This window comes from Lates calcarifer, linkage group LG11 (genome assembly GCF_001640805.2).
Source record: "Lates calcarifer isolate ASB-BC8 linkage group LG11, TLL_Latcal_v3, whole genome shotgun sequence".
Taxonomy (NCBI): domain Eukaryota; kingdom Metazoa; phylum Chordata; class Actinopteri; family Centropomidae; genus Lates; species Lates calcarifer.
In genome coordinates, this window is record NC_066843.1 from 21,164,346 (window position 1) to 21,236,434 (window position 72,089).

General features: G+C 39.5%; 3 protein-coding genes and 1 long non-coding RNA gene across 7 annotated transcripts; 1 reads left to right on the forward strand and 3 right to left on the reverse strand.

Annotated features, from left to right (window-relative positions):
• The first annotated feature begins 7,557 nt into the window (after positions 1 to 7,557).
• LOC127142969 (uncharacterized) lies at positions 7,558 to 9,854 on the forward strand. The gene is made up of 2 exons (XR_007814118.1): positions 7,558 to 9,336; positions 9,496 to 9,854. It is a non-coding gene; the product is annotated as an uncharacterized LOC127142969 (long non-coding RNA).
• Positions 9,855 to 10,363: 509 nt separating this feature from the next.
• LOC108897870 (transmembrane protein 106B) lies at positions 10,364 to 19,233 on the reverse strand. 3 transcript variants are annotated; one of them, XM_018697672.2, is made up of 8 exons: positions 19,072 to 19,233; positions 17,067 to 17,264; positions 16,019 to 16,082; positions 15,742 to 15,895; positions 15,448 to 15,588; positions 14,973 to 15,016; positions 13,677 to 13,730; positions 10,364 to 11,495 (listed from the first exon to the last, which is right to left on the reverse strand). In XM_018697672.2, the coding sequence occupies exons 2-8, from the start codon at positions 17,260 to 17,262 to the stop codon at positions 11,375 to 11,377; spliced, it is 774 nt and encodes a 257-aa protein (XP_018553188.1). In that variant the 5' UTR covers positions 17,263 to 17,264; positions 19,072 to 19,233; the 3' UTR covers positions 10,364 to 11,374. The 3 variants fall into 3 exon arrangements, with proteins under 3 accessions (XP_018553188.1, XP_050929849.1, XP_050929848.1); XM_051073892.1 differs by having other exon boundaries at positions 13,654 to 13,730; XM_051073891.1 differs by lacking the exon at positions 19,072 to 19,233 and adding an exon at positions 18,737 to 18,940.
• Positions 19,234 to 22,596: 3,363 nt separating this feature from the next.
• Positions 22,597 to 49,815, reverse strand: nbr1b (NBR1 autophagy cargo receptor b). The gene is given in 24 exon segments (XM_018697662.2): positions 22,597 to 26,195; positions 26,198 to 26,242; positions 27,110 to 27,203; positions 27,633 to 27,708; positions 28,193 to 28,272; positions 29,851 to 30,093; positions 30,587 to 30,797; positions 31,574 to 31,843; positions 33,863 to 34,033; positions 35,074 to 35,184; positions 35,980 to 36,055; positions 36,991 to 37,107; positions 37,281 to 37,466; positions 37,665 to 37,748; positions 38,499 to 38,658; positions 38,956 to 39,162; positions 40,587 to 40,712; positions 41,979 to 42,232; positions 42,352 to 42,429; positions 42,581 to 42,769; positions 43,307 to 43,329; positions 43,445 to 43,463; positions 44,016 to 44,078; positions 49,512 to 49,815. Coding segments are annotated over 24 exon segments (3,114 nt in total). The 5' UTR covers positions 49,614 to 49,815; the 3' UTR covers positions 22,597 to 26,066.
• A 1,194-nt stretch (positions 49,816 to 51,009) lies between these two features.
• LOC108897830 (glucose-6-phosphatase catalytic subunit 1-like) lies at positions 51,010 to 54,877 on the reverse strand. 2 transcript variants are annotated; one of them, XM_051073890.1, is made up of 6 exons: positions 54,406 to 54,877; positions 53,419 to 53,641; positions 53,197 to 53,333; positions 53,002 to 53,107; positions 52,809 to 52,924; positions 51,010 to 51,982 (listed from the first exon to the last, which is right to left on the reverse strand). In XM_051073890.1, the coding sequence occupies exons 1-6, from the start codon at positions 54,431 to 54,433 to the stop codon at positions 51,459 to 51,461; spliced, it is 1,134 nt and encodes a 377-aa protein (XP_050929847.1). In that variant the 5' UTR covers positions 54,434 to 54,877; the 3' UTR covers positions 51,010 to 51,458. The 2 variants fall into 2 exon arrangements, with proteins under 2 accessions (XP_050929847.1, XP_018553148.1); XM_018697632.2 differs by having other exon boundaries at positions 53,197 to 53,306; positions 54,406 to 54,875.
• Between the last annotated feature and the right edge of the window lie 17,212 nt (positions 54,878 to 72,089).

Genomic DNA, 72,089 nt, shown 5'->3' on the forward strand with positions numbered 1-72,089 from the left:
TGCTTCAAGGTTTGCTTGATTTATTAACAACTGAATACAAACCAGTAATCATGCTGTCCACTCATGTCCAGTCAGCATTCAGCAAATCTGATTGAAAACCAAAAATGTTTGAACCTGCAGCAGTTGTGTGCTAAAATGTGGTTTGACCAGAGCTCTGAGTGTGCAGTCCCACTCACTGAATATCCCCTGCTTCCAGAACTGAAAGTGCTGTCACTATAACAAAACTCCATATATAGCTCTTTACATTTTCAAAGTTTCATGGCTGGATATTGGCAATGACTGCTGGAGTTCCAAGTCTTTTCAGCTGATCTATAGCATTATTCTGAACCTGCTGGACCTGATTCTGGCAGAGTAAGCTGCTATCACACAGTGGGAGGTCTACCTGCTCACCAAAGCTACACAGAGCAAGAACAGGCATTTGGAATGCAGAGTGGGAACAACAACATTCTCCCTATTACAAGTCAGTTAAGTATAAAAATGATTTGCAAGCTGATTTTTCACAGTAAAATAGCTCTATCCAGAAATACTTTAATTAAAATACAAGAATGACAGTTAGTCTGAAGGTTTTTACACTCATTTAAAACTACAACTATGTTACCTGCACAGACCAAGTAATCCTGCTGAAAGACAACTGTAGTCTGCTACAGCTACCTGTAGTCTTGATATAAGACTGGGTGGGATCCTGTTTGGCTGATGCAGTTTTGGTTCAAGTACAAAGATGTTGTTGTTTAATATTGTGAGTCAGAAGCCTGGTGAAGGTCTATGTTCAAAAGGTTGCTTCTTGAATAAGCACAGTCCTGACAGTATGCAGGTGTTCATCATCTTCTGTCCTAAAACAGAAAACGAGCTAGACTGAAATATTCTGGTTCATTAGTTACTGTGTGGGGATGGAATAGATGAGACTACAAACACACAATCACACAGGGAAACACTCACAAACTGAGGTGGGGCCATTGTTAGTGAGCCACAGGAGGTCGTGCAGCAATGATTTATGCACCGCACTGTACCTCTCTGTTTCTCTCTTACAGAAGCAGCCCAGGAGAGCATTATGTTGCCTGGAAACCCTGGAAACTTAACAAGGTCAGTGATAGGAGGGAGGTAAGAGACTGACACCTCAGCCTTCACCAGTCCTCCACTGAGGCTGCTACAGCTGCCTTTCCCTCCTGGGCATAAGTCAGGTGAGTAAACATCCTCATTTACTTGCTCATTAATTCTCAAACATCACTGTGCTCAGCTGTAGTGCCTATAATATTTACATCATGTTGTATCCTAGAGTGTTAGGGTTATATGAAATTGTGTTCTTAATTTCTGTAATTTTCACAAATGTTGTTTGAAAATATACCTGGTTTATATTAGATGAAAGCAATGAGCTTTGGCAGGTACAGTGTGGGTTGAGAGGAGTAGACAACAGGGATCAGAAATCAGAGTAAGTGATGGCAGTGGTTGGGATGTGAATGCATCAGGCCTCTCTATTATCAGGTCAAATACATACAGTATAACACAGAGCAGAAAACAAGTGTACATTTAAATATTCTTAGTTTGGGACAAAATGTCTTGTAATAATATGCCACGCGCTGCTCTTGATTAAGCTGCCCACTAACTTCTGAGTTCTAAATATTAAACAGTAATTTAACACTGCGCCCTCCCCAGCTGAACGTTTCAAATGTGTTTCGCTCATGCTCCAGGTTTAAAACAGGTAGGTGTGATTTCCTCTTTGTTTCAAATCAGCACTCAAAACAGTGCCAACTTGTGTAGCAAATAAGCAAAATACATGCTATTTAGTTTTTTCAGTTTTAAGAACATCATAAACAATACAGACTAATACAGCCATACAGTCCAGACCATAAGTATTTTTAACAGTTACTCATTTTTTGTTCTTTGTTGTGACATTCAGTTTGAAATAAAATAATGGATACTATACGTTAAAGTCACAGCTTTAATTTGACCTGGTTTACATAAAAAACATGATGTGAGCCATTCATTTGTTTGCATTCACTGGTACTTGTGTACATTTTAGTAAACAAGTGCCAGCAAATGGCACTAGTAAATGACAAGTTGAATATGTTGGAGCTTTCAGAGAAAATTGACTTTCCCAGTTGTGATTATGATTTGATCATCAAGTGGGAAACTGTTAATTGCAGTAATACTGATGTGACATGAATGTGAATCCTACAGTTCCCATATGCAGTTCAGTAGCATTGTTCATTATACCTTCCATTATACCCATGTCTTTCAAACTCCACACCTCCACCTGCAGCCTGGGTTTTGTGCATTGTTAGATCATTCCATATTGAATGTTGACTTGTTAATGTCTCCTGTAGCTGCTGTACACCAGGATGTCGGCTATGCACTGGGAGGCCAGACGGCGTCAGAGTGCTCTGGACCGCAGGATGGCCCGAGACAAACAGCAAGTAAATGAAAAAAAAAAAAAAAAAAGTAAAAAAAAAAAAAAAAAATCAATTATGAGCCATTAATAAGGAGGTTTTCAGGTTGTGACAGGTGGTGGAATATAACTTTACTCAAATACTGTCCCTATGCACAGTTTTCAGTTACTTGTCCTTTACTTGAACACATTTTATACTAGTGTGCCGTTCTTATTCACCACATATTTGGCTGGGTGATATAGTTATTGATTCAGAGTAAAGAATCATTTTATGTGTGAAACAGACTACACTTCATTTACTGTTTGTGGTGGGTCAGTGATGTAACAACAGTGGAGCTGTTGAAAATACAAGTTAAAAATACAACTTCTACTGTGGATGTAAAAAGATTAAGATATTTAAGATATTTCTTCCCAAGCTGGGTTCATATGGGCTGTTGTGCTACACTTTGTCTGGTTGAACAACAGCAGAGCTGATTGGAAAATGAGCAGGGACATGCAACACCCCAGCATGGGGTCAAACCTGTTTCCTGGCTGAATCTGACAGCTTGTATCCGGTTGCTGATCTCCAGGATACATTCAGAGCCAGACACAAAAATATGTTTCTTAAATACCTGAGTTAAACAGGATTCATTTTCAATAAGTAGAGACTTATTTCACCATAAGGCATCCCTGGGAAAATGTCATTTATTAGACATTCAGCCATTTATAGACCACTGTAACAGGATGCTGGTATTAGGAGGTCACCAGAGCTAAAGCTCAGATTTCCTAAGTAGAATGTTTCCCACATAGGGATCGTTAGAATGCACAAACGAGAACAAACGTTTTTGAGCACAAGTAACACCATGGAGTAATATTTTTATGAATGGGTTCCCATTTTGTTTGTACTGTGCATGTAACGCACAGTCCTGCCACTGGTGTCCTGGTGCTCCTCTTGGTTAATGCTACTGTGTATCAGCTCTGAATTTAGCAGTAGGCCCATGTGTTGTGTTTACTGCTTGTACAGAGAGATAAATCTTGTCCATGCCCACTGTTGTTTTCCAGTGCTTATCAGGCCACTGCAGCTATCATTACTGCAGCTACTGTATGTGTGAGGGGCACAAACTGAGACTGTGGTTAACCAGCATTTTGTTGCTTATACTTGGTGCAGCAGCTGCTAGCTCCCAGCCCAGCTAGTTGGTGACACAAAGTAAAACACAGTTAGATGTGTTACGCCCTATACAGATTTGATTGAAAAATGCTTGTATCAACAAAAATCTATATGATTATGCAAAAACACAACTTTTAAAAGAATACTTCTTTTTTGTGGAGACTGTCCCGTTAGCTTCTGAGGTGACAGGCCCACTCCTCAGCTATTTATTCAGTCCATGTTGTTGCAGTTGTGAGAAAAATCAATCAATCATAGTTACTGAACAGCCAGAGTTGACCACCAAATTAAAAGTGAACTAATTTAAGCTGCATGTTATAAAGGTATGTTCCATGCAACTACCCCAACATGTACATCCATCCATCCATTATCTATATTGCTTATCCGTTAAGGGTTGCGGAGGGGCTGGAGCCTATCCCAGTTGTCACTGGGTGAGAGGCGGGGTACACCCTGTATGGATCGCCAGTCCATCGCAGGGCCAACACATACAGACAAACAACCATTCTCATTCACACCTAAAGGCAATTTAGATCGATTAACCTGACCTGCATGTCTTTGGACTGTGGGAGGAAGCTGGAGTACCCAGAGAGAACCCACACAGGCACAGAGAGAACATGTAAACTCCACACAGAAAAGCTCGAACCCGTCAACATGTACAATTTATTTAAAACAGGTACAGTGAGTTCCTTCCTCAGTATTATCCTCTTCACTTGCATGGTCACCACTTGACTCCTAGTGACAGACAAGTCCACCTCAACTCTGATGTCATGTGTCAGCTCTTCTGCACATGAACTAACACTGAAACAACCCACAGCTGCTCAAGAAACATTTAGTAGTCAAGTATCCAGTTACTTTTAAACCTTTGGAATCTGAGCACTATGTATTAAAAGGGCTATATCTCCCACACAGTTCCTTCTGTACTGATCTAATCGAATTAGAATCAAATTAAAGCGGAGGCTTGACACTTACAGTATTCATTATTTTATTCTAAACTGATGGTACAGAAGCCTGACTGATTTGGTCACACAGAACTTGGTGTATTCTTTTAACTGTGCTCTTTTTTATGCTTCCGCTGTATTTGCAGTATTTATTTCAAGTGTTCCTCTCTCTTTACAGCTGGTGCACGGGGGTCCTGACACCATCTCCAACTCAACTGAATCAAACACTACAAGAGAGCAAACAGGTATCATTATTATCAACACAGACATATTAACAAGAAGGTTCTCAGTGAAAAAAGCAGAGCTGTACTTCAATATGAGCCAAGAGGCTGATCATCATATACCCTTTTCCTTGGTTTCTTATGGTCTCTGCCCAGTTGGGATGAGGAGGTGATACTAAGTTAAAGTTCCAGGCGCCATCATGGGTTATTGATGGTGTCGCCAAGTCAGTGGCGTAGCTATGGTTTGAGAAGTGAAAGAGATGCAAAAACTCAGAGGTTCTTTTATTTTTTCATCAGTCTATAAGTATTTGTCAAAAATAAAATAAAATGGAGGCTCAGCATTGACTTTGAAATCTCATGCAATTTTATAGAGCTTGCCAAGTGAAAATGTTATTGAAAGGAAATTGGAAATGGAAAACAGTGGCTCCCTGATACAAAACTGGGGAAGAAAAGCCAGCTATAACCAACTGTAAATGATTCAACTTGTTCATTCTGCTTTGGGATAATGTCTGTTTCATATTCACCTTCTGTGCACCACACCATAACTGTGTGATGCTGTTGAACTGTATTGTATTATACAGAGAGGAGTGTGTGTTATTTAGCCTACCCTTATTGAACACATTGTGTGTGTGTGTCTCATGGAATATCTGTTTGACCAACATTTTCTGGCAGCTCCTAACATAATTACATAAATAAATATCAGCCCAGACAGGAGTGATGCCCTAAGTTAAGAAAATAAATAAAATAAATTTTCTTGTCAATCTAAACGTAGGAGCAAAAATGTGTCACTGTGAGCCATTATTAGCAGAGACTTCCTCCTCTGAGACACTTGATAAATACGAGCCCTGATAATAGAGGGAGCCAATTTTCTGCCTGAAGATCACGTCCAAACATGTCTAATGTGCAGCTGTCCACACATGTTTCTGATCCCACTGCTCTAACAACAAGAGAGGACAATGGTGTCATTGTTTGTTCTGTTTCTGCTTCATGAATATCTTTGTGGTCCCTGAAGGTCTTTAACACTTGAGTGGTCCCCTCATTGAAGTCAGAGATGGAACACACACATTGTTAACACAACATTTGGATAAAACAACTCAGTGTAAACACAGAGAGGTCCATGTATGTATGTGATTAGTATAACTCATGCAGACACACATGTGACCTGTGACAGAATAATCTGTTTGAATTATGCAATACAATTCAACAGCATCACAAATTGCAGCCACCAAAATGAATCAACACCTCTCTGTAAGAGTTTCAACAATTACAAACAAACAGTTTCAACAAATTACACTTGTCACAAAGGCAGGATTTATTGCAGGACTGTATTAGACTGCTTTTGATTTTGCAAGGTGTACCTAATAAACTGACAACTAAGTGTAGGCGAGAGAGCAGGAGGACACTGTTGTCCATTCACAGTTGGCTTTGTGGCAGCAAAGCTGAGAGGACGTCTTTCTGTTGTCTCAAAATTTTTTTTCGTTAGTTGATGGTACAGCACAGCTGTAACCTGAACTGATTTTGTCACGATTTTAGCATCCGGACCAGATGTTGACTGTGATGCAGTTTTGTTGGGTGCCAACTGAAAAGAGGATGTCATGTTGTTCATCTCTTTGGACTGCAGCACTGCAGACAGAAGTCTAAAAAAATGTCCCAGACATGCTGATGTAGATGCAAAGCATTGTCACACAAAATGGCATTTTAACATTTTGATTGTGTAATGTACAAGTGAACAATGTGGAGCATTTAGCAGAAGCAGAGACATTTGTTTCTCTGGAGCTGATGGAGACCAAAACAGAGCTAAAAGAATGAAAAGTCTGTATATATTCATTAGGTGGGCACAAACATGACTCCAAATGGACAATGATGTTGTTCTGTGTCTGATGGATGTGACAGTAGAACTATGCTCCATTCGTCATAACAACATCATAAGGTGATAATATGTGAAATTTGTGTTTTTAGCTTGTTCCACTACCTGTGACTGGCCAAAAGAAGTTAATACAGCTTTAACTCTCTTTTGAAAATATTTCAAACTATAACTAGTTTTACTCTTTGTGCTTGCATGTATTCATTGGAATTGGTTAAAGTCACAGTGTAGAACCAAGCTCTAAACATGGTCAGATCATTTCACCAGATAATGTTTACATTTTCTCACATCACATGAACAGATCCTTATTTCAGCAATTTTCCTTCTCACTCTGAATCTCCCCTTCATCAGCTCCTCACGGTGCGACCATGTGCACATCATGTTTTTATGCACTCAGTTGCGAGTGTCTTGATAAGGGGAACTATTTTAACCCACCAACATTTCGCCAGGTTTTACTTTGTGTGATATTCAGCCTTTCAAAATCTTTCAAAAATGCTAATCACACACACACACACACACACACACACACACACACACACACATGTGCATCTACACCATCCACACACACATGCACAGAAACAGCAGATAGGCCTTCACGGTCCAGAGTGTTCTCATTAGAGGGAGGGCTCCTGAATGATTCATGAGGGGCCACACAGGCTGTTCTACACTGTGTCTCACATATCACTAACCACAGATTTACTGCTTTCCTGGCAGTGGAATCAACCTGGAAAGGATTGATGGGAGCAAAGTGTAAGGATATATTCAGCTAGCAGTTGATGCCTCACTCTGTCTGCGGCTGTCATTGTCCGATACAGTTTAGTGGTCAGATTCTCGGTTTGACTCCTGGTATGGGAGGGTAATTACTTCAATTTGGTGGATATAAATACATTTTCAGGATGTACCTTGTCCACACCAGCAGTGTTGCATCAGGAGAAAACCAACAGCTTCAGTGTCCACACTGAATGAATTTGGTACGCAGAGACAAGTCAAGTTCATTTTATTATATAGTATAGCACAAAGTCACAAGTCACAGTCACAAATCTGAAGTCTCTTCTGGTTGTTTGGCAGCCTCATATTTTCATCAAGACTCAAGGAAGTCACTTCTCTCCACTAAAGATAGTCCAGAACATAAGCTCCCTGTAAAACCACAATGGGTGTATTTCACTATATTTAGACAGAGCCTGGCTTGGCACATCTAGTCTTCATGGCCTTTAAATATGGCTGAAATGTATCGGTGTTCACAGGTTGTTAGATTTGTTCCACACCCCAGGCTTTATGAACTCTGCCTGATGTTGGTTACCACTGTGTTTTTTCAACTGGGATTTAAAGCTGCATTTATTTATTTTTGCTGCTGCTGGAAACCAGCTTCACAAGAGCAGCCTGTGTCCTGGAAAAAAAACTATAGACACTAGTGAGAGTGGTGTTTGTGGAGTCAGAAAACTGAAACAATGAGATAAGAGAGGAAAAAGCCCAGGTGGCGATAATGCTCTGTGAGTTTGTCACTATGACTAACACAGTCATTTGATCCATTGTTAAAGTGAGAGGAGATATTTCAGCTCTGGTTCCAGAACTAAAGGCCTCATTCATTTTCTCATACAGTGTTACATGGATCAGCAAATCATCAGTCAACATGATTATCAGCTGGGTTAGAAAATATCTTGTTCTTTGATTAAAGAAAAAAGTCAAAAGTACAAGCTTGTGTGCATACAGTTTTGGGGGAAAAGGTTCAATACTAAGGTGTATTTCAGCAGGAAAGTGAGTTGCTAACAGTGGCAGAGAGCTAAAGATCACACAGCACAAACTGAGAACTCAATCTGTAACTTAAATCACTTCACTTTTAAATTCTGGGTCAGTTTTGATAGAATCCAGCATGTATGTTTTTTTTTTAGCAACTGTAACCCTATGGGTGTTGTAGTATTTAGACCGGTCTGCCAGACCAAAATGACAGACTCACCATGATTTTTCATAAATGAGGTTTAAGTGATTAAATCAGGTGGCTATAACATTAACCACTTTATTTTATAGGTCCTGCATTTTCCAGCTAAATTTCAGGAAACTTTCCTCAGAATTTCCTAAACATTTGCTCGTATTTAGCTATAAATGACTATGGTAGTTCCAAGAAAGCCTATGCAATTTGAATAAATGGAGAAAGAATTAACATACTTCAAATTTTTTACCTACCAGCTTGTTATATTTGAGTTGTAGGAGGAATTGTAGGAGGTAAATGAAGAACAGTTCACAAATTCAAGTCAATATCCACCGCTCAATTGTTGATTTGACAGAAAATAAGTCGTTTTATTCCACAGCTCCAGTCTATGGAAATTAAATAGAAGTAAGTTAATAAATGTAACTGCTACGTTGGTGAAATTTTTATAGCAGTTTGAAACTAAAACCACATAATCCCCAGTACAGCTGAAAACACAGTTGAAAATACAGTTGAGAATGCAATTACAATGCTACATGCAATGCTGATTACAAAGCAGATCTATCATGTATGGCAGTTCAAAGAGATGAAGAATCAGAATTGTGTATTTCTGTTTGTCTTTCTAGGAAACATTGATGGATATTGATAGCATGACTGTAGAAGCTAACACTTTCTCTGTTCCCCCAAACTGTGTTGGACTCTCTTGAAATATATAATTTACAGCTAAGCAGCATTTTTTTCTAAGCTAAGGCTACATCCTGTTATTCATGTGTTGCTTTTAGCTGGAAGTCAGTGTCCCCACTGTAAAAATGACCTGAAGACATCTGTCCATCAAAGTGCCAAGATCCCCAACAGGTACTCGGTAGGTTTCAGCACCTCTCTGATGGTGAGGTTTGGATTGCCACATGTCACTTCAACTGTATCTAGCAGGACCACTTATCTTAGGAAAGAACAACTTGTCTGCAAATGCAAAGCACAGTTTTGAGTCTGTTCAGTGGAGTAACAGCTGTTTATCTTCCAGTCTTTGCAGTACACCCAGCAGTGGTGAGGAAAAGGAGGAACAGCAGTGTTCTCTGATAACCTCACTGGATTACTGGACCATGTTTGGACACTCTTAACAGCATATCTCTGTTGGGTTTTGTCAAACTGCATTACTATGCAATAATCACATATCCATCATTTGTCCATATTTCATATTAAGCTGTGTGGCATTTGTTCAGATCACATTTAGAATGAGTGGAGACAGTGATCGTGTTTGTCATTCATGGACTGATGAACATGGAAGTGCCGTGTAAAACAGGAGAACAAACTCTCTTTCTTTCAAACTGATGGGTATTCAGCATACATGATGAGGAAAGTAAAACACTGAATCCAACTCCACTGATTGTGTTTTCATTCAGTTATTCACAAAATGTATGACTGGTGTTACTGGCAAGAAAATTAATACAAAACACAATGATGCCACCTACTGATTAAGTAAGGTTACAACATCACATAAAACCACGAACAAGTGATATGAAATCAAAACATGAACAGTGCCCTGAAATAACTTCTGTATAAAACAAAGAAAGAAAGTAGAGTCTGCAGGATGGGAAACCAAGACAATTAGCTACACGAGGCTAAAAGGTTCTGTGGATCTGAGAAGAAATTAGAGTAGGTTTATCTCTACCAACAACACCTTTCACTCATTTGATCCATTGTTAATAAAGAGTGAATTTATTGATTTGCTTTAAAAGCTTGAATTTTAGCATTTCACCGTTATTGTTAAGTGGAGACAGTCATGTGGATTAAATGTTCATTTCCTATGGCATATGGAATGCTTAAAAGCCACCAGGGTGCCACCTACTGCTGCAATGTGAAGGTGGAATAAAACAGAAAAACACAACAAACAAAAAAAACAGACAGACTTCATTAATAATTTCTGAACACAGAAAAATGATGACAACAAAATTATGGTAGAGTTGTCAGATAATACAAGTATTACATATACCTAATAATGATAAGTAGTATAACACAAACTGTACAGAATTTTTTCTGCTTGCAAAAAAATTACAAAAAATAGTGGAGTAAAAGGAGATGCAGTTACGCTTACTCACACTTACTGCTCCAACTTCTATACTGCCACATCATTCCTTTTAATATTGGTGAACTCTTCAATCAATAGCCACACAATGTCAAAACATTCTCCTCAGTTTCCGCCACTGTGCAATTCAATCTGTGGAACTGTAATGCTGTCAATAGACATGGCAAGAGTTGTGCTCTTCTGTCCATCCTTTCTTCATTCATTCATTCATTCATTCATTCAGATATAGTGCAGGCTGGAAGAGTCCATTCTTCATTTAGGGTGCTTTAATACCAGTAGTTCAGTTCATTTGCCATTTTTGCCTCTGATTATCTGCATTTTTCATGAGCTATTATTAAGCTACAAATTATTCACCATAAATAATGACAAACAGGTAGATGAAGGATGAAAAAGAGGCTTGTACAGGAATATATTAGGGGCTCTACTCAGGGATCACTGTCTTTTGAATGGACTTAATAAACTGACAAATTACACAGAGCATACAAAAACAACAGATGGTAGTTATAACTTCTTTTGCATACTTTTTGCTTATGCACATGTTACCATGGTTACTAAAATATTTACATTAATATATAAATTGCTTTCACAGATCAGTTATAAGTTTCCTGCTTCCTGAACAGTCCATGAACAGCAGATAGACACTGTGGTTGCTTCATTTGCTTTAAGTCCATGAATGAACCTCAGCTGAGTCCATGCGAACAGAGACTCAGGTGTTTGCTCTGCAGCAGGTTAGGTGTCACAATTCATGAAAAAAAAAACAACAAAACGAACTATTCCACTACACAAAAAATACGTCCACAGTATATCTGTTCATCCATCAGGGGGGTGGGGGCTGCACATAGTGTGGTATAGTGCTGTTTGCTCCACAGTCTATGTACTCATATGTCTCCAGGGAGAGTTGCTCATAGTGGGCCAGGTAGTAAACTGCCATAGACATCCTGCAGTAGAGGCAACATAAAACATGGAAGAATTATAAAAGTAGATACAGATATAGATAGACTTACAGGAATGTATGTCAGCTACAGTACTTTACATGTCTATGTACGAGGTGCAATCAAGGAGTCCAGAGGAAGCACCTATAACAAGTTGTACCTAATTTCATTTGGGCCACTCCCAGGGAGCCAAATCCAGCGAGTAGCATGGATGGGTTTTGTTGATGCAGCCGAAAAAACTGTGCATTTTCAATACACTGTGAATGGGCATCCTGATGGAGCACCCAACCTCAACATGAAGGTTGGGTCATGCCAGGCCTACTGACGGAAAGCCTTGCTGATTTCAACATGGTGCTGCTTCTGCTTAATGGTAAGATCGCAGATGCACCTCTGCAAAAACATATGTAACACAGGTGTCCCGATGTTGTTTGCACAAAGTAATGCAGAACACTGACTCATGTGAAGTTATCATGTATGTGCATTAACATGTTGCACTCTGTTTGTTCGTAGGACCGGTCTTTCAACTTTTTGATTGCACCTCGTACAGTCTCAGCTGCACCTGGAACATTCAAGTTCAAAATAGTAAAATATACAAAACTTTTCAAACTGTTCCTGGATCTTGCATGAACTAACACAGTTGATCTTTTAGGTATAATGAACTGTTGGCAAACAGAGTGATGTTTTTCTCTCCCATCCTGTTTGAAGTATGTGACTGAGGCACCGTGAGTGACTGTTTAATCCATTCACCAGTCATGTGATCGCTCTCGCTTCTCAGAACAAACTGGGGCAGAAGTCAGCACAGACAGTGTGAATGGTTATTCCTCTGTCCTCTGATATTAGTCTCACAGTGCTGAAAATACTGAAACCATCCTTTCAAAGCCAACCTATCCTGTGATCTAGTATCATGGTTGTAAGCCCTGAGCCCAATTGAGAATGTTAAATATCTTGGCAGCTTATATAGCAAGGCCTCATAAATGAAGACATGGGTACTGATGCCTTCTAGATGTCAGTGATGACCATCCAACATTTTCATATAATTCACAATGGTGAGTGGAATGGAATGATCAGGCTTTTTGCCTTTATTGAATATGACAGTGGAGAGAGACAGGAAATAGGGAGAGAAAGCAGGGGAGTGACAAGGGTCTGTCCGGATCAGGAGTCGAGCTGGGGACCAGCTGCTCGGGGCACTGAGGCCCTTGTGGTATGTGCCCTATTTGGCTATCAGGTCACCCCCAGCTTTTCTGTTTTTAAAGGAGAAACAAGCTGAATATCACATTTTTGAGCTGTGTGGGACATGATACTTGATTCTGTCAAATAGATCTCCTATGGATATACTTGTATATACTGTGTCGTTTATAACATTCTGTGAATCTACACAGTCAAAATGGAACAAAAAACAACATCATTACTCTGGTACTGAAACAAGTCAAAGGTCAGATGGAGATTTTCAAATACCCAAACCCTGGCCATGAACATAAAGTAGCCAGTTTAGTATGTGAGTTGCTACATTAAGTCAGACTTTACAATGTTTCCTTTGTCTTTTCCAGGGAAATTAGTTTGTTTTTATGCCAAGAGATGTCATTTGTGAAAATATCACATCACAGAGACCTAAATTGTTTTCAAAAACTTTGTAAGAATTTAAGGTGCAACAGGAGACAGCACTGTAACAGCACTGTACTGTATATAATCATAGATCTAAATTTGCATTTGTTGTGTAATACCAATGCTGTGCCAAACAAAAAACTAATTTCAGTGTTCGGTGTGTTTGTTATAAGTTCTTTCTACACTATCCAAGACCTCATCAACCTGTTAGGGTCCTTGGACAATAATTAATTGCTGGGTCCATATCATTCTGAGATTCAGAATAATAGTGTCTTGTCTCACATTTTTTACATGTCAGTAAGTTTGAGAATATTAACACAACCTTATTTTAAAATATTTATCATGAGCACAATTTAAAATGAAAGAAAGTCTTTTTGACATGGGGGCAGGTACAAATTCCTCAAAACATCACTAAAAAAACATGGACCCAAGAGCAGATGACCACTCTCTCCATGAAAATCAAGTCATGAGTCTATCTATTAATCCTGCATTTTGCAATGGAGTGAATGGAGAATGGATTTTCACTGCCTGTGGAGACAGTATGAGAAATCTTGATACTTACACTACTGAACTTGTGATACTTACTGAAGGTGTAGATACAGAATGTGGACAGGCAAGGAAACTTTCTTACAGTAGTTACTGCAAAAACAAACAAAAAATGTAAAACAGTTCATAAATAGACAATATTTATGCAACAACAACCTTAAACAGAAACACAACGTATCACAGGAAGGCAAAGCTAACTTACAGTAACTGCCTGGTTAGGTAACAGGTTCTACCAGTGTGTAGCATACATGCTGCATGTTAATTCAAAACCTCCTCTGATCTTGAGCACACAGCCGAGAAGCTTGAAAACAAGCCTAGATTCCCATTTTCAAACAAATCAAACAAATATGTTTTACAACTTAATATATTCCTTTTGTAAATTTACTAAAACAACGTACTTCTTCAGCTTACACAGAGCCAAGAGCTCCATGTGAATGTCCTGCCTTTGACTAATCATGCACAGACATAATAAATCACATCACAGTGGATTCATTTTTTCCTTTTAAATACAGACTGAAAAACACTGAGATTGAATATTACTTTTACTCTGATAAAAGCTATGCTCAGTGCCAGCTGTCTAACATGTTTATCAGCTTCAACAGAACTAACCTGGAGTAAAAAACTATTGTATTCCTGGGTATGAACATTGTGCTTCGAAATTGCAGCATATTTGTTGTTCAACAAAAACCACATATGAATACATATTATTTTCTTAAGGACACACCCATGTTTTTTTTTTTTTAAAGTTAATTCACCAATATTCCACCACCTGTATCCCTTGCTCCTTCATGCCCACAAATATTAATGCAATGCATACACAGGATGCAAGCATGCTAATAAACAATGGGAGCAGCATCAGAATCATCTGCTGTTGCTCAAATTTAGGTAAGAGAAGAAGGTAAGAAAAATGCATCCTGTGCTGCTCTTTCCTGTTAAAGGTGTAGTGTGGAGTTTTCTTGTGAACAAACAAGAGTTGATGTTAAGTAAACTTCTCCATAGTGCCATCAGTGCCCATTCATCCTTCTTTTTAACAGCAATACTGTTTTCAGCAGTGTACTTAATATCCACTAACTATTTCTAGTCACTCCCACTTTGCAGTCTTTTTTTTTTTATCCCTGTTGCTGATTCACTGAAAGAGACTAAAGCCCTCCAGCGGCTCAAATGGCAAATCATTGCATTTCAATGTACAGTATACTTAATTTTGATACACACTGTAACTAAACATGTTACACTAAGTCTTCATAGATAAAGAGACTCTGAATGAAACCTTAAGTGTGTGAGAGATTTTTTCTATCGTCGGTCTATTGAATTTTATTCTTAATGCTGGCAACTCACCACAGTCCAGGGTCTGTCAGCGTGATGGGGATGATGAAGGAGTACTGCCAGGAAAGAAGAGGCAGAAACAAATCATTCTCATTCCCCACTCCTCAAGTATTCACTCTATCTACTAGTTCCATTCATCATTAGCACACTATTGAAGAATTTCTTAATAATATTAACAAATATTTTCCTAATATACAGTTATAGCATGATATGACAAGGTATGCAAAATCATATAGAATAAGCAAACTGACAGCTTCATGAACATTTTCATCCAGTCTCAATTTACAACAAGACAAAATATAGAATATCACCACACCTTTAACCAGCATGCTGCTGTATGTGGCATCATAGATATATGAAATCTGTCTGTCTTGTGCTTCTAATTACTTTTGTGATGATAACGTTTATGACTAAAACATCTCTTAATCATCCCTTCAGTCCATCCCAACATGGTACCGGCTGTTTGTGTGAGGTTGGGACATCTTACCGTTTCGACGGACAGAGGTTTGACAAAGGTGACGTTCTTAATGGATGCTGTTCCAACCACTGAGTCAAAGTTGAGGGCTTGGACTGTCAGATTATAGGCCTGCACCGCCACAAAGTTGTGGTTGGTGATGTTCAATACATTCTACAAGGAAAAAGAGTTATGACGGAATGAGAGCACAATGTAAAACATAATCAAAAGAACTATGTCTCATCCTATCAATCCATCCTTCTATAGACTTCTTTATTTTCATCTATCAACCCCTGTGTTTCTCTCCTTCATTTCACCTCTACTCACCGTGATGTTAATTTGGACTTTGTTTTCAGTGAAATAAACAAAGGATGACTGTACAGCCACTGGAGACAGAAGGACAGACCGAGGAAACAGGAAGAACAGCACCAAGGTACTGGCCAGGAGGCACACACCAACAGACACAGCTACATACAGCTTCCTGAGAGAGGAGCGAACATCAAAAACATCATCAGTTCATGTAGTCCAATGAAAGTCGTTATCGTGAGGTTTGAAAAATAACTTAATCAACCTTGATTTAAGTGTTTAATATTTGCTTCCTTACGTGTGTCTGGGTCTCAGCCGCTGGTCAGTACAGGGGATCACAGCCACCAGCTTGTTCTCCTGACCTGTAACATATATGGAACATGGTTTCATATCAAAGATGAAAATACAGGAGCAGATTTAATCTTCTAACCGGTTGGATCCACAAATGTGTGTGTGCTTCAATATTCAAACTGAAATGACATGTTCAAATTCAAAATGTACAGCCTAAAAGCACATCAGACCATCTGAAGTAGCTACGCTGCAGCTAGCTAAAAACTGAGGAGGACATTAAAAAAACTAAAAATAACATTATAATAATAATAATAATAATAATAACAAACATCATATATATAGCACCTTTCAAAGACCAGCTACAAAGTTCTTCAGAGGACAAAATGCAAATTGACAACAAACAAAAGAAAACTATTAAAACTGTTAAAAAATTATACAGCAATTTAGGAGGAAATAAAAGAGCAAGAGTTGTATAAATGAGAATAGAATCCAATAAAAACAACATGCTAAAATAGTTAATAGCATGGAGAAAGGAAAAACTAAAGAACTGAGAGAATGACCATGTGTAAAAGCTTTTGAAGAAGTGAATTAATAGTTTTAAGAAAAAGATTCTGTGAACCCTGCGAATGCACTTTCATGAAAATTTGTCTTTGTGTTTTATTGTGTCTATGATATCTAATAGCTGGAATTATGGACATCAGGGGCATCTGGGCACAGGGAGGAGCTACTGGGTCTATGCCAGGATGAGATGTCCTGGGAGGACGTTGGCTTCCTGTTGGACACCAGAGGTGACCGGCGTAAAGCCTACAGCTGTCTGAGTGTTTAAAGCATGTGCACCCAATCTGCTAGCATGAGCACCGTCATTCAGATAAAAGGATGGACGATTCCAAAGGAGGTTAAAATTGTCAATGAAAATCATGTTGTAAACTGTGGAGACAGAGTGGAGCCACGTATGAAGGCTTGGGGTCCAGCTAAAACGGCTGACACCCCTGCCAAGTGGGAAATGGGTCTGGAGAAAAAAAGTGACAGCCGCAGTGTTTGTGTGTGCTCAGTACCTCTGGGTATACGTCCAGTACCCTGGCAGGTCGGACAGTGAACTGTCTCTCCTGAGCTGTGTCTCATGTTGGAGCTCCGCCTCTTGATGTCATCTCTTTTTATTATTGGCTGGTGGTCACTGTCTTGGCCACTCCTACTGTGTTGTAATCCCGCCCCCACAGTGACGCCATCATACTTGCTGGAAACAGCACCCATACCTAAAGAGAGTAAAAGATTTCAGATACTAATGGGAGGAACAATCTTTGAATTTGAAAATTAAGTTGCATTTGAAGTATTTGAGCAAAATATATAATAGAACAATAACTTGTTCTAATACCTAAATTTTTCATAACATGATTTTATCATGAAAATGTTTTTTTTATGACTTTTCAATAAACACATGCTTATCTGAATATTTACTCATAAAATGACAACTTTATCTTCACAATATTATGGACTGTGCTCTAAATATAAGAAGCAAATTCTCATAATCTCAGATTGACAGACACTAATCCCAATACCCAAAACACTGTGTTATAGCAGCAGAAGTAAACTGACATACTTTGGGGTAGCTGTAATCATCTTATTTATACTGGCCCTTAAAATATCTCTTCCTAATGCTTTGTTAATGTTAGTGATGAGAGACAAAATCCACAGTCCTTCTTCCAAGCAAAACTACAGTGTTAAACAAATACTGAGGATATTGGCCAGTGTTACTGTCTTTTCAGTGTAATTTCAGACATTCATTTAATTTGCTTATCAAACAGCTTAACATTGGAATGTAATTATGCATAGAAAGCACATCGTTGGACGCATGTTAGGAAGGGAATTTTTTGATGTCCACAACGTACAACAGAAGCAAGTAAAAAAAAAAAAAATTAATCCTCATATGGGTGCCCGACTGACTGTAAAAAATATGACCCTATCCTTGAATTCCCCTGGTTCTGCAATGACATGTTCAGCAATTACATGTGAGTGAAATGTTCCAGTGTCCACAAACCTTTGGCTATGGATAGTATGCTCTTTAAAGCTACAACTAAACTAGAACAGGAACTATGTGCACCTGCGCAAGGTGAGAGATAAATGAAAGAGGAAGGAGTTTAAAATAAAAAGAACACTGTAGAATCATGTAGACTCCCTGTGTGTGTTTATGATGAAGGTTCCTGCTGAGAAGGTGCAGGTGCATACAGGCCAAATAAACCTAGCAAACCAAAGATAATGATAGCTTTCAGATAAGGAAACAATCCTGCTTATTAACAACAAATACAAATAAATGTTGAAAACTGTAGTTTCCTAACAGCATCCATGCACTGTAAAATAGCGAAGAAATGTTTTATGTTGTCATGTTAGGAATATCCCCATATCCCCATATCACATGGAGTTTGTCATGTGATGGACTACAGTATAATACTGAAAGGTGTTCATCCAATATATTTAGAACTGATGAGTTACTTTTGAGTAATAAAGTTTCCATTCTTCATTGTTTTTAAATTAGTTTTTCCAATCGTTTATTTGTTCTGTACTTACATTTCAAAAACACTAAGACACTGAAATGTGTACATTTGAATAACAGCTCGAAAAATATACTTATTCTAAAACTTTGACCGGTAGTGTAGATCAGGTTATAGTCCTTTAATCGTATTCATTATCGCAGCCCTTTAAAACAACAATAATAATGTAATTATCTTACCTGGTAGTAGAGTACTGCACAGACAGCAGTAAAGTTAACCAGTCTCCACTACGCACTTTATTTCATCAGCGACATTTTCGCTTTTACCACATATAAACTAAACTTCCTACTTCCTACTATCTTTAAATAACACAGACAGTAAATACCTGCAATACTCTCATGTAGCCTTCACTGCGTACACGAATTTTGATAATTTTATTAGCATTTAGCCTAAATTCTTCCGTGTAAGCAATACATCACAGCGAGTTCTCATGTCGCAGGCTACTTTCATTTCCCCAAAATAACGCTTTTAGGATTTTCTCAGATATCTAACGGTCAGTGTGCTGACAGCTTACCTGACCGCCGAGCTTCTGCTTTAAGGTGTTGACAGCATCTTTCTCTTGCTGGGTGTCAACGTGGTGTTTTGGTTTGTTATCGTGTGGTAGTGGCGGCGGCAGTGGCACACAGGTCCGTCACCGTCACAGAGCACAGAGCATACAAGTAGAACACACATATACTTCCGGTGACAGCTTTCAAAGTAAAGGTGTCATTGTATGTCCAAGAGGCAGTTTCATTGCGTTTACTCAGTGTTCAGTGATACTGTGAGGATTTTTTTTTGTTTTGTTTTGTTTTTTGTTATGATCATATTACTTCATAAGCACAATTCTGGGTGAAATTACCACGGGACGCCTTCTTCATCGCAGTAAAAGCACATCTGCAATACTTTTTTTGATGTTGTTTTTGTTTGATGTTGATTATTTCTTTATTTTGTCCAGAAATCAATCCTACAGATTTGTCTTATTTTATTTTAATTATTGACACTTTAATTTGTTTTCACTCAGCGAAGAAACAAAAAAATGTTACTTTTCAGATGGACATTTATTGGTTTCTTCCTTTTCTGACAGAGCTGCTGTGGTATATTGATGATGATGTGATAATGTGAAGATGATGAAGAGATCTCCAGCTGACACTGTGCTTGTATACAGAAGTTTATTACAAAGAAGTTCTGCATCAAAACAAGCACTACTGTAGCCTGTGATAGGATCCGAGCCAATATGGATCTCTCTCTCTAACAGCTCTAAACATCAGTATATATATATGTTTGCTGTCTTCATAACCTATAGCAAGACATCTGGACCTCTTGTTTCAAGAAACACAGAAGAGGAAAGCCCCTCTCCCTAATACTTACACACTTATGTTTATGGCTGTTAACTTAAGCATGACCCCAACAAATAGAAAACATGTGAAACTTCGGACATTCCAAAAAAATAAAAACCATATATGGAGCTTCAGATACTACACTGCCTGTCTAAAATCAAAATTTCTGAGCCCAAGTTTAAGTCTACATTTACAAGAAATTGCCAATATTATTCCTACGTTTATTTTGAAAATTGAAAACAAAATTATCCTGGCTAATGTTGGAAACTTAACTCAGCTCTTACTCAGCATTTTTCTCGTAAGTGATCTTCAGCCTCACCAAGTGATGAGATAACAGCAGAGATCCAAGGACTTAGCACAAATATCTCTGTCCTGTGCTCTTTTTTCCACTTCCAATACGTGACATTTCCGCTACTGAATCAGCATCAAAACACTTTAGGTTTTAGTAATGATTTTATTATTATTATTTTTTTACCACCAGTTTATGCCTGGCACTAATAAGACGAACTTTAAAAACTGGGGATAAACTCAGCCTTTTAATTTCAGGCTTCTTGAGAGCTCTTCCTGTGTTGGGACTCCACTGAGTACTGCCCCTAATGTTTGTTCTTGAGTGTTTTGTTTCCTCTTTTTATTTTGTTACTGTAAGCAGGCACATAGATAACAGTTGTCTATCATTTACCCCCAGAGAAAGTTCACTCCACAGGGTTGTCCACATATCTTCTAGCTTAGCAGAGGGGAAGTATTACAGATTCACTCATTCACATCACTCAACACGTCCTTGACAAGGTGTAAAGTTGGTGCTTCACGTCAGTTACACTATCTTCAATTAAATAGTTTCCCTTTGAAAAATGTTGTTCATACTGTGGCAGACAGTATGAAAATATGACTTCATGTTACTGAAACAGAAAAAAAAAAATCACAAGCGTACAGAGTTTAATTGGAGACAGATTGATTTATACATCATAACCATGTTCATAAAGTACAACACAGAACACAAGCTCAAACAATCCAGCTTTTCTCCTTAAATACTTCACTTGTATCTATACCCCAATATTAAAATATGTCACCTGACTGCCTTACACATACACTTTCAATTAAAGCAAAAATGACATACAGTAGGCTACAGCATGTAAAACTCTTCACCTGCATCAAGTGCAAATATCAGCCAGTCTCCATTTCACCACACAGATGTTTGGATTGGATATGAGCACCAGGATTTCATTAAGAATATGATATATTGGTTAAAGGGGCTACAGCAAGAGTCAGTTGAGTGAATGTGATGCAAGACGTATAAAAAACAACAACATAAATCATGTGAAGATCAGGTAAACGATGGTGGGTGAGAGTTTACTGCAGGAACTTTGTATATGTAGCAGGAGATTAACTCAAATGGACGCCCTTCTTATCTAAACATGTTTAAATTGATGTTTTATGTCTATTTTACAACAGATCTCATCATTTTGCAGGCAACAATACATTCACAGTCCCTTAGCATCATATAGATAAAACTGGCTGTATGAACTCAGTAGTGATCCCTTTATATAAAACCATACTCTTGTATTGTCAAAGGCAGTTTCAGTTTCAACTTGCCTGTTTGTGCCTGTTTTCACTGAGAACTCTGGTGTTGTTAAATGAGCACTGCTGAGTGCAAATCTCTACCACATAACCTCAGCATTCCACCACTAACAGAGAAGTTAGTCATGAGTTTAAATATTCAGTTTTTGCTGAGTTGTAAAGGGTGTGTCTGTTACATTGTGCAAAAGTGGAAGTTCAAAATGAAGACACTGTGTTTTTGGACAGTGATTGTCAGGGCCCAATCTGCATTATCGTGGAGACACTTTTTAATCCTCAAAATACGCACTCAACCTGGTGTCACCGCTGTTGTCTACGCATACACATTGGTAAAAAAAAAAAAAAGTGCATATCAGTTGACCTTTTCAGAAGATTGACATCATTTTCATACCATGAACCTCCAGCCAGCAGCTGGAGCACAAATAGTGGACATGGTGAACCAGCTAGCCTGGCTATGTTAGAAGGTAACAAATACCACCTACCAACACCTTTCAAGTTCACCAATGAACACGTTATACCATGTGTTTAACTCGTACATAACAAATATTGTGCTGGTATGGGTATGTGCTGGGCTATTTCTTGGCTCAACGCAGTGACTTCTGCTTACTCCTGAACTTTATGCCTGGGACACACTGCCTGCCTATTCTACATTGAGACTGCCTTTTATAAGGGCCATCAATTATATAACATTTTATTATAAATTCAATATACCCATGTTCAGAGCGCGCACACACACACCAGAGAGCGCACCTGAAAACCACTGCCCCTCACCTTCAGTGACAGTGAATGGTGTCCCTGTCTATTTTTGCCTAGGAGCTGCACGTCATGTGAAAAATAGATGACGCACTGCTGCTGCTGCAAGGCTTGAGTCGAGCTCTGCCGCCACTCTAACTTGTTAACATATGGCTACAGAAAACACAGGTTGTTCTGTGACCGTTATATACACACCAGACAGGCAGTGTGGCCCAGGACCATTCCTTTTAATTTCATTGCAGAATCTGTGTATGGTTTTTTAAAGATGGCGATTTTTATTTGAATTTGCAGCCCGGCCAAAAAACTAAATACATTCAGCATATCTGTGATAAATCAAATAAACCTTTTCTTTTTTAACCACTTATACTTGTGTCAGGTATGCACACAATTTATCAAAATCCTAGATAAGTGCTGTTTTATTAAACAGTTTGTTCAGTTCCAACAACAAATCCATCAAATCCTCTTGTGTGCAAACAAAAAGACAATCTTCAATCAATCTAGTGACATTTCTAACAAAAAATAACACTAACACACACATACAGCAGAGCAAATTCAACCACCACACAATAAGCCTGAAAATACAACATCCACAGCTCTAATTTTTAACATTTCCAAACAGCCTTCAAGCATTTGGAGAAAAAACACCTTAAACAATCTCAATTTTTAACTTTAACTAATGAAGTTAACTGATAGTCATTGCTTCCAACTAGGTTCTGTATATATTCATACATCTGTGAAGGAAAAAAAAACAAAACACATTTCACATTGTTACACACTGTTTGATTCCAGTTAAAGTTCGGAAAGACCATACTGTACATACTCTTAATGTGCTCTGCCACATCCTTTAGGAGTATCGGCCCCCGCACCTTACCACTTTAAAGAAGCACAAAACAGATGACAGGACTGCTCTGCTGAAGGAATTCAACTCAATACAGCTGTTTGAAGTCATTAAACGTAACCCATCTAACTCAGCTAAACAGCAGAATAATTCATGAAGACCTGTGTAATGTATGATGTTAGAAGAGAGAGAAGGTGAGTGAAATGTTAGGAAAGTCTTCATTTTAACTTCAGTCCTCTGTATGCTTCAAACAAAACAATTCTGTCCGTTTCATGTTCACACTGGGTTGTTACAAGTGTATCAAGAGCTGTTAACATGATATCATGTGGACTGAGGAGTAACTGGACCCACTTGAATAAGGAAACAGGTTGAAATAGGATGTAAACTGGATTACATTCGCTACATTCATCTACTTTTAATAAAGAACTGCCAAAGTACATGGAGTAGGACATGCACTCAACACATTTCGGTTAAACTTCTTTTCATTTTCTGCCCCACCATGCTGAAGTGCATATGTCTTCCCATGATTATCAGATTATTTGCTTCATGCTAAAACCTCATATCTGCTATCATTAAGTCCTGTTTTTAGTCTGTGCCAGAGTTTGATCTTTGATCTTGATCTTTCACACCTGTCCACAATCAATCCAAACACAACTTCCTTGACTTTTCACGTGAACAACTGGGTGTGACACTGGGAACACTTCGAAGGAAAAAATCAGAGGCAGGCGTGGAGGCAGTAGGATGCAGCCAGGAGGACCTCGCCATTAGTGTGGCCACAACACTTGTGCCTTCAGATATGCATCAGGTGACTTGAATGAACTAGTTTATTTGAAGCATCCTGAGACCTTCAGTGAGGACCAGCTATCAGGGAAGATGCCTGTCTGTTAAGCCAACAACGTGTGAAAGAGGGGAGAGGCAACTGTAGGAAACAGTTAAGATTTTAAGCTGAATGGATGGTCCCTGTGTCCAGTCAGTTTTTAAGTGCAAATACTATTTCCAAGTCCAAAGTCATACAGGGGAATGTTTTTTCTGCTTGCAGTGGTCATCTACTCATCTACAGCAGGTTATGCATACAGTACAGTAACAGCTATGTGAGATCCCTATATATTCTCCAGTGATATTGACAAAAGTTTCGAAATGAGAATAATATTAATAAAAATGCAGCCAAAATCTGGACCTAGCTAAAGATAGCTACCTTGTAACAAGCTCTGAGGCTCGTGATATAATTTTCTTTTGCCAACATAAACATGTACACAAGTGGCTTCAACGCAAGTGACATTATCCAAATACTTGCCCGTATACATACCTGTGACTAGGGGTGTGGGTGATATCCTCTATCATGGCATATGTAATTCTTTGAGTAAATGTAATTTCTTGGAAATTAATTGATTGTTTATACATACAACCAGATGGGGATATCTGTTTTTGGCTGATACACTGATGACAAATCAAGGTGCTTCATCACATTTATCACAAGTCACATAAAAAGAAATACACTTCTGACAATAAACTGCCTCATAAAATCAGACATACTAAAAGAAACGGATACCTAAGTATAAATTTATATCATCATCTGGTATACAGTATATCATCATTCTGACCAACCCTAACCTGAATGATTTCAGGGGCAGATTAATCCTGCAGAGACAGAGACTCGTCTGGCACCCGCATCTCTAAGTCCAGACCTGACTCAACTGCCACAGCCAAATTTTTCAACCCAGACCCTACACAAGAACCAAAGCTATATATTTGCTTATTTAAGCTATTAACCAATGGTTTGCCTAGCTAATGCCAGGCCTTGACCACACTCACTCATCTCTTGAGCAGTGCATATCTACTTAAAACATATGTCACACAGGCCCAGTCACACTAGCATTAAAAAAAAAACTGAATTTTGCAGTGAAATCAGTTATTTATCACTTTTAGGTAAATCTATGGAGTGACCTTTAACATGCAAACTTGCGCAACTGACCAAGACTGAAGTGAGACAGGAGTCAGTGGTCCACATATTGGATTTTTTTATGGCATGATCTTACTGTCCAACTGACTTGGCGCCATACATAGCTACAATAGTTTACTGACTAGCTCAGTGTATATGACCACAAGTTTTGCAAGGATATGCAGAGAAGTGTGCCACTCTCTGCTGTGACTAGATCTTTATGCAGCCTTGTCAAGCCCTGTCAGGTTGGGGAAGCAGAACTCTGGGGCAGATCAGGACCAAACGATTGATGCTCCAGGTGCCCAGGAATGCCTCAGTTAAAATCAAGTTATATCAGCACTGTATGCTGTTTGGTGCATGGCTGTACACAATAAGTTCAATGTAGATTTCCAATCAATGACTGACTAGCATGTGTACACATTTTCTGACTTAACTATTAGATACAAAAGTGACCTGTGGTGTGGATCTCTTTACTGTTATTCTCAGTGCAAATGTGAATACTTGATACTATCTTTCTGCTTTGTAGTTCAACACTGTCCCAGGCAAAAGGAAAAAGCAGGAAGGTGCCATGTGTAGCATTTCAACATTAACAGATAATTACCGTAGTTGTTGTAGGTAGTTGGTAGATAGTTGGTGTATCTTACAGTAACTGTGAAATCTGCTGCATTCTTTAAAAACTCACTGAAACAGTTTGTTTTTGCAGCCTCGTGTTAGCTTCATGAAGCTGGCAGGCTGCTGTAGTGCTCATGGGACATAGTGTCTCAACATACAGAAATGCTACACATAGCTTCTTAAGGGATATGTCTCTTTCTTTCAACTCTTTTAGATTGGTAAGCAAACAAACTGCCCTGCCACTATCAAGGCCTACACTGAGAGTAATGGTCTAATAAAGGATCCCACAGAGTTTGCTGGAATGACCTCGTGTATGGTCATGAGGAAGATTGCTCTCCATCGGATGAAGGTAAAAAGGTAGATGAGTGGAAATGAATTTCCCAGTCTTTCTTCCTCCTCCCTCTTCAACCATCATTTCTTGTGTTTCATCTCCTTCTCTATCTCCTTTTTCTTCTCCCTCCACTTCTTCATCTCTTTTGTCAGTAGCGTGTGGAGTACCAGTCATTGTCAGTCATCTGAACGAGCTCATTGACCACATCCAGCAGATTGTAGTTGTGTTTCTTCAGCAGTCGCTGGTTCAGCGGCCGGTCCCCAAAGCCCATCTCCACCTAGCACAGGCCATCATGGTGTCCTGGGTGGACGCGTCCACCGGAGGCTGCATGAGAACAAGATCTAATCAGTCCATGACACCTGCTATTGAATAGATGAAAACAAATGTCTCACATACAGAATATGTGAGCATACCAAGTTAAAAACCCCTACTGGGCATGTCAAGCCTGTAAAGCTTTGGATTTTTCTCAAAGTTGAATGATGTGCATGGAGTTCTACAAAGAGAGATTCACTGTCTGAAGATTTCAGAAGGTAGTTCCTCCCTAAACCGAAAAAATAAATATATTGCTCTAATATAAGCTGCATACGTTAGCATGTTCAACTAACTAGCTTACCCACAATAGTAACCCAGCATTTCTTCTAAGGCTAGTCAAAGCATACTGCATTATTTTGGCATTTTGAGTTAGGGCCAGAACAGCGTTCTGTGTGGTCACAGTGACCTTCAACTTTGACCAAATTCTAATTGGATTAAAGCACATCTACTGTGTCATAAATTAAGTAAAGTAAGTTAAGGAAGTAAGTAATTGGTCTGGTAGCTGGTAATGTTGGCAGCTCTGTCATACTCTACTGAATTCAGGGAGCTAATATCCTCGGCTAATTTAATTTCAAAACGTAGCAAAATGTTCATGAAACATGACAGCCCCTAAAAATAAACTTTAAGTGTTGCCCCATAGCTATACATTCTAGATGTCTTAAACAGACATTATCCATAATCTGCGGAAGTGGAAAATACTTTATCTGAAAAGTATCAGTGGATATCCATATTCAAGAGGACTCAGACTGAGATCAGGGCCAAAAACACTTGAGAAAGGCATTCCTAAGTTTTGGAACTTAAACAGTGCCCTGCACATCTCAAACAACACAGATATATGAAATATGAAATCAAACTGTTAGATATAAAGTAGTTGCTGACTTGTGTGGGGCCTTGTCCAGTGAACAGGGCTTTGTAAGCAGAAGCAGCTACTGACAGAGCTCCCTTCACCAGGCCGCTTGTGATGCCTGGGTGCCTGAGGAGAGATGATAAGGAGGTTACACATGACATCTGAGGAGTGAGAGCCTGGTATTTAAACAGAAAAGTAAAAATACTTGCAGTAAGTAGGAAGACTTGTAGGAGATTGTAGGAGTCTGTAAAACATCCTACTAATCACAACTTAAGGAGAATGCACAGCTGCAGCTTTTCCTTTCCCTCAAAACTCTTGAATTGAGTGATGTAAAATCCTGTGACTAAAATATATTTCTATGATTAAAACTTTTGATCCTTTTGCTTTTTTCTTATATTTACAAGGCCAGCACTCCAATATTTATTCTCATTATTCCTTTAGTACATGATCTTCCTGATCTGCATTTTTGGTTTACATAACACATTGGCACACATGCTAGTTGGTGTGTGTGTGTGTTTATGTGTGTGTGTGTGTGTGTGTGAGAGAGAGAGAGACCTGGGGTCCTCAGGGTTGTCCTCTGTGTCCTCAGTAGGTTCAGTATCATCTGTCTGAATTTGCTCAGGACCAGAGACTGCAAGCCAACAGACCATCACATTACGCCAGGTTCCATCACACATCGATTCAGTTCAACTAGAATGAGCACCTTGCGGTCGTATGCCTCCGCCAACCAGTCCATTTGCAGTTAATTAGGTCACATTAGTTAATACAGTCAGAGTAACCTTCAACTTTGACCTTTGATCACCAAAGGTGAGGTGAGGTCACAGTGACATTGACCTTTAACCTTTCATTTCAACCTCAAGGCCAACTGAATGTTTTTTTTTACCAAATTTGAAGGTTTCCCTCAAGCGGGATGTATGGACACATGGACAACATGAAAACTGGCATTCAGGCATAAAAATCAAAAAAGCATTCACTTTTAAACAATTTGTCATTTGTACCAGTATGAATAAGAAGCAAAAAGCTCTGTGGGGCAGTGTCTGAGTACACCCTCAGAGAGCTGCTAGTGTTTGTGTCTTGTTATTTCTTAACAGGTAGTGATGCAGCGATGTGCTTACCATCCTCAGTTTGGTACAGTTCAGCGCCCTCAGCTCCTTCCCCAGCAGCAGAGCCATCAGTTTCTCCACTGCTCTCTGGGCTGTACAATGTCAAGACAGAGGTAGTTTTTAAACATTTACAGAGCAACACTAGGGCACCCACAGAAAGAAAAAAGGAAGAAAACTGTACATTTTTGAATTAAAGTTGCACTGGAGTGTCTGCAAATCCCCACACTGACTACAGCTGAGGACCATGTCAACTCTTTTGCTCCCCCTCCATATATTTCTTATTTGTAGTTTTACCATCATTATGGTAAAAATAAAGGCAAAATGCTAAAAAGACTGACAGTATGTTCTGTGAAAGGTGTCACTCATAGTGACTCATCATGCATGTAAGCCTCTTCCAGCTCATAGGTTTCATTGTTTTGGTTTTCCAGCCCATGACCTTATTGTTTAGGTTCAGTCTCTCTGTTGAAATCAACCTTCTCTCCAGTATCAGAAGGCAGCTGCTGTCAGTGAAACAGCTCTGATGAACTCAGTGTAAACTATCCACTCAGATGATGGTGAACACAGAGGAGCGGTTAGTTGCAAAAGAGGCGCTACAGCTAAAAGTGGAGTGAAAACTGGGCTTAGATTCATCAAGTGGACACAAACACCACTCCCAATGTATGATTCTGATGCTCTGTGTCCACTGGGTGTGTTAATATGCAACTGTCTGCAAACATGTTCACCATTAACAATTATTGGCCGGGCTGATTATCAGCATTATGATGCATATCAGCATTTTTTTAAAATCCGAAAGAGAGAGATCAATTTAAAACTGGGTTATTTTGGCTCTGATGCAGCCTCTCTGTCTGCAGTCACTACTCTGTCTTCAGCATTGTCCCACCCACAGCACCATCTGATTGGTTACACGCAGAGCCACGGCATGGGTAACAGCCAATCAGCAGTGAAAGCTGTGCATGCACACACAAATTTTGGAAAACTTTATTTACTGTAAAAAACTTTAGGGAGCTATTTATTTGTTTAAGTTTTCATTTAACTTTATAAGACATGCTGCTGAGCCTGGGAGCTCCCTGCACTTTTTGTTAGAATTTTAAAACAAAGATGTTTATTGTCTAAGATAAAAAAAACCTTTAACATGTTGCAAATCTGAAAAGCTGTTTAATAAACATATGCTTAAAGGCATTTGCAAAATGAATGAATATCGGCTCCAAATATCGGCTATCAGCCTCCTTGACTACTAATAATCGGTATCAGCCTTGAAAAAAACAGATAATAGTTCATCTGTTAAATTCAGTATATGTGTATTTTCATTGCAGTAATTCCATCAGTTACACAACACCATGGCAAACTACCCAATCTGTTCCTCTGACTTTGCCTTGTTCCTCTTTATCTTAATCAAGGAACTGTTAATCAAGCTCAACACTATTTCACATTAAATCCTACCAGGAATGTGAGAGATTAGACATTATGTCCTCTGATTCAACAGAATCAGAGGACATAATGTCAATTCAATTACTGTGAAACATCTGAAAAGTTCTTGATTGTGAAAAATCACACTGAAACAGCAAATCAAATCAAAGCATATCAGTGATGAAATGTACTAATATAATAAGGGGAATTATGAATGAAGGCCTGTCTTGTCTATTAGACTGTACCTCACCATTTATACTGACCTTAGTGTGACGACAGTTTTAGGTGGTGCCACCACTTCAGGTGTCAGTGGCTCATCATCCAGAGTCTGAGATGTACAAAGCATGTCGTTGGCACTGCTGGTACCCGACAACTCCGCCCCTGAAGCTGCAGCGGCTTCATTCGCCTCACCTAGCTCCCCCTCCACAGTGCCACCTGTGTGGTCGGAAGTATCAGGGTCTGTGGGGGTCTTGGCTGGGATGTCACCAGGTTGGGACAGAGCAGAGCTGCAAGACAAGGAGTAGGAAATAAAAGGGGAAGGTAAGAACGTACACTATCCAGCAGCCATGTTTGAGTCCCTTATTAATAGCTTTTCAGATCCCTGCTGGTTAACATGTAGTCTTAATGGCCATGTTTCAGTTACTTGTTTGCACTTGTTTCATTGACAGAAACAGAAAAACATGAGACGGTTTCATAGCAAACAGACTGCAAATTCGATGCTATGACATCATGAATATGCTAATTAGCGTATTACATCATCTACTGACATTAAGCAACCGTTTCAAGCAGGCTAAAGCTACTTTCCATTGGAAATAGTTGTTAAAATCCATTCAACAGTTTTCAACTATGCCCTCAATTTTGCACATTGACTATACACAGTCCACAGCTATATACTAGGTTATGTTAAAATTAATGTAAATGTAACAGTTTTTACAGGGAGTATCCCATGACAAGGCATGGTGATTAGTGCTGTTACTCCCAAGCTGACACGGCACATACCTGTACATGGACTCCCCAAGTGGCCGACTGGTGTCAAAGCAGTCAGGGAGGATGATGATGTAATCCTCTGAAGAGGTGGAAGAGGAGCGACTTCTTGTCCCTTCTCTTTTCTCCTCTCCCTCTTTCTTCTCCTCCTCCTCGACCTCCTTCTCTCTCCCTTTGACCCGGGACTCCACCCGGATGCTCTCCATGTGGGACTCTTCAACCTCATCTGTCATGGGATGAAGAAAATGGACAGCATTCAGTGGAAAAAGATTATGACTATAAAATGCAAACCTGTGAAGCTCACTGATGTTGGACATGTTATTTCTGGTTTGTTTAACCATACATAAGCAGAGGTAACTATTTGTGGTTTTAGTGGTTACATGCTAGAACTATTTCTTGAGGAGCAACAATCCCCAAGTCTTGTTTTGACATTTTTGTTTTTGTACAGATCAAGCAAGTCAGATAGCATGTGTTAATCAATGAGCTAGCAGCCAGAGTAGCTGTACACACAGTCATGAAAATTGCTCTTTATCTTCTAATCTAAATGTGTTGCAGTATTCTTTGGCCCTAAGGACAGAGGGTGTAATAATGCTGTACAGATTGTTAAAACTGTAGGCAAATAAATTTGACTTGACTTTGCTGAACTATTACTAATGGGACAAAGTTGTCCTGCTGCTTTGACTGAAATATAAGCAGACAAGACAGTCAGTTAGAATCAATAGGACTGATCAGTTTAAAGTACAAGATGATCTGGCCAATTACAAGTCAAAGTCTTTTCTATGTGTTCAGTGTTTATGGATTCTGTTGTCATTACTGCAAATAAAGGTAAGACAAATACTTATCTTCAAGCGTCTGTTAGTAGAAACAATTCAGTTTAATCACAGCATGATTCACAAGTCGTGACCAAAAATTCCAAAGTCAAGATCAAGTTCTAAACTTTGTATTTGAAGTCTTAGGTCAACTCTAATCTCAGATTAACAACTCGACCGCTCCTGCTGTCACCTGTGGCTGTGTGCTCCTGCAGCGTGGAGGCCCTGGCCGAAGCATGGAGCAGAGTCGGAGCTGAGCTGGGACCGGGCCCTGGGGTTGTAGCCGCCACAGACATGGGAGCAGGCAGGGAGGCTTTCAGCGGGGAAGGGAGGGAAGCTTTCAGCGTAGCTGGTGGTTTCAGGGTGCTTGAGCTGCTAGGGTTACTGTCTGAAGTGTCTTCTGTTTTCAATGTTTTACTCTTCTTACAGGAGGATGAGCTGCCCTGAGTGGCCGGATGTGCCACTAAAAGCAAACAGGAGGATGATGGAAATATAAATGCCAAAGTACATGTCATGCACTGTAGTTGTGAGTATACATTGCATCAACTTGTTCTAACACAGGCTTGAAGTAGACTATTGACAAAGACAAAATCAGCTGCCTTTCCTCAGATGTATGACCAATCATCAGCACAAACACTTAATACTGATGAGTGATGGACATTTCAGTCCAGGGCATGTCAGGTATTCAGAGAACTTATTATGGGAAGAATGTTAAACATACAAAACCACTAGAAGGTGGGAAATATTAGAAGGGATATTAAGCTGGATAAACAACACCTCTCTGAGCAAAAAGTAAGTAACATGATTTATTCTAAGAGACAGAGCTGTCCTCTAGAAAATCAAAAATGGCACAGGCTTTCTTCCTCGTTCACAAAACACTGGTATCGCTGTAATGTAAGGACAGTTCTCTCTGGTAGAACAGGTTCTGTTTCTGTTTCTGTTAGTTTACATTAGGGCTGAACGATTTATCGAAATTTAACTGAAATCGTGATTTGAACTAATGCGATTTGTAATATACATTTTATAGTGGCGGACTGCTGCGGGAAACTTATGGCCAAATACAATAAAATGGTAGAACTAACTAGCTAACATTAAGTTAGGTTTATATTTGTATTTTGTATTTTCTACCAGGACAAATCCTGTAGAGTTTTAATCAGCTGTGTCTGTCTCTACAGGCTCTCTGTGTGCCTGTCAGTCACCTGTCATTTCCCCTCAGTGTATCAGTATCTGAAAAATCAGCACAAGCAGCAGAATGACTGATGTAAAGTTACTGCAGAGAAGACAAGAGAACGTAATGCCACTGTTTGTTCTGTGAGAGCTGTTCATTATGTGCATGTATACCATTTATTGTTGGAATAAATACATTTTGGATTCATATATTTTCATTCTCATCCTTGGATTAGTACACAGAACAGTTAATGTTTCAATGACATCTTAAATGGTAATGAACCATCACATGTTTTACATGAATATAGTGAATCCTGGACTGAAGCTGGACTTTCAAAATTATATCACAAGTCAAATTGCAATATCTGTCAGAAAAATCGCAATTAGATTTTTTCCCAAAATTGTTCGGCCCTAGTTTACACACAGCTGGACTTTTTTTTTTATTATCCATCTTAATTATAATATCTCCAGTTAGCTAGTGGGGAACTGTGTCTGCCACTGAGCCCTCAAAGAGGCACTCAGATAAATATTATCTGGTTGTAAAAACTATTTCTCCTCACTGTGTATTTATTATAACCTTTCATTCATTGCTTTTGCTGAACCTTATGAAATTAGTACAGCAAGCATATTGGCAAACATTTACCTGTTTACACATCCAGCAGACACAGTGCACATTAGCATTCTAGCTGTTCACTAATAGAGAGCAGTGGCTTTGTAAGAGCTATTTCACTGAAAACAACTGCCTTCTGCTACTGGAAAACCCAGGTTGATAAGAATGGTAAGAGTGAAACAGTAAAGTTTCAGCACAGTCACATGGTATTTCACCTCAAAGAGGGAGGGTTCTTTAGTTGTTAAAATAGTCATGACCTCTGCCAGCTAGGCAGGAAGCATTACTGAAATTTAGGCCCAGGACTTTTCCTCAAAGTGACCAGAAACATTGGAAACACAATGAAAAAGATGTGACAGTGAATAAACAGAAGTTCATGTGGTAGAAAGGCTGATAAGAGATAGTCTAGTGAGTTAACATGATATATTATATATTTTCAACTCAATCTTATCGTAACAAATGTCACGAGACACCGGGTGACTGAAATGTCCAGGTTGTATTCAGCACCATGATACGTCATGTGACTGATTTCCCGGTGCTGGTTTTTACTAAAGGCAGTTGCTCAGAGTTACTTTTATTTTCCTCTGAAATATAATTCTGCTACACTCCACTGTATGCTGAGAAACAGAACCAGCAGACTAGTAATCCAATCACAAGGACCGCTTTAGACCAGACACCTGTCTTCAGACCTGTAACCGCTACCTTTACCTGTCCCTGGGCGGGACCCTCTCAGAGGGGCATGGTCAGGGGCCTCCTCCAGGGTCATTGAGCGAATCACAGTCTCACAAACAAACTGAGTCCCGCTGATGTCATCCTCCCCTTCCTCCTGAGCTGGGACCCCGCCCCCTTCAGCTCCAGATCCTGCCCCATGGGGGACATCTGAGGACCAGTAACAAGAGGACAAATGTTCTGAGGTTCAGACCAGAGACCTCATCCATCAGCCCTGTGCGCCCTCATTTCTACTCACAGAATCTCATCTATCACTTTCTATTTGGGCTTGAAAATGTGTGTACATTAAGGCACTCTGCTGCTGATGAGGACTAACAAACCCCTGGTAGATGTAAAACCTTCCTAAATTACATTGATAGAAACCAACTCTGCTGTCAACCCTGTGAGTGTAACTGATAAACTATCAAATGTTGTTCCTGCAGATTTCATTTCATTTCTTATTTGTAAAAAAAAATCATGTCTTTCAGACCAAGATTGTGCCATAAACGCATAGATATGAGATCCAGAGGATATTCAGTGACACTCAACTGTACACAGTCTCCATTAATAAACTCTTTTGGTACCATTAATGCTAACAGATTAAACCAACACAGATCTATTTCCTGTTATGCTGAAACTGCAACAATTAAAAAGCTTTCTAAAAAATTGTTATCTATGAATAATAATAAAGTGGCACTGTGCCCACTGTTGATCCTCTACTTTGGTTCTTTATTTGACCCTCTTCACACTGTGTCTGTATCTATTTACTTTTGGACAAGCTAGACAGCTGTGGAAATCCTGGGTTCTCAGCTACAAGGCATTCATATAGAAAAGGTTTGACATTACACAGTATATTTGTGGGCTAGAAACAGGAGAAGCATCATTTCATCCAAACCTTACATGTACAAGGCAGGGTAGATATGACTAACTGTGAGTGTCTTCATGTAACTGCGTTCACTCCTGACAACTGACTGTATGACAAGTGTAAGTGTGTAAAAGTGGAAATGTTGTAGCACACAACATAAAATCCAACAACAGTTGTACCACTTGCAGGAACACACATAAAATGATGTTTATGACCATAGGTCTGTTGCCCTGATGCATGCTGGGAAGCTTTCCTGCACATCTGCTTCTTGGACACTACAGTATATTAACCTCAACAAATCTCCATCAAGCTGTTAAAAAAAGTATGAATGGGGAAACACCATTACCCATGATGCTATTGATGACTTCTGTCTCTTCCTGGATCAGACCCAAAGAGGGACTGCTCTTGTCCTGCAGGTGGCCATCTTGAGGCAGAGGGGACATGCAGGGAGTCATGTCTGAATGGAAGAACGTAGAACAGAGACAGAGTCTCAGGTTACACTGATACTCGTCACTTCACTGGGCATTTTACTGTCCCATGGTCTGTTTTTCACTCTGCTAAAATATCAGACTGCAACACTGATAGCAAATTAGCAGTATCAGGATCAGTTTATGAACACACTCTAGCATTGTGTTTACATTGACAGTCTCCCATTTTCTGTTTCTGCCATGTAAACATCATACCCCAATTTTTAGAAACCTGGACAAGCCCTTGACCGTGAAAGTGCTGAAAGAGACGGGATACTGTTGTATGTAAACATCTTATCCAGGCTTGTGAATACCGCTGACTACCTGCACAGGCTTGGCCTCTGCAAAGTTATGTGACAGAAACACAAACAATGACAGCAGCGAAAGCACAACTTCACTTTTAGAGTGACAGAGACATGAAATTTTGTCTTTGAGTACTGGAATAGTTAAATCTGTAGAAGACAGATTACAGTATGTCGGTCTGCCAACTCGTACAGTCAGCAGCCACAGTCCAACTAATTCAAGATCAAAATCAATAATTGAAAATTGTCAGTTTGTGCTGTAAATATCACAGGCACCTGTGCAAATAGCATGCAGTGCTCAGTAACCGAGATGCTAATATTTGTCATGTACACAGGGATTTCTTTGTGTCATGTAAATGTCACATCCTGAATATGATTAAAACCAGGATGAGCCTAATAACTGGGATACTCATGTCCATGTACAAAACATTCTTTTTTCTGACCTGACCACCAACAACTGGACACCACTAAAACTCATCTTACCAGCAGGGGTGTTGTTTGGGACACTCTCCAACTCCTGGACGATGTTGATGTCCAGTAGCTCAAAAGACAGAAGATCCTGACAGATAAATAACCACAGACAGCTAATTAGAGGTGCTTTTGAGCTGCATTATGGGAAATATAGGAGGTGGTGTTTCTGGGGTTTGATACATATTCAATTTTGACCATTCATTTTTTATTCTGTCTATTGTGTGTTGCACAGTATCTGAAGAAGTCAATCTGTGTACTACTTTATGACACTCATTATTCAATATGTTTGACATTTAATAGTTTAAATGTTGAATCAATTAATCATAAAAAACTAAGAAAGAAATCCAAGATGAGACTATAGTTTACAGGAAGAGTAAAGAAAGGGCTTTTGACATATATTTAGCATATAATGAGAGATTGTTGAACAATTTTACAGTCTTTAAATAGACATTTCACCCAATATATTTGGAGTAGCCTAGCGTACATTATCTTGCTGCTGATATTTACCAATTTCTGCATGTGCTTCACCATAAATACATTTTAATGTATGAAGGCAATGGCCTTTAGTGTTGACTTTTGTGGCAAACTAATGTTGCCAAAAATGTACTACATATAGTTATTCCAACAGTTGATATAGACATTTTCCGCACTTTCAGGAGGTCATTTTGAAAGTTAGCATGTATGGAATTAACAAAGCTAAATAAAGGGGGGCAGCACAAACAGTGTGTGTACACATATTAAACAAGAATGTTCATGAATTTCTGTCCTCATGAGGTCAATGTTTTGTGATGATGCAACCCAATAAACAATATATGAAATTTGCACAAGCTTAAAAAGCACGTTGTCTGATCACCTATTGTTGCAGCCTTACATTGGTTTACATGTGTCTTAATCAGTTTTATGGATTTTATATTATGGAAAAAAGAGCACTAGTATTGGATCAGTACTTGATATTAGCCAATACTTGTTTAGGTACTGGAAGCAAAGTGATTTGCACCAGGGCTTTATTACAGATTTTATTACCTGTGCCGTGAGCAGGTCTACAGAGGGGATGTAGTACTCCTCTTGGTCCACTGACATTAAAGGTTGGTCCCTGGAAGCTGCACAAGCCTTTCCATCCTTTGCCACTGGGTTCTTACCCTGCAAGAGAAGACATGTACATATTTACAGCACGTCTCTATGTCTACATGTGTGTGCAATTCTATCAGGGCCTATTTTAGTTTATTTACAAAGTTATCCAAACATATATATTATTTAATTTTTAATATCAAATTTTTGATTCCTGCTCTTGTTCATCCACCCATTTGTTCTACCTGAGGTGTGACACAGGGTGACACCAGTATCCCATCAGCCATCATGGGTGCTGGGGCCAAAGGGTCGACAACGATGCTGCACCACACCCTCGGTCCAAACTGCTCTCCAGCGTGGGCCAGACGCCAGTGGGAGGTGTAGGAACCCTCCACAGCTGGAGCACACAGCGCTACGCTCACTATACCAACCTGGATATACAGAAAAAACACTTTGAGAAATCAACATCAGAGCAACACAGTTATACGCAATACAGAGCAAATGTCAAAGCAGTAACATGCTAACAACATTCATGTGATTCAGTGGCACAAAGAGAAAGCAAGAAATATGATCCAGGTGCCTTTCTATAGTTAAGTGAAATGAAAACTTCCCTCATGTTGCTGTCTCACCTGTCCTGGCTGAAGGAAGGGAACAGACACTTCTCTCCAACGGTCCCCAGATCCCACTGCCAGGTTTCCCCACATAAACTTCAGCTGCAGGAAGCAAACAAGACATAACATAATGCTCACTTATCAGTGGGAATCTGTTTAAATACACACTATACTATATTTAGTCTTACTGTTGAACGCAAAATAAGTTTGCTATACTTTGTGTAATGTGAAAGGTGTCACACACAGACTTTCTCACCAATTCTGCAATCCACTTTGGAGCAGCTTATGAGCTTTACTGTTTGAGCTGAGGCAGCTGAGATGGTTCTAAAACGCCATTGTGCACCAAACAGCAGACAGACACAGTTAGGCTACGTTCACACTGTAAGCCTTATTATTCAATTTGGATTTATTGCTCATATGAGATTTTTTTTTTCATGGGGTGGAGGGGTCTTCACATTATATTTTAAATGTGGCCAATATCAGATTCCAGTGAGAACTGGTCAAGGTCCTGAACTGACCCACATGCACAAAAAAGTCCTAACTTTTAATTGGTGGAGCACTGGCTGCTACTTCTGTATGGAGGTACCTGTGGATGCAGAGTTGGAGCTGGTGGAACTATGATGTGAGTGGCTTCACTGAAAGAGATTTAATCCAAGATTTCAGGATGTCAAGCCAATTCATGCTCCTCAGATGATGAACTCTTTTTTTATTTTGGGCTCAGGATGTCCTCTAATCCAGCTAGCAGTTTGCCGTTAAGTCTACTCAACAAACTGATGCTCCCTAGAGGATAAGCACTTTTTTATGAAATTACCTAATAAGAAAAGAGGAGATGATTACTGCAGAGGTCTTTACCTTAGTATCAGCACTCCAGCTGATAGTTCCGGTGTTCCTCATTTTCCAGTACTTAATAAACTTGGTCCCAGGACGCAGGCGAGTTCCATCAGGAAGGTTCTCATCTAGAAATGCAGCTGTCATAGCTGGAACCACCAGGGGACAGGGACGTTTTGGACGCCTGGGAAAGAAAGAAAATCTATCTTGAGTTAATCTTTTAAGGATATTTTATTTTTACCACTGTTCAGGCTATGATCATTTGTTGCAATACCCAGGACATTAAAATGGATCTATATCTGAAACATGAACCTTCATTATCCCACCATTCCATCTACCAAACTATTTCAACTGTTAATCCATTAGGATAGGAATCACTGTCATATAGCAAACTGTCTTCCTCAGGCTTGAGAATAGGACTTATTTTTCTCTAGTGTGAACTCCACCCTAATTAGTTTGGAACATATTTTCAGTGACCCACTCTGGGCTGTTGTGCTGGGTGGCTCGAGGCTGCAGAAGGACTGGGGAGGAGCTTCCATCTCTGTGGGAGGAGCTCCACTGTATGCCCCGCCTCTCCATCCTCAGCTGTTTGCGGATTTCTTTGACCTCGGCCTTCAGCAGTCGCTTCTCTGCTTTCAGCCGCTGTTTCTCAGCCTTCCGAAAACTGCGGTCACCTCGCCTGTAGAACCTAAAGGGGGAAATCATACAACAGCGGACAGAGGTGAAAACGGAGACAACAACATGAAGATCCAGATGCAGACTACTGACCAAACTAAGGCAGGCCCTCTGTGTGAGGTGACATTTCCTGAGATGAAAAATGTTTCCTATAGAATTTTGAATAGTGATCCATAATGTCATTACAGAGCACAAATATAGGGTAGAAATATTGTATAATAGGAGTCAGACAGCTTCTCTTCATTCCATGAAATAACTGCAATACTCCAAAAACCCAATCATAACGGTCAGATGAATGAAACTCATCCACACCCTGCCTATTCATTTGAATTGTTCTTTCGTGTAATCAACAAATCAAACATTAGATACAGTATTTATTTTTGGTGACAGAATGCTTGGCTACAAAGTAACCTCTGGCTCTGTACTCATCTCCTTGATCTCAGTCATACAGGCTTATGCTCCTTCTCAACCACTGCGTTCCTCCAAGGATCATCATCTGACACCATCTCTGCACACAAGGTGTTCTCAGTCCAAACTGTTCTCATTTGTGGTTCCCTGATGGTAGAACAAGCTTCCAAACACTATCATAGCAGGAGCTGCCCTGTCTATCTTCAACAATCTCTCGAAGACTTCCAACAGCACCTCCTCTCTTAATATCTCTAACACCATAACATGCCGAACCAGCATTTTCAGTGCATTTCTTAAATGAATCTCCTTGCACTTTCAAAGTCTCCTACTGCACTGAAGCTTTCACTTGTAAGTTGCTTTGGATAAGAGCATCTGTCAAATGAGGAAAATGTAACTGACACCAGCAGTGTGGCTGTATAACTGGCGATACTGGACTGGACTGAACTATCTCAACAACAACTGAATGGATTTTCATTAAATTTAGTACAAACATTCAAGTTCTCAGTGTGATGAATTGTAATAACTTTAGTGATCCTTTGAATTTTCACATAGCGTCGACATTAGGTCAAAAATTTTAATTTGTCCAACACTTTGGTTTATGACCAAATACCTGTAAAACTACTAAAAAAATAATTCCATCAACCTCAGCTGTACTTTGCGTTTAGTGGTAATTATCAAATGATAGCATGCTAACATGCTAAATTAAGACAGTGAATATGGTAAACATTACCATTGTTAGATCTACCTCACCACAGCTGCTTCACAGTCAGCACTACTGACTCACAGAGAAAGTAGCCTGGCTGTAGACTCTATTTCCATTCCATGCTACTTTATACTACTGTAGAACACCTTTACTTTAGATACTGTATTTACATTTTCTGATAAAACTTTTTTGATTTTGAATTTCACTTGTAAAGAACTGAAGAAAAAAGTAAGCAGCCCTGACTTTTGTTAAATTCTACATTAAAATACCTAAAAACACTGAAAACATTATCAATATTCAATTGTAACAGCGCCGAGGTGTCGTACTTGCTGTGGTCAGGGGCAGGTGATCCGTGTTCCGGGATGGACAGAGGAGTCCTGGCTCTCACCAGGTTGTGACTGGGATCATGAGAGAAACTGCAGGGCTCACACAGAGTACAGGAGGTACACACACTGATGAGAAACAGAGAGAGTGAGGAGGAAAAGGAAAAGAAGAGTTACAGAGAGGGTGGAGAGAAAGCAAAAGTTAAATGGAAGAGTGAAAAGGAGAGGGGGAAAAAGGTAATTCCAATTTAAGAACTGACACCGTGACAAGTCTAACAGCAAGAGGAGGCGTAGGATAAGAAGCAATAAAATTACTCTGAAAAGAAAATGAAAGCCAGTATGCAAACTAGTGTACCAACCTCAAATGCTAGCTGTGCCTGGCTGTTATCTCCTGTTGCATCTACTTTGCTTTTTTCTGATCACTGTAAAACTATCATCAGTGACACATCCTGCAGATGTTTCATGTTGCATTCAAAAGCCTACTGGCAAAGTGAGGGACTATGCCCTTTAAGCTACTGGAAGGCTTTTAATGTGAGACTTTTTGCAGGATGTGTTGAGTTTTTATTGACAGTAGCTTAACAAAGATTTAACAGCAAATCAGATGTGAAAGGGAAATAAATAGTGCTACTCAGACATGTTGACGGGTCAGGGTGTGTGCACATGCAGAACGTACACTGGTCTCTGATGTTCTGTCTGTAACACTGCTGCCTAAATTTAATGTAATTTTACTGCATTGTGTGACTACTGTAAACATTACATTTCATTTGGAACTTTATTTTTAAGAGTAATGTTAAGAATTGCTTTAGACATAACGGACATCTGCAGCTAAGAATTCTCAAACCTGTGGCATCAGTATGGAATTGCGACTACATTCTTCAGCAAAAATGTCAGAATGCACCAGCAGCAAATATCACAGTAGTTAGGGTTTGCTTAACTAACATTAGTCAATAAACCAGCGGTTCTCAAATCTTGGGGCACTGTAACTAGTATGACTTTTGTTTGCATCTCACAATCTGTTGTTCCTGCTGCTGCGTGAGCCTGACAGCTGAGCAGAAGCAAAAATTGATGGCATGCTGTGCCAGCAGAGCATGCTCCATCCATGCCAAAAGCAGGCTGCAGAAGACAGACTGAGCTTGTATGCAAGAGGACGTCAACCAGCCACGTCCACTCACTGCTGCCACACACAGGCAGCAGCAAAGGATAGAGGTGGTCAGAAAGATTCAGGGCTAGTCCAAAAACTTTTTCATCTAAAGCCCCGGAAGCTTGTTGCGGACAACACCAATCCTGCTACTGCTAGAATTTGATTGTGACTCCCATGTACATAATTTACAAACTGAATAAAGTCCCATTCTCAAAGTGACTTGCAATTAGCAGTTAGCTGCCAACAACACATACCTGCACTGGTAGCCTCCTCCGGTGGTCTGCCCCCTGCAGGAGGAGCAGGGAGGAGTGGAGGAAGATGGAGCTCCAGGAAGTGTGGAGGACACCTCAGGGACCTGCTGGGCCTCTGCTCCTCCGACTGCTTCCCCTCTACCTCCCCCTGCTCCCCCTGTTCCTCCTCCTCCTCCCAGAGGCTTGTGGATGCAGCACTGTCCAGAGAACTCCCTGCAGATTTTCTCCACCGCCTCACGAACCACCTGGTCCTTAAACTGGGAGGGTGACGTTGGGAGAATGAGGTAGACCATGTCTTAATAATGAGAATGTTTGTCCAGCAGAAAAACCTAACTTGTGCAGAAAGGCAGCGTCATCTTCATCAGATTGTTCTTACCTTCTCCATGTAAGAAGTGAACCACGCTGGAGGAGTCTTGTCTTCTTCTTTTGTCCCTTTCACTTCTTTCATGATCACCTGATCAACAGAGGAAGAGAATATCCACTGAGTAAAAACTGCATATTTACATTATCACATCATTGTCGACATCAAACTGTCTGATCAATCCGATCAGAGGTCGCTGAGGTATTACGAGCCCAACATGAAACGCTGTGTGTTGGGGTCTTACCATGCCCTGCTCTGGCACTGCAGCCTGTACCTTACGGCTGACCACCTGGGCCAAGGCAGGGCAGTGCTGTGGGGGTCTGAAGCCCCTCTTGGGCTCTGCACCACCGGCCTTGGTGGTAGGGACCCTCGCCGGCTGGCCACGAGTCTCGTACACATTCATGTGCAGGCGGTTCCCCTGCCTCGCTGCACTCTGGGAAACAAGTGAAAAGGTTAGTCTCACCTAATGCGATTTTGTTTGGGAAGTGTCGACTGCTGATTGATTTATTTGGAACATTTCTACATTTTACATTTCTGTGTTCCCTGCAACCCAACTGTGCAATATATTTCATCTGGACTGGGAATGCCTTGGATCCCCCAAGAAGAGCTGGAAGAGGTAATTAGAGGCAAGGGCACCTGGGTGTTTGGTTTTTAAGTTCTGTGTGAGCCTAAAATTGAAACTGAACCCAGCCCCTGCCAGTGTCTTTAAAACCTGAGCATAGTGAACCTGACTGGCACTGCCAAATGTGAGACTTGAATCTGACTCAGGACCCAAAGTTAGATTTTTGCCTTATTTCAGCTGCTACTGACCATTAGAATACCAAGCTATATTCGACACATTGGCTGCACTTTACTTGCATGGATGCAAACTATTCATCCAAACTTCTTACAGGACTTTTAAATAATATTTGAAAATTTGAAAATTATGGTGTACAGTACTTCTTTGTGACTGAGCAGCACATCAACTTACCTTCAGTGCCTCCTCATACTCCACTGGAATAAAAGCAGACATGACATCCAATATTCAGTTAATCTGAATTTCATAGATTTATTTATTTTTGGTTTTGTGTAGCATATTATTGCTACATCTGTTTATCTGTTTACTTACCTTGACTGTTAATGGACACCTGGAGGATGAAAGGAGAAGGTTTTTATGTGAATCAGTCAGTTTTCACAGTGGTGTTATTGGCTTGCTGTTGCTCAGATTCAGAAATTAATTTTACATATGAGGGTCAGTTTACTTGTCAGGGGAATGCTACTCAGCCTGAACTGTCTGTATAATGTTCTCTGTGGCTCTCGCAGAGCTTTGTCAAATCAGAGAAAGACCCTGATGATGTCATAGGGAAACAGCTTGGGCTTGAACACTAGAAATTGATAATTCAAGGTCTGTATAAAAATTCAGGGTAACGACTTTTCATTTGACAGGCAGAGGGGGTTTAAATAAAGATGCCTTTGAGTTGCATGATGGGAACTGAAGGATCAAACAGCTCATCCTATATCAGGGACAAAGTCAGAATATCCCAGCCTCTGTTGCACCAGTTTTTACCTATTGTGTGTTCTTAATATGTCCCCTGTAAGTCCTCCAACTTTATGGAAGTGCAGTACTAAATTACTGGAAAATAATAAAGACTGGGGAATCAGCAAATAGGATCAGAGTGATGACAAACAGAGTCTCTCACCTCCTCGTTCTCCTCATCAAAATAGGTCAGCTGAAGGCTGCACAGGCCAAAGGAACGCTTCACCTGCACACAAAATACACACACACACAAAGATCTGATAAGGACAAAGGACAATGGGTCAGCTGTATTTTATGGATGACAGAGAAAGAGAGCTAAGATGTAAGCAGACTCAAATAAAGAGGTCATAATTCATTTGGCTTCAATTAGGGTGAGTTCAGTGAGGGCAGAAATGTGTGTGTGTGTGTGTGGGGGGGGGTTCCTGACTGTTTCAGTTGCCAAGGGACTGAGATGGCACAGTTTGTCTCTCTCTCTGAATGTGTGAGTGTGTGTGTGTGTGTGTGTGTGTGTGTGTGTGTCCAGCATCAAGAAGGTGACCTTAGAGGACTTGTGTTTATCCCTGCTCAGCCACAGAAAGCAGTGTTCAGGGAGTAGGTTCCACTCACATCCTGCTGGCTCTTTCCTGGCTGTAAGCGTGACACTGTATCTGGGTAACGCTCTTTCCTTTGAGGCTCCCTGTTTAACTTCATTATGCTTTGACGCAAACCGGTAAGAGCTAATAGTGTATTATTCAGCAATTCATGATAAATGAAAAACAGACAATGCTAAAACCTTGTACAGCATCTCTCTGATCGGCAAAACAACAACTCAGAGTGAAGTCTGACGTCTGTGACTCAGCAGCACTCAAACAAATGAACTCTTCCAGGCTGCTGTGACTGAGAGAGATGGAGCATAAATCCCAAGGCTCAATCTCAAGGCTATATTTCACCTGCAATGCCACAGACAAACAAACAGGTCTTCTGTGAAAACACAGTCAAATGCCTGAAAAATAGTGGAAAGACAAAGAACTGCATGGTAGCCTTTGTCTAATTTCTCTTTGGTTGCTGCCTTAAACTACAAGCACAACTTTATATTAAACCTTTCACTTGGATTATCAGTCCCCTCCGCACTGATTCTCCAAATAAACCCCAGGTGGCTCAGCACTGTGACAGCTCAACAACACTCCAGCTGCCTGAAATGTGACTTGTGATATCCATGGTGACTCATCAGCCACATGGTTTTGAATGACGGCCACAGAGACAGACACACATTGATTCTGTCCCCCCCCTCCACACACACACACACACACACACACACACACACACACACACACAGTGTCTGGCCTCATCCCTCTTCACCAACCACTTTTCTAACTGTATACACAATATGATCATGGTTAGGGACAGATATACACAAGCCTAACAACCAAGCACTTGTCTCTAGCCAAATATTGGTCCATTGTTCTCTTGTCCATCACGTGAACATTTTTCTGTAAAATAACTACATGACTAACTATTTTCCTGCATTTTACCATGGCAACTAAAACTGTTCCAATCTGATTGGCTGGAAGGCATTTTGTAATAACACGGTATAACCAGACATCTATGGCGTGGGGATTTGTTTGTAGTCCTGAATGAATGTAGCCATAATAAATTGTAGGGCTTAGACAATGTTCCTACCCTAACTTAAGATAGGACAAGTGTATTACACAAGCTTCCTAACTTCAAAAACTGTTAAATACACTCTCCTGACTTCAGGATAACTCTTAGGTTGTCCTAATTTTCACTTTTCTACCTTTCAGCTAACTTACTTAATCCACATGTCTGCTCTTTTAGTGCTTCTTCACAACCAAAGAAATATTAACAGGTGGAACTTATTCACTGAGAGGTTTATGGCAGACCATAATGATGTGTCTCTGTTTGATGATGTTAGCAAATACAGGCTTCCCCAGGCCGTGATCCTGCAGTTAGCTGAGCAGGTACAGGCAGCTTTGGAGAGGCTGGAGCCATCCCAGCTCTCCTTAGCCCACTGTTAGAGTTAGTGCAGTTGGAAATCTTTGGATTTCCTACAGTTGTGTTTTGTTCCATGTTTTTTAAGTTTCAATGAGAAATCCAATGGGTTACAAAAATATCTCAGTGAGATGAGATGAAGAGAGTGGCACTGGTTGCTAGGTAACAGACATAAAAGCTGATAATCAGTGTTGGATTGGGTATTTAGGGTTTCCTAACCTGAGATAAGATAGAATCGAGTAAGATAAGATAGGATTCCTAAAGTTCACTAGGATTTGCTTCTGTAATACCAAATTGGGAAAAATCTTACCTTAAACTCTTTCTATCTTAAGACTTTGGAAGTAGGAAATTTCTGTTTAGCAAAAGGGCCACACTGCAGCTGGTTATTTAACACAAAACAACTAAGGAATTTATCATCATACTGATGGTGACTGAGAAAGGTCTCCTCCATTAAAGTCTTTCTAAAGCATGTAAAATCAAAGATGGGGCAGGATTTCTCCTTTAATTGGTAAGTGGACTGCTCACTGTTTCTACTGGTAGCCATAGGCTCACATCAAAGTTAAGGTGAGCTATAACTGTGATACATACAATGAATTAAAATTTTAGAAGGTCTGTAACACAAGTATAAGAATACAGTTTAAACCACCAGAGGCTGCATTTTGTAAAATACCACAGGTACAGCAAAATGATAGAAGTTAAATTATGGTAATAAGTACATACAGAGTCTAACAATTTAATTTGAATGCAGTCATTGTTAATGTTAAAACTGATACCTGTACTTTTCCTACTATGATGAGTCTAAATGACTACTATGAGTAAGGCCTATTGACCTATACTGAGTGGATCCGATCACAAGTGGACACTTTCAAGTACAGGTTTGAATGCACCCAATGCACTGAGAACTGATCACTGAGACCACATTCAGAGGTGGTCTGGGCTGCATATGAGGGTTGTGTGACAGGTTAAAATTTTCAGATTGCATCAAATGAAGAACGCTTCCACTTGCAGCTTCCAAATGAGCAAACAGGTGGGGATTATTCTTTGACATGACCAGAGTGCACAACTGCATATTTTCTGTAAGCAGTGTGTATGCAATGTGTCCTAGACCACATTAAAGGACACCTGAACTGACATCTTCTGTGGAACTGGAAACAGGTTCTCATTTGCACTCATTCAGTTGTTTCTCAAATCGTGCAAGATGTCTGAAAATTTCAAACAACCAACAGAGATACATTACCAGTGCATCAAACATCTGGGGCACCCTGGACAGATCACAAGTCTATCACAAGGCTTAAAATCTTCATTGTTTAAAAACTGATAGACAAAACATAATAAAAGAGCTAGTTTGCAGTTGAACGTTCTCACAGATGTGTCTTTTTTTAATTGCAGTCTATTAGGAAAATGATTTTTGGGCTGTTGGGGAATTTTCTGTTGCTATATCACTGTTGAATATATGGACTTTTTCAGTTCTATTACATTTATGCTGCAGATATGTACTGTATCAGTATCCATCTAGCAGAGCCAAGCTGCAGGCAGTTATGTCACAATTTGTCTTATGATCAATGATGTTAACTGTGCAGGAGACTTTGTTCCCTGACCTTAAGGCAGTATGCCACCCTGAGGGGAAGCATTATCATCAGGATAACACAGAAAACAAAAGTCCATAACCAAATATGAATCAAACACACCAAGGCACGTTATTAATTAGTGTGTGAATAAAAACATGTCTGACACTGACAGCCAGAAGCTAAAAGGAAAAGCGTCACCAGAGGCAGACGATGACTCTGACCTAATGACCTAGATAACAAAGCTAACTACAACAGAAGTTGTGGCACCACAGGGTTTCACAATGATCAGACCACCTCAAAGTGCTGTGATTTCAAGCTCACAAAAAACAAGCCCATCCATCCTCTGTATTTTGGTGACTGAACATGCCATTCATGGAAAACAATAAAGTAGTTGCACTTAAGAAAAACATGTGCAAATAGACAAAACACAGGAAAAACTGAGAGAACATCTTTAACAATTCAACAACACGTCTGTAGCAAACTGATTAAATACAACCAAATATAGAAATTCCACAGGAATTCGTTTTAAAATAACTGCTTCCAAAGGACACTAAAAAGTCGAACACAGAGTCGAACAGTCTAGGTTCCTAACTGAGTGACATGTCCAGAGGTATCTAAGAGGCAGCCATAATCAGAGCTGGTCCAATCCTCTAAATGTTGAGGTGCTTCAGTGCTTCCTATTTCCTTTAGCAAAGGATACACTGGACCTTCTTTATTAAAGGAAAGGGGTAATGCCGCCCCACAATTCTTGCAGCAGCAGCATTTAAAGGGACACACTGTGACAGACCCACAGACATGTAGAAACAGCAGAGCAACTGCCTTATGTCTGTGAACGATCCGAAATCCTTCATGACTGCCTGAGCTTCAAATCCATAAACACAGATTTCTTCTCTGTCACATCCAGTGAGGAGTCATCACGAAGAACAAACGTATTGAATTTCTAGTTATCACTATCATCATAACAAAATACTACATACATAAATGTCATTTCACTTTTTATCAAATTATTATTTTGATGGCTCAACTTTCTCTACTTGTTTTTATTTTCAACGTTATTTATTTTGTTATAAATTGAGAACATGCTTTCTTCAGCAGGTGTGACTCACTGAATAGTAGCCTACAGCACAGTTTGTCACTCTACTTATCTTCCATGTGTTAGAAATGAAGTTGATTTGAAGAAAAAAAAAAGCTGCATGCAAGTTCAGTCAGATTCTATCTTTTCCTTATGAATTCTTCACATCTTTCCTTGACCTCGTGACATTTTCCACTGAGGTCAGGGGAAAGTGTTTGGGAAAGGAGTGCTGCTACTCACAGGGCCACCACACACACCATAATGATACTGAATCGGTCAAGACAGCAAGAGCGCAGGTAAACATGGCAGAGGTGATGAGTTTGCATGCACAGCAAATTAAAACAGAAAACAAAGAGACATCTTACAATAATACAGTGTGATCAAATATGTGGCAGAAAGGAAAGGCAAACAAAAATATCACAGTATATAGGAATCTATTATAGTATTAGTCCTGAACAAGCCTATGTCATAATGGTTTTAAACTATATATTCCTGACAACCCAGTTACCTGCCTGTTATGCTCTGTACAGTCATGCTGGGCCTTGCTGCTCTGTTGTGTTCATGTAGATTAATGAGCTCTGATGCACTGACAGTAAGACTGACTTAGATTTCCATGCCAGCTAACAGGCCTGATGCCTACAGTTCAAATGGTGGATGTGTGATTCAGACTGATCAAACCAGTTTTGTTGAGGTGGTAAACAGTGTTTCCATGACTACAAAATCATGATAATATAATGATTCTGTAAGGGCTTGTAGTGTAGGCTACCCTCTCTGTCCTCCGTGTTATTTCTGCTGTGCTGTCACTCAGGTGGAATATGCTCACAGCTTTAAGGCTCTCAGCACACAGGACACAAGCTGCATGAAGGTAATGCTTCAACATCATCTCTCTGCAGCAACAGAAATAGCATCTGGAGCTAGAAGGCCATTACTCTAAGACTTAACCACAATTACAATCAGCAGCGACTGTAAAAGAGTGTATGTGAGCAGGACACACACAGCGGTGATAGCCCGGTGATCGTCCCTCTCTTACCATGGCCTCCATCGACTCCCAGCTCTTGGTCTCAGATCCCGACAGGAGGAAATTCTTGGAATTTCCCCTGAAATTCACCTTCAGATTGATGTAGAAGTCCATGGCGTCGCCTGTCTGCGCTTTAACGCATATTACACAAGACGGACAATGAGCGCTTTCCCGGACCAGCGAGGGCTATTTGGGTTAATCTCGCCAATTCAGTCCACTGTGACTTATCCGACGGGGGATGAGGCGTATTTTGTGTTTACATCAGCGCCCTGGGCACGCCCACCCTGCACCATGTGTCCGGAACAGCGTGCGCCACTTCCGCTTTTACGTCACTGCGCCAAAAGAGCGCAACACAGGCTGTGAGGAGAAAAATCTTTCAGATGTCTAACACTCCTCAAAGAAATGGACTTTAATTTACAGCATAAGTTCCAAACAGATTTTACATAATGGAATGATACTCTTGTTGTGTGTGTGTATAATACATACATACATATACTTAATGAGGTATTGATTAGGTGATCACTTGAACCAAATCTTGTTTAACAAGTATAAAAACCACTACTGTGATCATCACTATCCTCTTGCAATAGGACCAGCTGGATGGCAAAAACAGTGCTAGTAGTACTTCAAAAGTAATTGAAATAAAAAATAAAAAATAACTACTGACCATGCCAAAAGAGTTGAAAAGAAAAGTTTTGAGAGAGGAAAAGAAGGGTTCAATTCTGGCTTTACTGGCAGAGGGATACAGTGAGCGTCAGGTTGCTTCCATTCTTAAAATTTCTAAGACGGCGGTTCATGAGAACAAGGTCAAGCAGCAGACATTGGGGACAACAAAGCTACAGGCTGGCAGAGGGCGAAAACGACTCTTCACTGACCGGGATGACCATCAACTCATTCGAATGTCACTCAGCAACCGCAGGATGACATCAAGTGACCTACAAAAAGAATAGCAAACAGCAGATGGGGTGAAGGGAACGGCGAGAACGGTTCGAAACAGGCTCCTAGGGGCAGGGCTCAAGTTGTGTAAAACTAGAAAAAAGCCCTTCATCAATCGGAAGCAAAGAAGAGCCAGGCTGAGGTTTGCAAAAGACCATAAGGATTGGACCATTGAGGACTGGAGTAAGGTCATCTGCTCTGATGAGTCCAATTTTCAGCTTTGCCCAACACCTGGTTGTTGCCACATGCCACACAGCTAGGTCAGTCAAGGTGTGGATGAAGGACCACCAGATCAAGACCCTGTCATGGCCCAATCTCCAGACCTGAACCCCATTGAAAACCTCTGGAATGTGATCAAGAGGAAGATGGTGGTCACAAGCCATCAAACAAAGCTGAGCTGCTTGAAGTTTTTGCGCCAGGAGTGGCAATAAGGTCACCCAACTGCAATGTGAAAGACTGGTGGAGAGCGTGCCAAGATGCATGAAAGCTGAGATTAAAAATCAGGGTTATTCCACCAAATATTGATTTCCTGAACTCTTCCTAAGTTAAAACATTAGTATTGTGATGTTTCCAAAAATAAATATGAACTTGTTTTCTTTGCTTATTTGAGCTCTGAAAACACTGCACCTTTTTTTGTTATTTTGACCATTTGTCATTTTCTGCAAATAAATGCTATAAATGACAATATTTTTATTTGGAATTTGGAAAAAATGTTGTCAGTAGTTTAAAGAATGAAACAAAAATGTTTATTCTACTCAAACACATACCTATAAATAGTAAAATCAGAAAAACTGAAAGAAAAAAAAAATCAAACTTTGTTAGTTCTTTGGCATATTTAGAGTATATACTAAAGATGAACATGTGTTGTTGGAACCTATATTTTCAACTTAAATAATAATTATTATGGAAAATTCCACAATCATGAGAGTAAATTTATCAAGCTCTGTTTTAATATCTTCAAAAAAAGGAACGATATGTGGTTCGCTTCCAGCTAACAGTACATGTGATATGAGGCCACCTGCATCATAGCAGCTTCTCCCCCTTGTATCCGAGCGCTGCAGTCACACAGAAGGGAACAACAGCCACAGTGGCCAGGGGCACAGTGGCACTTTTACAGAATGACAGCAGATAGAACAGCGCTCCGCTGTAGACAGGTGGCTGAAAAGCAGAATCAAATAACTGCAGCAACACCAGCGTTACACTTGAACAGATGAACCTGTAGATGGCACCATCAGTCCCCTTGCTGAACGCTGCTCTGTTGGTGAGAGAATGCAGAGGAGAGTGGAGCCCCAGGCCCAGGCCCAGCAGAGTCCCAGTGTTTCTGAACAAACTGGCCAAGGGGCTGGTGTCCATGCTGACCCACTCTGCTTGGTGGCACCAGCGCCGAGCTTTCTCCACACTCCAGAGGAGATTGATGCCTACCAGCTGGAGGCATGCATACAGGAGGAGAGCCAGGGAGAGGAGGAGCAGGGAGATGATGAGGTAAGAATGCAGGCGGGCCTTGAAGATCTGCTGGGCCCGGCTGAGGCATTCTGCCACCAGGATACCTGAGAGGAAAAGTTTGTTATTTTATTTTTAAAATTTGATGTCAACTATTTCACTAGTGTATCACATGTTACACTTCTACTAAAAACATTTTAATTCACTACCATATTTTTGACTAAGGGTCACATTTTTGATTTGGCATCTCATTTATTAGTTATATATAAAATAAGTATATAAGTCAAATCAAAAAGACAATTAATTAAAATTGTTCTCATGGACTCAGCATCTTCAAGTTGCAGAGCTTTTAGAGAAAAGTTTGAATTTCTGTCTCATTATTTCACAGTGACAGTTTCACCTGTACATAGACAGTACACATGATTTTAATCTAATAATTATGACAGTATTATCATTTTTGAGCTGTTTTTTCTTAGGTTAATGTTTTAAATAATTATCTCCTAAAAAGTCAAAAAATGACTTTCTCACCATTTTGACTTACCTGGAGAGTTTTTTTTTTTTTTTTGGTCTCTTTTTTTTAATTAAAAAAAAATAATTAAGTTGTATCATCTCTTTCCTTTCCTGGCAGAGATGGGTTTCCATATAGGATATACAATGACCTATTCTGCATTCACATCATATTACATTTAATGTGAATTTAGTATTGGGAAAACAAAACATCTAAGTAGGACATGAGAATTGTTGCAGTTTCTGATACCCTTGTTGGTGGCAAACAGAGCAGTTATTAAGAAGAAAGTTAAAGGCATTGATAACTGTTATTAGCTGTTTGTTTCAGCTTGATTCTAATTTCATGAGCTGTAGAAACAAGATGCCATTCTGCTTTTTCCTGTTATCAGCATGACTTGAATGTAGCATCATTTGTGCTCTCTGTACCTATAATAACTCCTGTGATGACCTGATGTGGAAAGTGAGCAGCAACGAAGACCCTGGAGAGGCACACACACATCTGCACACATCCGAAGAGCATCCACAGTGAGACACGTACACACCTGGAGGAAATACACACCCTTGTTATAGTTCTGACTAACGCATGTAATGTAGTGAACACAAGTGAGGTTGATCTTACCATTTCCTAACTCGCTGTCCTTCTTTCTTCAGCACTGTGGCGAGGAGTGATGACATCATGGTGTAGCAGACTGCTGCAGCCCCCATGGCATGGCCTGACGGACTTCCTGTTGGAGGTGGAAGTGAACTTTTTAAGAAACTAACTGAAAGAGATTCTAAACTTAAGACAGACTCGACTCACTCATGTTACTTGTACCTGGTCCAGTCTCACAGGTCATGGGGAACTGCTCTATCATTGGCTGGGAGGAATTGCCATAGTAACCTGTCTCTTGAACCCACCAATAGGGACGCTCTCCAAACAGAAGCCTGAACAACAGTGGTGTCACAGACACACTGTAAAGATCATCATCATGATCATCACTACCATTATCACTATCATCATCATCACCATCATCATCATCTCAGTTACACTACTCACCATTTCAGCATCAGGTTGACCCAGTCTCCTACTACTGCCACCCACACCAGTTTGACTGCCTCAGCTTGCTGTACATGGAACCATACAGGGAACAATAGGAAGAAGGTGCTGTGTAGGTCTGTTGCTGTGGAGACTAATAGGAAGTAGCTCTGGCTGTGGCTGTAGTGGGTCTGCAGGTAGGATGTACTGCTCACACCAGAGCTGTGGAGCAAGTCCATTATTGCTGCAAGATAAAGAGGCAATGGCTACTGTCTATGTGTGTTTGCAAGTCACTCAAATGCAAGTAAAAACAAGAGAATAACAATAATAAAAAACAGGGACAGTAAAAATAGAGGATCTATGTACAGGCTGGTAAAGAGTCAGCATATCAGCTGTTTTGGCACAAAGTCATTCAATGCCTTGAAAGTCAGCATTAACATTTTATGATCAGTGCAAAACAGGGAGCTACTGTAAGCTGGTTAGGACAAGGGTTCTGACTGATATTAGCATGGAAGTAGTAGACTGTAGTAATCCAAGGTGGAAAAAAATAAGACCCCCAAAAATCTGACATTTTCTTGATTTGAAAACAAAATGAGTGAATGTTCTTCTCTCGGTCCTCACAACAAATAAGAAATGACAACAAGATTTCTTGCAGTCTGCTTGATATTTTTTGACAGGGAATTAAGTCTAAATCTCAATTAAACCAGGTATGTGGCAGGTTGAGTTAAACCTCAGTTACACAAGGTCTGCAGCAAACTTAAGTTCAAACTTGATTAGGTGATTTCTATAGGACTCAGCAGCTGGGTTTAGACCAAACCATAGCTGGAGTGTACACTGCAGTTTCCAAGAACACAACAGTCCACTGGTCAACATAAACAGAACAGATTTAAACCCACCTTAAACCACTGCTAAGCTAGGAACAGACCAATGTTCCACAATGAAATAAATGTTTATGTAATAAAATGTCAATATTCCCAAACACATATGAGTAGACAGAATCATACTTACAGAATTTTGTAATGATATCCCATGTCATCCCGTGTCTCTTCCTCTTCCCTGATAATTCACTTTGGATGTGGACTGCACAAACAAGAAGTCAGTGTTCCAGTCGTGCTATAAACTGCAGCCCTACCACTGTAGCCAGTGGTGTGGGTGTGTGTGAGTCCTTAATTTATGTGGTCTCAAAGTGCCCCCTAAGCTGCCTGGTGACAGAGCCAGATACGATCATATAGGTGTCGTCAAGCGCTGTGTGCATTTAAAAGCTGTCTCTGGTCACTAAATGTTTTGGTATTATTCTTTTAGAAAAAATGGATCAGCGCACACAGGGTTTGTATCTGTGATGGATGAATGGGTCACAACGTTGTGTGTGTCTGTGTGTTTCTAGTCAGACTTGAGGGGGTGTTTTTATATTCAGACAGATCACCTGGTCTTCAGGCATGGACTTTGTACTGGAGTGAAACGGGGTCAATAGAAGGGAGGGGTGACAGAGAGAGGTGGGGAAAGTACACATAATGACAATGGTAAACATGTCATCATTGTTTAGAGTGTAGTGTATTTTTCTTTAAAAATCTTTCTAAAACCAGAAACAAGTTTTTAAAAAGTGTCAGGAATTGAGTAGTGAGCCTGTACTAAATGAGTGTTATATATAGATTATATTAGATTAAAGTGATGGTTACAGGTTATGTCATCAGAAGCCCTGTTCACAATTGTGTTTCTGTACATCTGTTGGTACTTATCTCAAAAGCCATTCTGTGTCAAAGAAAGCTAACCAGCCAAACAGTGTTTTTAGAACAAAAACAAACAAAACACTAGACACAACTAGTTCTATGCTGAAACTTTAAGACTGATGCTTTATTGCCATGTCTTGACAGGAATAGAAGCTGTAGCAAAGGGCTGAATGGTTAATTAGATCAGTCAAAGCCAGAAGGTGAAGGCATTATCACAGGATGACAAACTTAGTATCATGCACCTCTATGGATGGTCAAGACTCCCCCTTCCACATGACTCCAAAGGACATTGATCATAACTCAGACTGAATAATGTTGATATAAGAAATAAAATGTGCTAAATAAAAATGCTCACAATGCTACAGTATGTGTGCTCTGTCCTTTTTGTGTCACAGTGCACTGTATGGTGTTGCAGCAGAAGTCATTGTCAAGTGATGTAATGGGTATCCTCTTATCAAAAATTATGGTAAAGCTTAAGTAATAACTCAGTAGAATTAATATTAGGTGCATACTGTTTTGACAGGAGCCTCAATGATCACAGATTGACTACCAAAGAGGCTGGTCAGACAAATTAGGAACTTTCAGCTGAACAGTAAATCTGTTTGTCAGCCTGGAACTGACTACTCATACATGTTTAAAAGTGAATAGAGAAGCTTTCTGAAGTCCACAAGGTAAAGGATTAAGCAACAAATAACATACATAAGCCACAGTATTTATACATTAAAATACTGATTAAATTTGATTAATTAAAATAAACTGCAGTCTAACTTTTTGTTTACACACTTAAGACACTAAGAATGTATAAGCATATAATTTATGAAATATAAAGTACTGTCAGTGAATACAACCAAGAGAAAGTATCAGAAAACATATCTAAGAGAGGGGGTGAACAGGGGGTAACTCCTTGAAAAATAGTTTTTATGTTGACCAGCACTCTGTTCTACCTATGCTTTTGCCAGTCACAAGTTTCCACTGTGACACAGGCTCACATTCACGTTCAATGTCCACGTGTAAACACATCTGCTGGTCTGCAAACACATGCATGGATACACAATGACTGTGACTAACTGAGCATCCGCTGTGCACCTGTTCTCCACTCCACCACTCCTCACCCTGTCAGACCTCTCAGCAGTCCTGTCCATTTCAAAATCATTCCAGCATCTTTCTTTTCTTTACATTCCTTACATTTGAAGCTCTACCACTGTAGCTGGATAGGTTATATATTTTATGAAAGGGAAAATGTAACTGTTCTGTGATTAACATTGTTTAATTAATCATTGTGTTACTTTATTACTTCAGTTTTTCCATTTCACCCATGCATCCATACTCCCATCAGCTCAGTGTTTTTGATACGCTGACCCTCTTCAGGCCTCTGTTACTTCTCCCTTCCATCACACTCTTACAGACACATTCATTGCAGTATGTCCAGTAGCTAATGAATCATGAAAAAAATATCCATTGCTACCAGTTTGACCTAATTGAGAAATTAGGTCACACACCTCACAAGATCTCAAGCATGAGGTACCTGTGAACGGATGTCCATCCATCCATTATCTACACCGTTTATCCTTAAGAGTCACAAGGGGGCTGGAGCCAATCCTGACACTGGGTGAGAGGTGGAGTACACCCTGGACAGATCACCAGTTCATCACAGGACTGAGATATAGGGACAAACAACCATTCACCACTCATATTCACACCTATGAGCAATTTTGAGTCACCAATTAATTTGCATGTCTTTGGAGTGTGGGAGGAAGCTGGAGTGCCTGGAGAGAACCCCAGGAGAACATGCAAAGTCCACATAGAACCCGAAACCTTCTCACTGTGACAACAGTGTTAACCACTGTATCACTGTGCCAACAGATGGTGTGTCAGTTGTGTTTCTTCAGCAGGCTGTTCTCGGTCCCAATTAAACAGAATCTATAGCTTTCCTTTCTCTTCTTTGAAACCATCTTTTTTCTGTATCACCAATCATCTTTTACAAAACTGGCCACACAATTCAACACTCAGACCAGGTTTGGTCGTTTGACTGTTCTAAGCAAGTGATTATGTTGGAACTCACTGTCCCATGGGAAAACCAGATAGAGGAGACCCACAATTATAAGAAGACCAAATATCTTGAACTAGTAGAGGAATGTAGAAGAAATGGGATGAAGGCCTGCTGCGAACCCACTGGGGTAGCTTCAGGGGCTTTGCGGGTAGTGTCTACATCAGGCTCTCAGTCTCTTTGGCAACAGGAGCTCCACGACAACATAAATGCTGTAGAAAAAGCACTGAGGTGGCTGTGGATAATTAGGGGTGATCCATGGTATACCACACTACTTAGAGGGATTGATCACGTCCGCTGGGTCACCTAGGTCAGTGTTTCCCAACCAGTGTGCCGCGGCACATAAGTGTGCCGTGAGAAATCATCAGGTGTGCCGTGGAAGATTATCCAATTTAACCCGATTGATACTCTAAGCGAGTGGCGTGTAGTGACAGAACAATTACATGCTCTTCCACTAGAGGCGGCATTCGCACTAAATACAAAAGTACATAGTCATGCTGCGAGTGAGACAACACTGCGGCAGATGATGATCTAAGAACAGAAACACACTATGACACAGAGTTCATCATTGATGATGTGTCCAAGTTGCACCATCTGGTGTTTCCAAAACTAGATAAAATATTTGCAAAGTAAAGCAGGATGTACTGGTGTCTGAGGCTGCCCCTGGTAAGGTAGATCCTGCCAATAGCCCAGATGGATACTGCAACTACAGAGGAGACAGCCATAGCCCAGCCCAGATGGTAGGACCAATCTGGGTACACATAGCCCCTGCTGGATGTCAGGGGACTGAAAAAAAGGAGCAGGTAAAGCAAACCTTGAAGGAAATAAAACCAAGACATGATGGCGTTAAAATGGAAGTTGATACAGGTTTTGGCCTTCTGGTGCCAAAAATGTTGCAATCAGAAACTGTCCATGCAAATAAACTTCTTATCACAGCAGTTGTCTTCTCTCTTCTTATTTAACCTCCACAATCTGGATGTCAAGTTCTGTGGAGTAAAATTAAACTTAATTAATTTGGAAGTAATCAATGGTTTCTTGCATTGATATCAGATAAAATCTATATTTTAATAGAAGCATTAAACACATGAAATTGTAAAAGTGGAATATTGGCCAGGAATCATGAGAAAAAGAATCACAATCTGTGAATGTACCCCACAAACAACATTCAAAATGGGTTTAAAACCCGCTAGTGATGGGAAACTGACAAGTCCAATGCAACAGTTTCACACTGTAGTGCTCCTTTCATCAATGATCATTGATTGAAAGCATGAATTCATCTATCATCTATCATCTATCAACATTTTTGTGACTTGCTAAACATGTAAATTAATACTATTTTCTCATTAATCTCAAAAGAAAGTCTAATACAGTATGCCATACATTTTCTTTAAAACATATTTGCTGGTAGTTGTATATAAATGTAATTTTTTAGGAGATGGGCTTGTTTTTTGCAGATAAAAAAAGGGGTTTAAAAAAATTATTTAAAAAATGGTAAATAGTAAAAATGGATGATTTACATATAATAGTCAGATGGTTACATTACATTACAGAGAGCAAAATACATGGTAATGTCCTTGGCATAAAGCTCTACTGGGGCACAGGCCCCCCACCCGACAATGGGGAAGCTGTGTGTGTGTGTTTTCGTTCACCTGCTGCTCAAGCAACATGACATGCACAGAATGTATGCATGGGATATAGCTTCTATTTTGGAGTTAAAAACTTGAAAATTAATCATGGTTGACTACGGTCCCATTGAACTTCTTAATAATACTAACAGCTGTGGTCACAGGGACATCAAGCTACTTGATGGAGATTGTTTTGTAGCCTAAACCTTTACTATGCTTAGCAATTATTTTCTTGCTTATATCCTCTGACAACTCTATTCCTTACTTCCTCTTATCAATATTAACTGTGGTGCACACAATAACACCAAACAACAGAATGAGTGCTTCTCTCAATTTAACTTGACTAAATGACAAGAAGATTGAAGACACTTAAAACAATAGTCTGCTTGAAATATCACTACAATACACTTATTTATTACTACTTCTATGGGTTGCCAATAATTTTGTCCAAGCCATTTTGACCACTTATTTATTTTATTCTATGGCAACCAAAGCATGTATGCATGATAAAAGCTTTTAAGTTCAACACTTCTTAGGGAACAGAGCATTGTTCTGTGAGGTGAAAGGCACCAACACTTTTGGTCAATTAATAAATATACCATCAGCCAATTACACCAGTGGTCTTCTAAGTGTAACCCAGCTGAGCCAATCATAGTGGAACATGACAATAACTTAATAAATGGAGAGAAGTTATGGGAAATAATGTTGTCTGAATGGTGAGTCAAAGGCATATAATTGCTTTTACAGCAGTGTTTATGTTTATGGGAATATTACAGTATAAATTTAGATCATATCACATTGTGTTGTAGCTTTTGTTCCACACAGTGATATAAATAATAATTCTACATAATAACTACAGTGATCATAATGCATTTGAAGACTAAAAAAATCAAATGACAGTTTTGTCAGAAACATTTAAAAGGAGGACACTATCACCTACATAAATACCCTATACCCTACAGGTCTATGTCTGTGTGTGGTTGCATGTGACTTATTCAAGGTAAACACAGTGGATATCTGCATGCAGTGGCACAGCACTCTTAAATCAGAGGCTGTAGATTTATCAGCATGTGTCCTGTTGCCCTCAGGTGGCTGCAGGCATTTAATAAACTGAATAGTGATGGCTTCTTCTTATGTTATTTCAATGATTCGCGGTTGAAGAATTTGTTAATTTCCATTCTTAAGTTTCATTCTGCTATTTCCTTATTTGAGCTGATGATGGTGCTAGAATTTAAGTCAGAGAGTCTCCAAAGTGATTACATTTCATCCTTTGGGCACCATGCATATATTTGCCAAATTTTACATCAGTCCATCAAACGGCCAAAAATGTCAACCTCATGGCAGCACTAAAGAACATGCATGTGCAAACTTTTGTGCCAATCAGTGAATATTTTGTTGGGTTGTCCATTGTCATGTCTGGCTGTGTTTGTTTTCTCTCTGCTGTACTCAGGTCTTACTTGAAAAAGAGATCTTGATATTGGTATGATTATCTGATTACATAAGGGTTACATATATTGTATAGTTGCTGAACTATTTCAGTTTGAGCAACAGATTCACACTGCCATATAGCCACACCCCTAGAATGGCTGAAATATATACAGATGCAAATGATTTGATTTAATTGTATTCAATTCTCCACACACCAGACCAGAGACACAAATATGAGCTTTTTCTGGGGCCTAAGCCCACTCATTTTACCCACAGTAAAATGTCTTTTTCCTCTTACCAGTGTGTCAAGCCCCAACAGAATGAGTATGATGAAGAAGCAGGCAGCCCACAGCTGAGGCAGGGGGATCGTGGCTACAGCCTGAGGAAATGCAGTGAATGTTAGCCCAGGACCTGGGAGGACAGAAGGTGCATTTGAGTTTGCCTTGTATTAGATCCTCAACCTTTTGCAGCAAGTGTGTGAGGGAATTTGATTCTCGTGTTTAATAGAGACAGTAGCTTTGAGCTGTAAATTATACCTGATTGAAGAACTATCTTGATGGGAACTCCCTGTTTACGGGTGACGAAGCCCAGAGCTGAGAAGACTGCAAAGGTGGCAACAAAGCTGGTGCTACTATTGAGTCCACACAACCATACCATTTTTTAAAAGCAAGTTAGCAGTATGATCTGCAGGTGTTGAGCTCAGGTTGCATGCAGCCCCAAAACCTTCACCAATAAGCCTAAGAGACACAAAAACACTTATTGCTCCAGTAGCTACCTCTTATTAGACTCATTGACCTGAGCACATGGTAACAACTGAAGGTCCCTCAGATGAATATAACATTTTTATCCACCCCTTTTTCCCCATCTAGAGTTAGGTGGCTGGAAAGTAAGAGGACAATAGTCAACATGAAAGCATAAAAATCAGGGTAGCAGAAAAAGGGTTGGGGTGAAATCTGCCCTACAGTCTGAGATCTAACATCAGATTTATGCTTTATAGGAGATGTTCTATGTTGTTCCTTCACAAGAGAAAAAAAAGTAACTACTTAGTTTGACAAATGTATGTCAAATAATGTAATATAATGCTATCACAGCATTGTGAGGGTTAATTTAAAAATATGCTTAGACTGTGTTGAGTAAAACTCAAGAGATGGCCACACAAAAATCACTGGCAAAACAAGAACATCACAGGAAAATAATGTGAAATTCACTTCTAGTTTATTTTTAAGTCAGTATTTTTTTTCAACTGGCCAAAATAGTGCATCCGGGCCAGTGTGGTGAGACTCAGAACGCATAAGCATTAATGCCTTACCTGGACTTTAAGCTCTTTATTAGATTAAACTAGAATTATGCCTCCAACAAGCAGGCCAGTTGCAGTTAATTAGTGTGTGAATTCTTGAGCTACGTAATCAACCACCAAAATGCAATCAGTTCATCTTTGAAATTCCCTCAGCGCGTTCCTGAGATATTCATGTTCATGAGGCCAGAAGCATGTTTTGTGAGGTCACAGTGATCTTAACCTTTGACCACCAAATAATCAGCTCATTCTTGAATCAAAGTGAATGTTTGTGTATAGAATTCCATCCAGCCGTACCTGATATAATGTGTCCACAAGAATGTGAGATCACCATAACATTAACCTCTGACCACCAAAATATAATATATATGTGATAATCAGTTAGAATAATCAGTTTATAAATAATAATCAGTTTGTCGTTGAGTCCAAGTGAACATTTGTACCAAATTTGAAGAAAGAAGAGGCGTGAGTGTACCACAGGGCTACTGATAACCCCTAATTAACTACCACATATCTTTTTGGCTCTATGGTTTTCTCAGGGCTTGGATAATGCAGGAGGAACTCATGACCTATTTCAGTGCAACATACAGTACAGCAGAGAGAGAGAGAAACACAACAAAACATATACAAAACATATAAAGAGCTTAGTCAGGAATAACTAAAGGACATATAGCATTAGAGAAAAATCACAAAAAAGTTGAAAAGTTTAAAGTTTAAAATTGGCCAGTGGAATGAGACGTACAGACAGCATGCATACTGTGGTGCTCTGTAAATCACTTGTCTTGTATCCTCTTTTAAGAAAAACACACAGCTGCCTCCTGAAGCACTGATGGTCTGTCTGTGATTCAAACATATTTCTCTGGCTTTACTATAGAAGATAAAAAGGCATGTTATTCCACCATCTGCCATCACAGAAACTCTAAGAGCCATGGTTCTATTTGAGTGTGAAAGCAGCTCCCTCTTTCTGTCACAATGTAAGGTACACTGCAAAGACAGACTATGGTACCTAACTGTCTCATCTGTGTTCAGTATTTCCAGTAATATCCCCAACTTGCTGTTGTGAGAATAAAACACTACCTACAGCGTAGTGCCTTTAAAAGTCATCCGGGAATATTTCTCAAAATGGATCTGTAGCTGGAAATGAACTGCAATGTAAATTGTTATGCAGATATGAATCAGCAGCGGGAGGTTTGTGAGGTTAAAATGACAAAAGTTCATTGGAGAAAGACCAGATGCTGCAGTATGCTCTGTATAAGGACTGAGTGGAGGAGTGTGGCAGAGTGAAGCACACAGCTTCAACTTATAACATCACTATAAATCTGCTGCCTTGTTCGAGCACTTTGTTCTCTCCCACTTATTTCCACTGTGGAAAGAATGGAGGGCACAAAAAGTAAATTTCAAAAAACAATGAATTAATGTAATAAAGACAAACTTTTTGCAATCCCCTGTCAAATTGAGGTGATGCTTTCTTATTGTGGAGGAGGCAGTGTATAGTAACTATTAGTCATCCATCCATCCAGCCATTATCTATACCGCTTATCTGTTAAGGGTTGTGGGGGGGCTGGAGCCTTACTATTAATCATGTGTACATTCATTTAAGTTTAAGCTTACTTACCTCAAATCAAATTTGCCTTTCCATCCTCTCAGTCTTTTTTGTTATTTACAAATCAGACATTATGTGAATATGAATATTTCCAATTTTGAAATAATAGTAGACATAAACACGTATAACACGTATAAACACTTCCAATCAATTTTGTCTCAATGTGTCTCAATGTGGATGATCCGAATTTCACTCTGAAACTTGTCTTTTTTAAACTGGTTCTATGGTTGATTTCTAATTGATTCTGATTGATTGACTGTGTTGCTGTGAACAGACCAGGTTATCACTGTGTTGTTGGTCAAATTGCACACACTTGAAGGTACTGATCTGAAAAATGTATCTAACATGACTTATATTGCAATGTACCATGTGTTGTGTTTTACAGAACTTCCATGCTTCCATGTAGCTGCTTGATTGAGAGTTAATACTGAAAATATAGAGTAAAACAAACATATATTCTTGCATTAGGTGTGTGTATATTTGGATACAAACAAGATCCTGACTGACTTAACTGTGTCATACTATCTACATAAGTAGCCAAGTTGACCTGTTGAACTACATATTTCTACACACCTCAACTTGCCAATATCTGACTGAAGATTTCCCCCTTGACCCATTCAATCCCAATTTTTTTTCCCCCAGAAATGAAAATACCCAAAGCATGTCATTAGTAACCCTTTGAAATAGTCAATTATTTTTTAAAATTTCCATGGAAAAGTAGGCAAAAAAGTGGATTTTATGGTCGGTCACGACTCTGACTGTTGGGATAATGTGTTGCTGACCAAATTATTTTCCTATTGCAATATTTATCCTATTAAGCCATCTAAATTTTCATATATCTCAGCCCAGTTATTGACACATTTCAAACTCTGTCATTGACAGACTCCAGAAAATGCTCCAGCATTCTAGTGTGACTATTTAATGTATCAAAAACCCTTATACAGTACAACACTGATACAGTGTATTCATAGGGTATTTTGTAGAGTAATAATTTGTCAACAGTATGCAAAGAGTGATGTGCCTTTAAAAGAAAGAGATTTTAAAGGAGTATCATGTGGAAATGGTATTACCAGTATTTACAGTTCAAAGAAAACATGTGATATATGTGTGTTAAAAGCCACTATGTGTGAGTAGATGTTAGTGTTCACTGCACGCTTACTTTGTGTGAAAAAGACATATAATTTTAAAAAAAAAGAAACAAGGAAGAGTTAAGAAATAATGATGTAAAAATAAAAGGTAACTTAGTTTTTAAAAAAATACAATCAGAACAGGCCAGAACATAATGGTATAAAGCAGAGAGAGAAAAGTATAGGCTTTTAATATGAAAAATAAGGAAAAGGGATGAAAAGAGACAGTAAAGCCAGGGAGGCAGCTGAGTGAAGAGGTAATGGCAGAGGTTTGCAGTGGAATGATGGAGACTACTGCAGGTTTGCAGGTGTGTAGCAGTGGCAGGGGAATGGTGTAGACTTTAGTTGAATGGAAGAAGGTGAAGCAGCAGTTCTGGCACAGGCGAACACTGGAGCATGAGACAGGATGAGCACAAGAGAAACACTAGAGAATAAGTCAGTTTATAAGGTGAGCAGTCCAAGAGTGTGATACCATTCACAAGGTGGCAACGGCGGGTGAAGAGCCAGGGTACTGCACCTCGCCTCCACACACACAGAGAGACAGACAAAGGGGAGGAGAAACAGGAGAAAAAGGAAACACTGGGAGGAATGAGGCCACAGGGGGAGCTATGACATGAGTAACTGCAGGGAGGATGGGAGGTGAGATTTGCTTATCATATCAAGAGGGAGTCAGGAATCTTAAAAATGAACTGTGTTTGTGTGGCACATGTTTTCTTGTTACATTAAATCATTAATCATTAATATCTTTTTCCATTACAGACAAAGGAGCAGAGTTCAGTCAGTGGTCACTTCAGCTATTCTCCTTACATTGAGCAAACTACGAAAAAGAATGAAGAGAAAACACTACAACATAAAAGCAATAATTATTTCATAGAACATAAACTTAGTGAAAATAAGAAATAAAACAGTAGAATGGAAAATATGAAAATACAAGAGTAAAAGTTACAGTGTAGTATATGTGTGTAGTGAAAGAAATCTTTTCAGCGTTGAGTTAAAGGAAACTGAGAGTTCCAGTAGACATGGAGCTCTGTGGGAGTTTGTTCTAAAACTGAATTAATTTAGACTCTGGGGACATGATGGTTCATCATGCGGCAGCAGATCAGATTTGTATTTTGGCCGTTAATGACTCAGTGCTTTATAAACAAAAAGAAGTATTTTGAAATCAATTCTTCAACAGACGGGAAGCCAGCATAAAGATCTGAGAACTGGTGTCAAGGCCCCCCTCCTCTCTCCTTGTTTTCCCCTGTGTTTTCCTGTCTGTCTACCTTGTTGGTCTAACTTGTGTCTCCTCCCCTGTCTACTTGTGTGTATGTGCTTAGAAGGGGTGTGACACAGCATCGTTTCACTAGTTTCCCATCGGCTCTTTATCTAACTTGTGTCATCCTCTCACTCATAGCCAGTTTGTTCCCCCATTTCTGTGGTACTTCTCCAGCCAGCTCAGTCTTTGAAACCTCTAGTTTTTCTGAGTATATTTCCCCCTTAAGCAAGATAAACTCAACTCTCTTTTTTTGTCCAGTGCCCTGTCTGGTCCTGCCTCTGCTGGGAAGCCTGTTAGTGTTCATTGCCAGCTTGTGTCTCAGCCTGCTACACCTCACCCTGTCCCCACCACTTGTCTCCCAAGTCACAAGTCACTCTGACAAAGAAGTGAAGGACCTAGTTATTTCTGTGTGGACACTCTCCCTCTATCCTGACTTCTTCCCTGTTTGCTAGAATGACACCATGTTAGGAAGATGCATCACATCCTTTTATTCTGAGTAGCGGTGGTGGAAAAATAACTCAGTACATTTACTCAAGTACTGTAATTAAACACAATTTTGAGGAACTTGTACTTTCCATGAGTATTTCCATTTTACACTACTTTATGTTTGCACTCCTCTAGATTTCAGTGGGAAATATTGTACCCTCTACTCCACCACATGTATTTGACAGCTTACTTTTATCATCAGTGGGTAATATAGTGATCCATCCCTCTGAACTTATCTCATTGTTTCATTTCAATAAATGTTTGAATAATCCAATATATCTCACCAAAAATCAAAGATTAGAGAAGTTGTCCAAAATCTGAAAACAGATTGGTGAATCAGAACTTAGTTTTTTCTTCTTTCCTCTCCCATTAATCATCCTATCATATCTGCTGTCCCTGTTTCTAAAACAGCTCACAGCAGCTACAACAGTAAAATACTGCTGACAATCAGAATCATTAATAATATCATATATAATAATATATCAGTCACACACACACATATGTATGTGTATATATATACACATACACACACCACACACCACACTGACTGTACTGTCTGATGCTGGCACAGGAGCTTTTAAGCTCTTCATTCAGAGCCAGGTGCAGCGCATTGATGACTCATCAGGTAGCTCCTGGGTGGAGTTACAGACAAGACAGAGCAAACAGAGCAGCACAAACACATACAGCTGTAACAATATTGTAATGCCTTCTAAGGATTTCAGGGGACTTATAAGATAGTTTAGACTGTAGTTTATTTTGGGCCTCTGAACTGTAGTCCAGCTCTGTCAAGAGGTCCCACTATCATGGTGGTGGAAGATTTTATCTACTCTGACTGCTCCTTATTTGGACTGAAACCTTAGAGCTCCAGGTTTAATTGCTTTACATTGCACCTCAAGTAGATATATAATTCACTGTATTTACCTCAATATGTCCATTAGCTTCCACAAAGTGATCACTCATCTATGTCCTATTACAAACAACAATTTAAAATGACACACTATCAATTTTTTTGTTTTAGAAAATAAAGATCAGAAAATAAGTGGCATTATTCCAAATGAAAAAACAGACAAAGTTTACAATAAGAAAAAAAAATAAAAAATTAAAACTCAACAAAAAGCAAACAAAATCACTCTAAAAGGTTCAGAAACAGCAGTAAATAAAAGTAACATCTGTGTGAGATTCATCAAATTTTGTTTTACGGACTGTATGTTTATGTATCTTTACAAACATTAGTAGGGAAACACTAACAGAGAACTAGTCTGGCTGCTTTGTTTTATAAAAATAACCAGCTACAGAATGTAAATATATTGAATGGCTGTTACTGGAGAAATAAACTGCTAAATTATATTTAAAAAAAACATGTAAAACTCAATGATTGTATCTCTAACAGATTAGAAAACAACTAAACCTAAAATCACAGATGTGTAGAGAGAACTCTATCCACTGACTGAGGCTCACTTCTTAGAGTCTAATAGTTGAAGCCGTGGGGACTTTCAGCTGGAAACTTACACCTTGATTTGGACTGAGTAGACACTAAACAAAACTATGTAAGTGTAAATAAATGCATGAGAGGAAAAGACATCAAATAATACATGCTGTATTCCCAGCAGAAAGAGGGAGATCTGTGATGGAACTAACCATCTGGAGCTGGGACTGGGAGTCTGTCCAGAAACAAGCTGGAATGTATGGAGGCCACAGGGTCAATCTAAACAGCAATTTATAAAGCTTATGTTTAAACAGACGTGTATGTGTGTGTCTTTGTGTATTAATTTGAACTATACACAACGTGCAAGATCCAGGGGTCTGTACAAGTGTGTAACAATGTTGTGTGTGTTTACTACTTTAACAGTGCTGTTATCCATCCTACAATCTATAAACATTCTGAAATATGTGTGAGTATGTGTGTGTGTTGGACAGTGAGCTAGCAGTACTCCTACTCCTGTCAGCATTATTTAAAACATTTCCAACAGCCAACCAGAGAAGGTTGTTCTCAGGTCAGCTGCTATCACAGGCCAATCAAAGAGGCAGAGCCCTGCCAAGAGGAGTTACACAACTAACACGCTTCTGGTGGGAAAGGAAGTTGAACACACTCCCATCATGTTCTAATCTGAAGTTGTGAACAAAGTGTGCATTGTTCACATAAAGTAAATGGATGTCAGGTATCTGTTCATTGCAAAGGCATGTTATTCTGTGTTCATGCCATAACAGGTAAAATAAAAAAATTAAAAAAAAAGAAAATTCCCCCATGCATAAAAACATGACATTTTACACCCCTTTCTTTGCATAAAGAAAACAAAAAAGAGGCTTGACTGCACAAAAGCATGACACATGACACTTTTTAAGGGGATTGAATGATGCTACCAGAGCAAACAAAGATCCAGGGAACACCATGAACATTCACGAAGGAATGACACTTGATACTATTTTATTACTATACTATTAACAAAGAAAGAGAGAAAAGTTATTACTTTTGTGTGCGCCATGATAAGAAATGTGTGTTCTCTATATGTGGAAGACGGTAATCCTGCCTCTAGACCAGGGGCCAGTATCAGGGGGCAGCCAGCTATGTTTGGGTTCAACTTAGGTTTTCTGGTATCACAAGGCTGGCCCACATTTAACCAGGGTAAATCACTGTAGTAACTTATTTTCAGAGAAAAACATCTAAAAACCCACTGTACACAACCTGTTCAGTGCCAAACAGCAGACAGACACAATTAGAGACTAGCTGAGACTAGCAAAAATAATAGATTATTTAGCAACAGATATCTCTCAGAATGAATATTGAGCTAAACACTGATCAGATGGACATGAACACTGCACTGCAGTTAATGTTGCTCTGTAACTGCAGGATGTGGAAATAAATGGCTTGTTTGCTAACAAGCTAAAGGTGGTGATATGTCAGTGTTGTCTTCACAACTTGTTTCCTAAAGTGGCCATAAAATCAGTAATGTTTAAATGTCATGTACAGGTGTGTATAAAATGGATACAAAGCATATGTAAGAAAAGATATGTTAAATAAAGACTTGTATGGTCATAAATGCATCAAGGTTGTGCATTAGACATTTGTGTGCAAGTATTCAACAGCGTCTTTATCCAAACATGCCACCCATGGTGGTCGCTTTGCATCAAAATGTTGGAGGGAAACCTGAAAATCCTTTGGCTATCAAACACATCAGAATAACAGAGGGAATGCTGGCTGCATGCCTAGTCTGAAAAAAACATTTCCCACCAGGATAGCAGGTAGCGACAGCAGGTCAAGAGCAGGCCAATTAGGACCAACATCCTTTTCTGTGTGACCTGACAGGACCTGGAAGAAACAACAACAGGGGTCCTGTCTATTGTTAGTCCTGCAGTCTGTACATCCAGCTTCACTGATGGCAGATTTATGGAAACGTTCTAAGAACAAGATATTGTAAGAAAAGAGCAAACTTTAATACATTTAAGTGTTAAGTTGGAACTCTACATATGCATTTGGATATGTGAAAAAAGGTTTGTAAAGGCTTTAGTGTTTCCACAGGTAGCTGTGTGAAGTCTGATAACTGTCCTCAAGTGTCATTTGAGTCTGTGTTGATTGAGGCTGAAGACTGGAGTGTAAAGTTAGAAAGAATGGAGCTTACCAAACCTTTGTTAACTGCTACTCTTCGCTGTTTAATGTTAGAGGTTAGAGGTTCCACAGACTACAATAACTACTGCTAGCACAACACATCCAAAGGTTTAATTGCTTTACATTGCACCTCAACATCAACACGGACTCAAATGACACTTGAGGACAGTTATCAGACTTCACACAGCTACCTCTGGAAACACTAAAGCCTTCACACACATCCAAACCTCTGTCTGAACTGTTGTGGGTCAATCAGTTTCTCCTCAGGCAGTTGAGAGGCAGCAGACAATAAAAGATGTGGTGTCTAACCCAATACATACACTCCATATACAATATGAAAAAGTTTATGAAGGATTCAACATTGGTATTGGTAGTTAGTATCTGTGAATGATATCAGTATATCTGTGGGTAATGTCCAAAATAGCATATATTGATACTGTCAATAGAATTGAGGAAAATTATTTGTATTATTATTTATATTATCTGTAAGCTTTACTCTTGTGTGCTACAATATATTGTATGCACAATATACAGGAAGTCTATAATCATATCAAGGTGTGACTGATGTGATGCAGTTCTGACACATTACTGTGGTAATGGTTGATTCTGCATTTTAAGGGAGGCTTTCATTGTTGTTGCAAAAGTAATTATGACTCACTTTGGTTCCAGATTAGAACCCCAGTTCACCCAGGGCTTTTCTGTGTGGAGTTTGCATGTTCTCCCTGTGCCTGTGTGTGTTTTCCAGGTTCTCCAGCTTCCTCCCACAGTCCAGAGACATGCAGGTTAACTGGTGACTCTAAAATTACCCATAGGTGTGAGTTGTTTGTTTGTCCATATATGTCAGCCCTGTGATGAAAAGGCTCCTGCTGCTCCTACAACCCCACTCAACACCTGCTGTTATAATTAGAAATTACTATTACTACTTCTAGTATTATTGCTACTTTTGCAATTACTACTTTAATTATCACTACTATTATTACTGCTATTGTATTACCCCCCCCATCATTAACTACTTACATACTTTCTTATTATATACTTTCCTTTGTTTTTAAATAGCAGATCAGACAGCTGCAGTTGATTCAAAACACTGCTGCTCAAGTCATTAACTAAGCCCAAGAAAGTAGATCATAGCACTCCAGTTCTCAGATCTTTACACAGTCTTTCTGTCTGTTAGAGAATTGACTTAAAATACTGCTGTTGGTTTATACAGTCCAGAATGATTTAGTGCCAAAATACATTTCTGCGCTGCTGCCACGTCACGAACCATCCAGACCCCTCAGGTCGTCCAGGACAGGTCTGCTTTCTGTCCTCAGAGTCAAAGCTAAACATGGAGAAGCAGTGCTCAGGTTTGGAACAACCTCCCAGAGAACTTAAGGTCTGATAAAACTCTCAGTTCTTTTAAATCAAACCTTTCTGTTCTCCACTGCCTTTAATTAATAATAATAAATAATCACTAATTTCCTATCCTGCACTCTAACTTTTACTCTTGTATTAATATTTAAGTTTTACCTCTGTTATTTCGTTTTAAGTTAAACTGAGTCAAATCTGTGTGTCTCAAGTGCAGGCCTATCTTAATCGTGGTTTGTGTTATTTTAGATATGAGAGGTCCATGTGACTCCTCTGAGAAAAATTGTATGCAAACTAACCATAATGCAATCCTTGCTGGGTAGTAGCTATATATGAATAAGATGCTCATCTTTCTATTAACAGACTTTGATTTCAAGTAAACAATCCATTAGACATTTAGTGAAGCCATGGTTATTAGTTCTGAAAGAGATGATAACACAATTTAACATTGAAAGTGACAAATTTCTGATTACTGAGTTAATACTAAAAAAAACACTGAATTTATTGTCATATTTTATTGTCCAGATGATCATGTAAAAACTTGCTTTCCTGCATTACTCAGATAAAGCACTAACATGAGTTAACACAACTCTCTCACTTTGTAATGAATGACAAATGAAGAATTCTAAGTTATCAGGAATCACTTTTACTGAAGCAAGACTTGATTTGTATCCGTTTTCACGATGCAGATGTTTTAGGTCTTTAAGGCCTAGCAACTTGTAACTGTTATATATGACAAAATGAATATGAGTTGTGAACAGTTGTGCACAATATAGGCAGTAAATACCATGATGTACACAGAGAGCATGTCCTCTGTAATATTTGTGGAAATTTTGATAAAGAGGTACATTTATGAATACACACATGTTGCACATATTGACTTTTTAAGGGGTGATTAATATATTTTTCAGACTAAAATAAATATCCAAAAAGTAGGAGTAAAAAATATATATAAAAAATAAAATAAAAAAGATGCATAAGTGTCCACCAGAACAATGGCTTTGAGACAGCATTTAAACTATATGTGGAGAGATTTTAAGAAACAGCTGAACAGTTTTTTTTTTTTTTGTAATGCTAAATACTAATGCTTCTGTGATGCAAAATTTATAAAGAGTTTGGTTAGTGGCTAGTTTATGGAGAACGATA

What these genes read in the sequence shown, in the direction of transcription:
- LOC108897870 (XM_018697672.2), bottom strand. Translation starts at nt 17,262, where the DNA reads ATGGGTGCTGTTTCCAGCAAGTATGATGGCGTCACTGTGGGGGCGGGA. An exon ending in CGGCTGAGACCCAGACACAC is followed by an intron (nt 15,896 to 16,018) that starts GTAAGGAAGCAA and finishes CTCCTCTCTCAG; the next exon opens with GAAGCTGTATGTAGCTGTGT. An exon ending in ATTCTGTATCTACACCTTCA is followed by an intron (nt 11,496 to 13,676) that starts GTAAGTATCACA and finishes CCTCTACTGCAG; the next exon opens with GATGTCTATGGCAGTTTACT.
- LOC108897830 (XM_051073890.1), bottom strand. Translation starts at nt 54,433, where the DNA reads ATGACATGGGATATCATTACAAAATTCT. An exon ending in GGATATCATTACAAAATTCT is followed by an intron (nt 53,642 to 54,405) that starts GTAAGTATGATT and finishes TTTATCTTGCAG; the next exon opens with CAATAATGGACTTGCTCCAC. An exon ending in GACCTGTGAGACTGGACCAG is followed by an intron (nt 53,108 to 53,196) that starts GTACAAGTAACA and finishes CACCTCCAACAG; the next exon opens with GAAGTCCGTCAGGCCATGCC.